At 37.6% G+C, this 71,914-nt stretch overlaps 1 protein-coding gene across 1 annotated transcript; it reads left to right on the top strand.

Moving 5' to 3' along the window:
- Positions 1–21,198: 21,198 nt before the first annotated feature.
- Positions 21,199–49,999, top strand: LOC139742195 (chromodomain-helicase-DNA-binding protein 1-like). Its single transcript, XM_071652773.1, has 24 exons — positions 21,199–21,406; positions 22,802–22,914; positions 24,976–25,088; positions 25,732–25,846; positions 27,361–27,474; positions 28,468–28,624; positions 30,815–30,903; positions 31,416–31,485; positions 32,090–32,200; positions 33,482–33,652; positions 34,585–34,813; positions 36,675–36,831; positions 38,160–38,361; positions 39,147–39,230; positions 39,667–39,827; positions 41,948–42,027; positions 42,499–42,710; positions 43,846–43,944; positions 44,688–44,758; positions 45,316–45,430; positions 46,045–46,153; positions 46,694–46,960; positions 47,992–48,064; positions 48,906–49,999. The coding sequence occupies exons 1-24, from the start codon at positions 21,310–21,312 to the stop codon at positions 49,020–49,022; spliced, it is 3,126 nt and encodes a 1,041-aa protein (XP_071508874.1). The 5' UTR covers positions 21,199–21,309; the 3' UTR covers positions 49,023–49,999.
- Positions 50,000–71,914: the final 21,915 nt, after the last annotated feature.

Raw genomic sequence — 71,914 nt, 5'->3', positions numbered from 1 at the left:
CGCATTATGATCGCGCGCCCACTGAATGACGTAATAATACCCTATCCCTGTATCCATGGGTAGGCAAACCAAGGCCAAACATTACTAATCTCATCGGATGACCGAATCACTTGAGAAATTAATTTGATTGATCAAAATGGGCAATAATTTGACCAAAGTTGATCGCATGGTGGACTTATTGGCATGTTGCAAACCGAAAAGGGGTGAGTGACAAATTGACAACTCTTTGTCCGAATTTCTTGCGTTTTTCTTGAGATATAAGGGATTTTATGGAAGCAGCCTATTCATCATTGTAATACATGACTTAATACATGTGATATGAGCGATATACTATATACAACGGTATGTTTGCGTTTCCTTTGTGTTTACAAAATACATGTTAAGCTAAAGCTGAAAGGAAAGCTAGGGGAAAACTATATAGAGTCTATACAAGACACAATGAATCACTCTTGAAACCTGAATGCGTTCACACGAGCTGCATTGTTAGCGAGGCCATTATTGAAATTGCCAATAATGAATTCATTATGTTCTCGAAATATGGGATAAAAGGTCATTTAAATTTACATGATATTAAGGTCGCAATTTCTTCTTTTATCTTCCATAAGGTGTAGAATTTTGACTGGACACCTTGCCACATTATTGATCACTTTCAATTTCCAACTTTATAACATTTCAATAGTTCTTTCTATATTATGTGCTTCTGTAATTTCTATTTCAATCTCGTTAATCATCCTCGAACTGCAACCAGTTCTAGCCAAGTAAATCATAATCCTTACATGGGCTTTATGCTTGTCTCTGTATTTTCATTCAGGTCGAAAACAGAGAGCAAGGAAGACCCGCTCTCTCCCCAGACTCGCACGCCACACAATCATCCTTGCACGTTCGTATGGGATCAGGTGAGTCATTTACCATTAGAAAACAAAATGACGTATAACAAGAAAGAACGTGCTTACGCTAACTTGTCAGTTGTGATATGATACGGCACAGAACATGTTCGGATAGCACAGACACAACAAATGAATATTTTGCCTTCTTCCTATATGTGAATGATATATGATTGGAACACCCACAAAAAGCGGCGTAGAAATACAATCATTGTTATTATTATTATTATTATTATTGTTATTATTATCATTATTATTTACGACAGTGTTATTTTTCCTATATCGTGAGGATTTTTGTCGAAAGATGAATGTACATCTTGATTTTAGGAGTGTCTCGTTTCCTATTTTGCATACTTTAGACGAAATAATCATTGGTGTAGTTGAAGAGAAACAAGACGCCTCTTGAAAGTATGGTGCTTTATAGAGCTCAAATATGTGGGAAAGTTGCGAGATCTATTTCTGTTTTTATTTATTCTCTTGCTGCAGAAACACAGTCACACAGAAGGACCTGGAGACTGCACATTTTCAGGTAGCGTATCGAACATTTTCTGAAATTTGCCTGTACAGTGTACTTCTGCAAAAGCACAGTGACACTATATAGCCAAGTCTGAGGCATAAAGAAAAACAAAAGCAAAGTTCACGAATCATCAGTTTGAAACGTGATAACGAATTATTTCATACGATATTTGCCAAAAAGAAAACAAAACAAAATGGTGTTTTAGTTATCAGTCAAAAATCAATATAACGGGTTCAGTCGCTTCATTTGTAAAACAAGGGAATTATCTTAGTTACAGGTTTGGGGGTTGGCTACAATATCAAACTTCGCAGATTATCTTTACAAGTCCTGTTTTCATCGATGGCAAATACAGTGAATCGCAAATGATTCGTCGAATAATGTTGCCTGTGTTGCGGTATTTCTGATGTAGGCCCTACATTTTTTTTTTTTTTTTTGGTTGCCTATATAGTGCGGTATTTCTGGTGTACATCTTTTATTGGGTTTAAAAATGTTTTTGATCTCAGGAAGTGAATGCTCACCAAGCTGCTGCAGAATCATCAGCATCAATCTTCCTCGACGATATACTCGAGGTGAGAGCCCTCAATGGTCTTCTTTTCCATTCATTCACTTAAACAAAATTTGAGTCGAATTCACCGAAAAGCAAAAGGAACAAGTTCCGGGTGTGTGAACTATATGGGAATCGCTTTGTTCTACAATAAAGGAACGTTCAGCAGAATTATCGAAAAATGTTTTATGCATGGACATTATTTTATAACAAGTTGGCGTTACGTTGTTTTTCTCACTCTTTTTCTTTGTTGCTTATTTTGGGTTTTTGCGTTTTTTTCACACAGTGCATATTGACAATTCTTTCACTTTCGTTACCTCGGCAACTATTGCAATGTATTGATACTGTTAGTTTTTCCCATTATTGTTGTTTTCTTTGTGCAAATTTATATGCATTGTTTCTGTCACTCAAGAAACTGAGATTTATGTTTATATTACTTTTTTTGTGGAAAAACGAATAAATTCGAACTTGAACTCGAACTTGAACAGAGTTTCTATTGGTGCCCATGAGATTTAGGCTCAGCTGAAAATTCCATCAGTTAACGTTTACACTGAAATAGTACGTGAATATCAACCGTCCTTGCGTGTACTGCAAAATGACAAGTGGCGAAGTTATAATGCGGTATACCTATGACATACAAACAGAATGTACTTATCTGATGCTGTTGTCATTAAACTTCTTGCAGAAAGTGGGCCCAGAGTTAGATCTGAATGTACAGGCTGAGGGCATTGTTCAGAATGTGCACAAGGTAAGGCATTTTATTGAGTATCGCTGTGTGCCAGAAATCAGCAAAATCTGAAGTGTTTATAAAATATGAATATAACACATCATCGCCATTCACGTAGAATTAACGTAGTTTATATATTTATGGTTAGAAAAGATACTTAAGTGCCCGGGTATAAAACTTTACAGAATAAATCCGAAGTAGGCTTCCATTACAATCAGAGATTGTAGACATGAAACATGTATTGTGAAATAAAAAGAATTTTCAGAGCAGCCTATATTGTATATAATTGCATATAATGATTTCTAACAATGATAGTCAGGAGCGGTAATTAGCATTTCCAACGCACGATACCTTGGATTCTGTTAAGTTTTAATGAACTTTTCCACTCTCAGGCACTGAAGGACCACCAAGCTACCGAAGAATCAGCAACACTCTTCCTTGACGATTTGCTCGAGGTGAGAAGCTGCGGCGATTTTTCTTTTCAAACCTGTAATAACTTTACCGAAGTTGCGATGTCACAAGCCGGCATATGAACACTATAACACCACCCGATAAATGGTAGGGATAATGAGTCTTTCCTCAAGTCGCAAAGCAACATAAATGTATCGAAATGGCTTTATTTCAAGTCACATTATTTTATGCTAGAGTTTTTTTCTAGTGTCTTTCTTCTTTGCCCCCCCCCCCCCCAACAGGAAGTTGGCAGGGAATTTGAGCTTAAGGCAAAAGCAAGATATATTGTTCAGAATGTATTTGAGGTAACAGGTTGTGCTTTTTCGTATGTTTTCCAAACTCCACATTTTACGAAAAGGAAAGGCTTTTGTTACTTGTCACGTCGAAGAAAGAGATATTTATGTGTATGTTTTGGAGTTACGGTTCCATGACATTTGCTCCTGCGACAGTTGCTCCCATGAAATATCTGCACGCTAAGCCAATCATAAATTGAATTGAATCATAAATTCTACCCATAAACATAACCCTATAGACACTAAACCTAATCCTCACATCAAACTAGATCTATCAACCCTATCACAACCCTAATCCTTACCCTAATTCTTCGGAGAAATTGTCGCAGGAACAAATGCCGTGTCACCTGGTATGACAGAGAGAAATAATACATGAATATATAAAGAGAGAGCAAAAAACTCGAAAGAACTTCGAAAGAAACCAACTTTGTGATGCAGTTATAGCATATGAAAGAGCCGTCTAATGCAAAGAATACTTTGTCTCTATCTTACAGGAGGTTGGCAAAGAATTTCACTTGCGGACACAGGCAAGGACTATTGTGCAAAAGGCATATGGAGTAAGAATGCGACCTTTTTACATGCTTTCTGGTTGCTCTTTCGGACACAACGAATATTAAGAGAGATTTCGATAAATTGAGAGATAGAGAGGGGGAGTGGGAGGCTGGTGAAGAAAGCAAGAGAGAGAGAGAGCCTGTGAACTTATCTTTTCGACTTGCCTTTATCATTTCATTCTTCTTCTTTTTTCCGTGCAGGCTGCGAGAGATCACAAAGCTGCTGAAAATTCAGTGACGGTCTTCCTTGACGACGACGTTCTTGAGGTACTAGTAAGCGTGCATATCTTCGTAATATAAGTTTTCTTAAGGCGAACTTTTTTCACTATTTGTCATATTCATACTTTAGATTGTTCACTGAACACGTGCTGCAGAAGCAATGAGTAGCTCTTGATTTGTTTCTATTTTTCTTTCTTGTAGGACGTCTTGAAGTTATCAGAGCTAAACACACAGTCAAGAACCGTGGCACAAAATGCAAGCAGATTTTCTATTCATTTATTTATTATTTAAGTTACTCTTTCAGATCGTAGGAATGTTTTATGATGTTATTTCTGTCCTAACGGACTATATATTTGTTCAATGTTTCTGACAAATTGTCCCAGTGAAAAACAGACAGCAACGTCTACAAATACTATACTGCCACATTTGTATTTCAACTGATCTTGGCAATTAGATTACTGTCATATTTTCTTGAATATGTATTATACATATATATATATATATATGAACGTTCCTCCTTGGTTCCTTTCCAGGCCGTCAGCATTCACAAAGACGCCGAAGACTCTGCACAGGCATTCCTCAATATTATCCTTAAGGTAAAAAATGCTATTTTAGCCTATTATTAATCTTTTTATCGTGATAAAGATTTCTAATCTCTTCCCATGTGTCCCTATACAAACAATATGTCAATTAGAGATCGAAACAACTTGAGTTGTCTTTCATGTTTCACCTTGTAAACCAGTATTCTACTCCGATTTACTCACTCCTCGTTTCTGTACACAGGATGTCGAGAAGGTGTCACAGCTGAGGGAATGTACACAAACTATTGTACACAACATGTTCAAAGTAAGTAATCGGTCTGTACTCAATTTCTCCTAACAGTTACTTCATTGTCTTTCGCTGTATTCAAAAGATCCCGATATTGTCGATTGTGTACACTTGGAAGCATTTAAACACAGGCATCTATTGTTTAATAAACCACTTATATGTTTTTATGTCATTTTTTGAATGTGCGTGTGTGTGTGTGGAACATGATCCATCCCTGTGTAAATCTAACATTAAACCATGTAAACTGTGATGATGATCCACTCTTTTATTTTCAGGAAGTGAGTGGAGACTTCTTACTACACGCTCAGACAGAAGACGGTACCAAGAAATTTGACCACGTAAGAAATGTCATTGATTCAAGTCGAGTTCTTTCTTTTGCTCCTATTGACGACATATTTCATTTTAGTACATGTATCATCAAAATCAAATGAATGCTGTATTTATGCACAGAGAGACAGAAAAGAAATTAACAGATTTCATCAAAGTTGTGGACTCCAATACGGCATATGTCACATTTATGATAGAATATAATAAACCGATATCTTTATCTAAAATATAATGATTGGCATCTTATTTCGCAAATCTTCCGATTTATCGTATCTTCTCCTTTGGTATCTCACATGCACTGTAATATAGTCCGATAAGGCGAACATCACAGGTCATCAGAGCGACACAATACGACCTTTTGTGTCTTATGGTGTCAGTCGAGTTAGTATCGATGACAATTCGTTGCTGCGGAGTAATGTTCATGAATGTTCGTGTCGTAACACTTAGTTCATGGAAATAGAGATGATTTTTAATAAGCAAACTATTGGAAGAAGTCCCCTACATCATGTATTTCTGTTACAGGCCTCCTTTCATTAGAGGTGGGCTATAGAGGGTCAATTTTAGGTCATATTTTCAGAACATGCTCATCACACCTTAGTTTGATGAGTTTTTGCCTACTGACACCATTTTTGAAAAAAAGAACGAAAAAAAATTGCAAAATCCGGGGTGCCCCGGCCGAAATCGTAAAAAATCCAAGATGGCCGCCGTTTCGGCTTTAAAAAGACATTTTTGGCCATAACTCGGCTATTTTTTTTGTCTATTGTGATGGTTTTGGTGTCTAACCCCATGTTTTAGGGGTCAAGGAAATGGATTATCATGATAATTTTAGTGGAAAACCTAAGCTTCTACATGAAACTAACCTTTTTCCCATAATTAGGGTTATAAATTTCCTTCTCCTTTACCCCTACCCCAACCGCCATTTATTGCCTTTTTTCCCTCATTTTTTTTTCAAGTCATGTTAACTACCATACTTTTGATAACAAGTTCTAGCAAACTGTTTTTTTTTTCTACCGACAATACAGCAAGAAATATACAAATAACTACGGTATCATACATGTATGTGTCATGCAATACTGGTATGTGGCTGGTGCATTCAGAATGCACGGTAACTGTGGAACCAGTATCAAATACTGTATCTGCTTTATAGTGTCCATTAACATTTTGGTCCTAAGACCTTTAACAATATAAATAAATAAATATAATAATAAATAATAACAAGTAACTTACATTATACATGGTTTACATATGTGTCATGCACATATCGGTATAGTGTGGCTTGTGCTTTCAGGATGCATGGTACATCGGAACAGAAGCCAGTGCTTATACTATATCTGCTTTGTAGTGCTGATAAACATTTGGTATTCAGACCTGTAGTGCGTGACACATTATGTAAACCATGTATAATGTAAGTTATTTGTATTTCTTGCTGTATTGTTGCAAGAAAACACCACATTGATAGCTAGAACTTGTTATTTAAGAGTATGGTAGTTAACATGACTTGAAAAAAAATACGGAAAAAAGTGCAAAAAATGGCGGTTGGGGTAGGGGTAAAGGAGAAGGAACATTTATTTTTATATCTAATTATTTTAATTGTTAAAGGTCTTAGGACCAAAATGTTAACGGACATTATAAAGCATATACAGTACAATACTGGTTCCACAGTTACCATGCATTCTGAATGCACCAACCACATGACCAGTATTGGCATGACACATACATGTATGCCGTAAGATATTTGTATATTTCTTGCTGTATTGTCGGTAGAAAAAAAAAACAGATTGCTAGAACTTGTTATTAAGAGTATGGTAGTTCACATGACTTGAAAAAAATACGGAAAAAAGTGCAAAAAAAAAATGGTGCTTGGGGTAGGGGTAAAGGAGAAGGAAATTTAACCCTACATATGGGGAAAAGGTTAGTTTCATGTAGAAGCTTAGGTTTTACACTAAAATTATCATGATAATCCATTTCCTTGACCCCTAAAACATGGGGTTAGACACCAAAATCATCACAATAGACCAAAGAATAGCCGAGTTATGACCAAAAATGTCTTTTTAAAGCAAAAACGGCGGCCATCTTGGATTTTTTACAATTTCGGCAGGGGCACCCCGGATTTTGCATTTTTTTCGTTCTTTTTTTCAAAAATGGTGTCAGTAGGCAAAAACTCACCAAACTAAGGTGTGATGAGCATGTTCTGAAAATGTCACCCTCTATAGTCCACCTCTACTTTCATTTCTTTTCAAAAGCAACAAGTGGTATTATGGTCAACTTGGGCTGTTGGGCGTACTTCGTCACCCCCATCAGCCTTTAGAGACATTGTTCACCCCCTACCCCGTTTTGGTCGAATGAAGAGTGATTTTGAGGAAAGGGATCAATGAGAGTTGCATCACGTACAGATGTGGTACTATGACTGATATATGCAATAATCTGTGCATCTGTCATTCTGTATCATACAGGTTGACTACTCAGACCTTTGCCTTCCTCAATGCTCTTATCTCAATGGGATAAAGATTGATACCACAGACCTTCAAGTGAGGAAGAAATTGCTGTCCAATCGCGGACCATGGCCCGGGAAGGATGCTATCAGCTACCAAGACCAGTTCACCACAGACATGAGAGCTGTGGAGAAAGAAATGGCATCAGGAAAGACACACGCCGGCGTCCAAGACGAGCGACACTCCGACGATCCCGACATCGACTCTGTCATTCCTGGGGACGCTGGAGATGAAAGCAACGACGAGGATGAAGACAGTCTGACGATCTCGTTCATTATGGGGACTGCAGAGCACGTCGCCTCGTTGGATATCATACAGCGCAATGAGGAGTGCATAATCCTCTCGAAAGTCTCTGACGACGACAACGATAATGAAGATGATGTCGATGAGGAGGTTGATGAAAATGGAGAAAAACTAGAGATCTCTCAATCGGGGAGTGATGACAACTTTGGAGACGACCCAATGTCCTCTCCACCAACAGCGATGCCAGTCGTTCTGCCCCCGATCCCTCCTCCCCTCACTTTCCGGGATATCAAAAACCTAGAGGGAGTGGCTCTTCAGAAGATGATCAAGAAGGATAAGATTCACTTTCCCCCACCTTACCTCCCCTCATCACTGTCTTCAAATATCATAGTGACTGGTGGAAGTTGCTTTATGGTTCCACCTCCTTCCCGCCCGATGATGCCTGCTGCTCCACCTCTCCCAGGCAATCTCTCTTCAGCGCCAAATATCCCGGCCTACCACCAGGAGCATGCACTGAACAGTGCGAGGATCACCGGGTATCCTATCAACCCCCTTCTACCACTCATTCCTCCCACATCACTGCTGGTTCCTTCAACCCCATATCCACCTCCAGAGGAGATGCCTCGATTATTTCAGCTGGCGCGGGAGGTCATAGTACACGCTGACCAGGAGCTAATGGACCAAAACTTGCCGCATCCACATAACCAGGTATTGCATTGTTTTTAAAGTTTATTTCGTTTTCATACATTGTCCCTTATCACTTATCAGTTTCATCATCAATGTATTCCAGGTCTACCTTAGAACCGACCAAATTATATCTGTTTCCACTATAAGTTTTATTCATTAATAATTAAATGTAACAAACTCTACACTGTGTGTCTTCAAGGCAACTAAAGTTATTCCATACATCCTGTTCCTCGAAAGTATTACCAAAGTTTGAGTTCTCTTTGTTCGATTCTTTTACATGCAGGGCAACGTTGCTCAACACTGGGGTCATCCTCCTGCCAATCGCAGAGCCAACCCGAGACCTTCAACCAGGGTGCGACACCCTGAACGCATCCCTCTCCAACCAGTATCTAGACCACGCCCGCCAATGACAATACGACGATGCTACGAGCATAATATGCATCACGCTCGCAATCAGCGGAGAGGGTATAACAACTAACGACAATAGAGACATTGATACGGAGGACAATTGTTCAAATGATCATAAATCACCAACATTGAAATGGACGTACGTTTTGTCTGTGACAAAATTGACATTTCGTCAATTTCAAACGTTTACGCAGAAGAAGAACATGGCTTTATATATCCAGCATATTCACCGTTCCCACAATAAGCAGAAAGGGTAAAAAGCAACTAATGACAACAGTCACTTGATACTCGGAGGGCGACTGGAGAAATGATCCTAAATAAGAGACATTATGGGCGTAAAGTACGTTTTGCCTGCGCATGCGCAGATATATGAATCCAACTTCGTCTTTGACATCGCTGTGTGAAGAAAAAAAAATATTGACAACCTAAATGCTTAACTGGGAAAATTACACTGCCAAAGTCTAGTATTCATAATGAGGAAAAACAAATTCCACTGTGTGAGATTCAGTGCTTTAATCAACAAAGCAAACTACCTATATCCAACCTCCTCCATATAGAGAGTGAAGTAAACAATCCTTCCAGCATGGATTGATCATTCCACGTCTGACATGAAAAAAAAAGTATATCCGAATATTTCTTCTGTGAAGAATGTTTGAATAAACTACAAGTTGATAGATATATCTCTATTTGTGTCTAATTGTTTTGTAATTGAAATCGTAACCACACACCAATTTCACCATATCTGTATCTATATATATCATAATATAAGTATGCTCAGGGACGCACACTCAAGTTCTTCTTCTTCTTCTGATTAAGTCTGCCTCCTTCAATAGACTGAAGATTCTTGCAGACTGGTGCTATTTACATTATAATACAATTTATATACAGATATTTACAAGCACATAGAAAATTTGACGAAAATACTAGCCACTGTGATCAACCGTTAGACGGTTTCGAAATGATCCCACAGATGGCGCTGAAACAATTTCTGACGACAGGGAATTCCAGTTCCTTACAGTTCTTGGGAAGAACGAATGGCGATGCGATTCAGTTCTCGAATATGGTACCTGGTAGGAGTGTGGTTGCGAGGCTCTCGTTAACTGAGTAGCCTGTTTGATGATATAGTCCTGTGCTGAAAGAGGAGTGAGATTATTGTGTATTTTGTACATCACAATTAGCCTGTCATTTTCTCTGCGCTGTTCCAGAGCGGTCCAATTAAGTTCTTGTAGCATTTTGGTGACACTCGAGGTGTTATGGTAGCGATTTAAAGTGAATCGCGCAGCTCTTCTCTGGACCATTTCCACTTGGTGGATTAGGTTCTTGGTAGATGGGTCCCAAACTGTGGAAGCATACTCAACAATTGGTCGAACCAACGTTTTGTAAGCTGTGGCTTTAACATCAGATTTTATGCGAAGATTGCGTTTTAGAAATGCAAGCACGTTATTGGCTTTATTGACAGTATTGTTAATGTGTTGGGTCCACTTCAAATCAGAAGTGATGGTTACACCCAAGTACTTCACGGATTCAACAGATTCAAGAGGGGCGTTATTCAGATGATACACGTGTTGCACCTTACTTCTTTTCCTGGATATTGTCAAAACCTTACACTTATCTGTGTTCAAATCCATCATCCATTTTTTCGCCCAGTCACCAATTTTGTTTAGGTCCTCTTGAAGATTTTGCGTATGATGTTGATTGTCGATGGTCATGTAAGAAATTGCATCATCGGCAAAAAGGCGAACCTTTGACGCGAGACCATCAGGCAAGTCATTGATGTAAAGTAGAAAGAGGCAAGGCCCAAGAATCGACCCCTGAGGCACTCCAGATCCTACCGCTACTGAAGTTGTAGAGGGACTAAGCATTTAAAACCCTTAAACGAACTTGACACAGGAGATTGCATTCCATCAAACTCACTCTTACCTCAGGATAATGCAACACACTAATATAATCATCATAAGTGCACACGTATTTCATACATAACACAATGCTAATGCACTACATAATTTGTACTATAGATTAGTAAAGTTGTAAATGCTCAATAAATGCAATAAACCATTAGCTGAAAGAAATTGCATAACTGGCCCTCGTTCAATTCAATTTGAAAGAGTCCCTGATTCATTTTCAAACAAAAACTCAGATCACTGTTACTCAATGATTGCAATAATTTGTCATACTAGAACCCTTTAGCCTGTTATTTTACATTATCATCTCTTAATGCGCAAGGGGTATACAGCGCCGCTGCTGGTTTAACCCTATATAGCCCAAGGGGCACATTGTGCCCCCTACCAGATTTTCATTTGCCACTCCTTTGCCCTTGATCCAATTTCAACCAAATTTGGTGACTTTTCCTAAAATCTCATTGCAAACAGTTTGATGTCTAATTTACCTATATTTGATATTGCTGGTTGGCATGGCAACCATAAACTGACAATCATGTCAGTCAGATTTTGCATCTTTTTTTCTGTTCCAATCTCACTTAACAAGATTACAGTGTATGAAATGGGTGTTTCTTCGCTGAAATTTGCTGAAGAAGCAAAATGTGAAATAATTATAGTCCTGGGATTTTTTTTTCTTATCATTTCCTTTTTTATGTAACAACGGCATAAAACAATAGATATAATGGAGATAATTGAAAACAGCAGTATTTTCCAAAGATTGCCCCTCTATTTTGTGTCATTTTGATTCCTTCACCCAAGTTATGGCTATACTAATATAATTAGTTTATCATATTGTCAATCTGCAAACTAAAAATTCCAATATTATGCAAATACGAAATGTGATAACTATATATACATGTACCTATCCAAAACATTTCATTATAGGTCTCATAATGTATTTCTTTATGTTGTTGTAAATAGCGCCCCCATGTAATGACCTTGAGAAATTTCAACCATAACAAATAATAAGATTCCCCTTGCTTATCATTTGTGGCAAATATGAAACTGATTGGTCTATAATAAGACATATATCCTGGGAATAAAAATCATGTTTTTAGCATATTTCCCATATATTTTTCTTTATATTTTGGTAAATACCGCCCTCTATGGGTGACCTTGAGTAAATTTGAATGTACGGTCATGTAGAGTATGAGTTGCTCTACCTATGTACTAATTTTTTTTCTTCAATTCAATCATAGTTTATTTCCAATCAACGAAGATCATTAACATAGTACAAAGTATACATATCATGAAATGAAATTGTCCAAACGTTTACAAAAGATTCATGTAGTATATGAAGTAAATTATACATAACAACATAAAGTACAATAATTATGAGGAACAATGCATGTATACTTCGTGAGCGCTGGGAAAATAACTTCAATCATGGAAAATAGCGATCCACTAAAAAGCAAAGCTTGTGGGACGTAGATCGATAGATAAATAATGAGTAAACAATATATTATTCAAGGGGTTTTTTTAACAGCTAGTGTATCAAATATAGATTACTTAAGTCATTTGTAATACTATTAGTCCATGGGCCAGGCCAGATATTGGTACCATCTGAGGTGGCAAAACCTTTTTGGTGTCATTTTGTTTGTCGGGCATAGATATGCTTATCAAGCTATGATAGCATTTCCAAATGAGTAGCTTAGTCATAGTAAATGAATTTTTAACCAATTTGGTTTCGTTGTTATATCCCTATACTTCTGAATCGAAACTAACCGCCATACAAAGAAGAGCACAGTCTTCTGTATGTTCCATAGAGCTGTAAAATGCAGTTCTATGGTATGTTCACAGGTGTTCTGTTGTAAACGCGGTGCGCTTAGTCTTTATTCAAGGCAGCGAAGGAATATCCAAAGGTTATGATGTCCACAGCGCTTAGTCCTTATTCTAGACGGCGAAGGGAATATCCAAAGCGTATGATACAGTGTATATCCTTTTATCTAAAAACAACAACAACAACAAAAGCAATTCCTAGTGAATTTTACCGTATTTTTCAATCATTTATCATTTTCCTGTGAAAACGCTACGGTGAAAATGCTGATACCACGCCAATGTCGCTTTATTTCCCTCCAACAATATAAGATAATGCAAAAACAATGTACCGGTACACTACGATACATTATAATGAATGATATTGTAAATGAACAGAGTGATTTTTGTTTAAAACTGATGTATTTGTTGATAGGGTAGTATAAAAACAGTATAGATAATCCCTTTTATGAGGAACTTTAGATATGATAACGGTACATTGGTCTAGATAAAGAACTAAGCGCACTGCGTGACAGCTGTGGACATCATAACCCTTTGGATATTCCCTTCGCTGCCTTGAATAAAGACTAAGCGCACCGCGTTTACAACAGAACACCTGTGGACATACAGAAGGCAGTGCTCTTCTTTGTATAGCGGTTTAGTTTCGATTCAGAAGTATAGGGATATAAATACGAGACCAAATTGGTTAAAAATTCATTTATTATGACTAAGCTACTCATTTGGAAATGCTATCATAGCTTGATAAGCATATCTATGCCCGACAAACAAAATGACACCAAAAAGGTTTTGCCACCTCAGATGGTACCAACAACCCATTTTTCGGGTCTTGGCCCATGGACTATATAGTTATTTTGAGATATGCTGGCTTCGGCAGTAATAAGAAATAAGAATGGAGTATCAATGCTAATGCCCTGACAGTGTTCGTTGAACTGCGTGTACCGGGAAAATATGAAGGACAACACACTCGTACATACATTCAGTTACCCACACACATATAAGACGCGAGACAGTACCGAGAAGAGAGAAGACGGTAACAATACAAGTCTACGAGGAACAAAAGACAGGAAAGGAAGAGGAAAGAAGAAAGAAGAGAGAAGAGGAGAGGTCTGCATGCCGATCACGCCAAGTGCTGCGACATCAGGACAGGTGAAACTTCAAGCATAAATTAAAGCAATTAATTCAGATTATCAAGAATTATAAGTAGATAGTAAGTGTTTTCTGAATTTGTATTTAAATGTGAGGAATGAGGGTGAATCTTTTAAGCTATTATCTAGGTTATTCCAAAGTCTGGGTCCGGTATAAAGAAATGTATTTTGGGCATGTGCGGTTCTCATTAATGGAAGATGGAATTCATCGGATCGTCGCGTAGGATATTTATGTACATGACTGTTTCGATGAAATGAGTCGTGGAATATTTGGGTAAAAAATTGTTGTTGTAATTAAACATGAACTAGCCAAGTTGAAACACATACAAATCTTTGATTTTTAGTATTTTATGATAAAAAAACAAAGGGTCTGTATGTTCTCGGGTACTTAGGTTAAAAACAATTCTGAGCACTTTCTTTTGCAATAAAAAAAGTTTATCAAGTAATATCCAATATGTATTACCCCAAGCAAGGATCCCGTAGTTTAAATAATGTAGTATCAAACTAGAATAAAGAGTTAATAATGCAGATGAAGGAAGGTAATATTTTAATCTGTTCATTACGCCAATGTTACGTGAAATAATTCTACATTATGTTATCAATATGATTCCTCCAAGAAAGCTTGTTATCAACGCAAACACCAAGAAATTTAAAAGTAGAAACTCCTTCTAAGGGAGTAGTATCAAATGTTATATTGCCTGGGAGGCTATCTAAAGAGTTACTGAAAAGCATAAATTTTTGTTTTTGAATATTTAATGACAATTAGATATTCATATTCAATTGTCATATTTAATGAATATCTAATGACAATTAGATATTCATTATGACAATGATATATCAAATAATAAAAAAGTCATATAGGGTGGCAGAATTTGCGCCCCCCCCCCCCCCCTTGGACCTGGGAAGGGTCAAAATAGCTTGGGCTTAATAGGGTTAACTAACTTGATAAGCCAGTACGTAGTTCCACTGTGCGCATGAGCAGAAGGATCAATTTTTTATTATCATTATTGTTATTATTATTATTGTTATTATCATTGAACATGCATTCATGTTGGCTTAAAAAAAAAATCATTAAGATGAGCATCTGTGATGTAATGATTATTCATGCAATCCTTCTAATGGTGCTTTTCCAGCTCATTCATTTGACAATAACAAAGAGATCATTATTGTCTGTAGTATTTGGCCAAACAAAAACAAAAAAAATCATATGTTTTAATGCATTCTGTGCACAATATTGAAATGGATTCTTCCCCAAATGTTAATTGATGGGCCATTCTTGAAAACTTGTCTACGCAATTTCAAGATTGTTGAACATGCTAGTGCCATAAATCATTACGTCTGAAAACGAGTGAAGAGTTAGTGGGTAACCAACCGCGAGAGAGAGAGAGAGAGAGAGAGAGAGAGAGAGAGAAAATGAGAGAAAGTGTAATTTAGGAAAATGTGCACACGACCTAATCACGAACTGGCTTATTATCTTTATCTTTAACCCTATAAAGCCCAAGCGATTTTCACCCCTTCCAGGCCTGAGAGGGGGGGGGGGGGGGCATATAACTTCTTTATTATATGATGTATGACCGTCATATTTTGCACATGGGTAGAGCAACTCATACTCTACATGACCCGACATTTGAAATTTCTCAAGGTCATCCACTGAGGGCGCTATTTACCAAAATATAAGGAAATACATAGAAAATATGCTAAAATCATGTTTTTTCTTTTTATTTCTTTTTCCCCAGTATATACGTTTCTATTTTATATCAATCATTTTCACATTTACCATAAAGGAAAAGCAAGTCAACCTTCACTATTTGTAATGGTTGAACTTTCTCAAGGTCAACATGTGGGGGCGCTATTCATTACAATATAAAGAAATATATGAAACCAATGATATATTGCTTCGAATGGGTACATATATTGGTATCACATTACATATTTCCAAAATATTGAAATTTTGAGTTTGCAAATTGATAATATGATAAACAAATGATATAAAAGGCAAAGCTTGTGTGATATAACCCAAAATAAAAGGGTAGTCTTTGAAAAATGCTGTATTTTTTATAATTTCTATTATATCTATTGTTTGATGCCTATGTCATATGAAAATAAAGGAAACAATAAGAAGAGCATTTCAGGGTAATTCACAACCATTATTACTTCACATTTTGGTCCTTCAGCAAATTTCAGGCAAGACAAACCCCATTTCATCCATTATTATACCGTTAACTGAAATTGGAACAGAAAATCACGCAAAATCTGGCGAACATGGTTGTCAGTTTACGGTTGCCATGGCAACCAGCAATATCGGACATAGCTAAATTATATATCAAAATGTTTACAATAAGATTGTAGTAAAAGTCACCAAATTTGGTTGAAATCTAGTAGAGCAGTGTAGAGGGTGTGGGAGTGGCAAATGAAAATATGGTAGGGGGCACAATGTGCCCCCCCCCCCCTTGGGCTTTATAGGGTTAAAGGGCAAGGTATTCTCGCACTAAAAAGAGTGACGAACAAGTCGAAATGTAAAACTCTGTACTTACTCTTTAAATTCTTCATTGCATTGCTTTTAGTTACCAGACATCTCGACCTCTACTTAGCTGGTAAAATTGGGTCTTTGAGGGCATCTGGCGGCTACCCCCCCCCCCCCCCCACTTCTTAAAACGTCTGGCAACGGCCATGCATATATCCTGTGCGTGTAAATAACAAGTTCCAGTGGGTTTCATTAGGTTATATTTTCAGCTAGACTAGCCTAGCTGGAAAAAGTTGGGTCTTTAAGGGCGTCTGGCGGCTACCCCCCACCACTTCAAACGTCTGGCAATGGTCATGCATTTATCCTGTAAGTGTAACGAACAAGTTCCAGTGGGTTTCATTAGGTTACTTTTTCAGCTAGGCTAGCCTAGCTGGAAAAATTTGGGTCTTTAAGGGCGTCTGGCGGCTACCCCCACCACTTAAAACGTCTGGCAACAGTCATGCATATATCCTGTAAGTGTAAAGAACAAGTTCCAGTGGGTTTCACAAGGTTACTTGTTCAGCTAGGCAAGCCTAGCTGGCAAAAGTTTGGTCTTTAAGGGCGTCTGGCGGCTACCCCCCACCACTTAAAACGTCTGGCAATGGTCATTCATTCATCCTGTAAGTGTAACGAACAAGTTCCAGTGGGTTACATTAGGTTACCCTTACGAAAAAGTCCTGTGGTACTCCTGTGGTAATTACCACAGGACGGTACCACAGGACAGTACCACAGGAAAGTACCACAGGAAAGTACCACAGGACAGTACCACAGGAATTGTCCTGTGGTATTTTGGGACATACCACAGGACAGTACCACAGGAATTCCTGTGGTATTTTGGGACGTACCACAGGGCAGTACCACAGGAAAGTACCACAGGACCGGTACCACAGAACAGTACCACAGGACAGTACCACAGGAATTCCTGTGGTATTTTGGGACGTACCACAGGGCAGTACCACAGGAATTCCTGTGGTATTTTGGGACGTACCACAGGGCAGTACCACAGGACTAGTACCACAGAACAGTACCACAGGAACTGTCCTGTGGTATTTTGGGACAGTACCACAGGACAGTACCACAGGTCGATCATTACCACACAGCATTACCACAGGGCAGTACCACACAGCATTTCCATGGTACCACGTACAGGAGAGTACCACACAGGACAGATCAAAAAAAAAAAAAATCTGGGAGAATTTTAGCCACATTTCACGGAATATTCCTGATAGGTGAGTGATGGATTTCAGGACAAACATGGCCCTACTTAATAACCTGTCCTACTCCTAACATATAACCTCAAACGAGAATCTAATGGCCAAGTGCCAATCTAGTCCTATAATAGATCTATATAGGGTCTAGTCATATTCTATTCCTAGGTAGCCATCGACCCTATCAGTACATATATATATGGCCGTCTATCCGTAAAGCATTAAGGCATGGTTACTAACTCGATTATACTTTATTATCAAGATATGAAATTACACTTTCATAACAATATCTATGATATTGGAAATAACATAACATAATTAGACAATCTTTCATAAAGTTCAAAGTAACTTCCATCATTAATACTTTGATTTTTTAAGACATATATGTATTTTCTAAAATCTAGAGTGCTTTTTATGAATATTCATGAGCTATGTAAAAATTTGTACCACAAGAGTACCACAGGAGTACCACAGGAGTACCACAGAAGTCCTTATGAAATTTCTCATGCTTTACATCAGCACTTTCACTAAATAGGTAATACTGTAGGAGTATAGCACAGGATAAGTAATGGCAAATCAATTGTTATAATTCACAGCATAACTCATCTATCAATTAATTGAGGAATATTAATATGTGCTTTTTTGTTTGTATTTTTGTTATAAATTTCAGTTGATTCTGCCTTACAATTTTCCTGTGTGGTACTCCTGTGTGGTACTGCTGTTTGATATTCTCCTGATGTGATAGTCCTCTGGTATAAAATGTTAAGAAAAAAAAAGAATATCCTGTAGCATTTTTCTGTGGTACTTACGAATTTAATTTGCTGTGTGGTACTTCTGTGTGGAATAGCACCATATTATGATTTTCCTGTGGGATTTTGGACAGTTCCTGTGGTACTCTCCTGTGGTATACATCGAAAATTACCACAGGAATTCCTGTCGTACTGTCCTGTGGTACGTTCCAAAATTCCACAGGACAATTCGTGTGGTACTGTCCTGTGGTACGTCCCAAAATACCACAGGACAAGTCATGTGGTACTGTCCTGTGGTACTATCCTGTGGTACTTTCCTGTGGTATTGTCCTGTGGTACTGCCCTGTGGTACTGCCCTGTGGTACTGTCCTGTGGTACGTCCCAAAATACCACAGGACAAGTCGTGTGGTACTGTCCTGTGGTACTATCCTGTGGTACTGTCCTGTGGTACGTCCCAAAATACCACAGGACAAATCGTGTGGTACTGTCCTGTGGTACTATCCTGTGGTACTGTCCTGTGGTACTGCCCTGTGGTACGTCCCAAAATACCACAGGACAAGTCGTGTGGTACTGTCCTGTGGTACTATCCTGTGGTACTTTCCTGTGGTACTGTCCTGTGGTATTGCCCTGTGGTATTGTCCTGTGGTACTGCCCTGTGGTACTGTCCTGTGGTACGTCCCAAAATACCACAGGACAAGTCGTGAGGTACAGTCCTGTGGTAATATCCTGTGGTACTGTCCTGTGGTACTGTCCTGTGGTATGTCCCAAAATACCACAGGACAAGTCGTGTGGTACTGTCCTGTGGTACTTTCCTGTGGTACTGCCCTGTGGTACTGTCCTGTGGTACGTCCCAAAATACCACAGGACGAGTCGTGTGGTACTCTCCTGTGGTACTATCCTGTGGTACTTTCCTGTGGTACTGTCCCGTGGTACTGCCCTGTGGTACTATCCTGTGGTACTGTCCTGTGGTACTGTCCTGTGGTACTGTCCTGTGGTACTGCCCTGTGGTACTGTCCTGTGGTACGTCCCAAAATACCACAGGACAAGTCGTGAGGTACTGTCCTGTGGTACTATCCTGTGGTACTGTCCTGTGGTACGTCCCAAAATACCACAGGACAATTCCTGTGGTACTGTCCTGTGGTACTATCCTGTGGTACTTTTCTGTGGTACTGCCCTGTGGTACTGTCCTGTGGTACGTCCCAAAATACCACAGGACAAGTCGTGAGGTACTGTCCTGTGGTAATGTCCTGTGGTACGTCCCAAAATACCACAGGACAATTCCTGTGGTACTGTCCTGTGGTACTTTCCTGTGGTACTGTCCTGTGGTACTTTCCTGTGGTACTGTCATGTGGAACTGCCCTGTGGTACTGTCCTGTGGTACGTCCTAAAATACCACAAAACAAGTCGGTGGTACTGTCCTGTGGTACTATCTTGTGGAATTCCTGTTGTACTCTCCTGTGGTACGTCCCAAATGGCAATTCATGTGGTACTGTCCTGTGGTACTGTTGTGTGGTATACGTCCCAAAATACCACAGGACAATTTGTGTGTATACTGTCTTGTGGTACTGTCCTGTGGAACTTTCCTGTGGTAATGTCCTGTGGTACTGCCCTGTGGTACATCCCAGAGTACCACACGAGCCTGTGACACAGTACCACACAGTTCCTGTGTTAACATATATTTGTGTGGTACATTGTGTGGTACCAACCAGTACCACAGGGAGTACCACATGAGCCTGTAAAACAGTACCACACAGTTCCTGTGGTAACATTTATTTATGTGGTACATTGTGTGGTACTGACAAGTACTACAGGGAGTACCCTACAAGCCTGTGGTACAGTACCGCACAATTCCTGTGGTAACATTACAAGTGTGTGGTACATTGTGTGGTACCGACAAGTACCACAGGGAGTACCACAGGACTTTTTTGTTAGGGTACTTTTTCAGCTAGGCTAGCCTAGCTGGAAAAATTGGGGTCTTTAAAGGCGTCTGGCGGCTACCCCCCACCACTTAAAACGTCTGGCAATGGTCATTCATTTATCCTGTAAGTGTAACGAACAAGTTCCAGTGGGTTTCATGAGGTTACTTTTTCAGCTAGGCTAGCCTAGCTGGAAAAATTGGGGGTCTTTAAGGGCGTCTGGCGGCTACCCCCCACCACTTAAAACGTCTGGCAATGGTCATTCATTTATCCTGTAAGTGTAACGAACAAGTTCCAGTGGTTTTCATGAGGTTACTTTTTCAGCTAGGCTAGCCTAGCTGGAGTTGGGCCTTTAAGAGCGTCTGGCGGCTACCCCCCACCACTTAAAACGTCTGGCAATGGTCATTCATTTATCCTGTAAGTGTAACGAACAAGTTCCAGTTGTTTTCATGGGGTTACTTTTCCAGCTAGGCTAGCCTAATTTTGGGGGGTCCTTTTTGTGGCCCTCCTGGCCACACCCACCACCGATGACCAGCCAGACGTGCATTTCCATACTCAGGGGCATATGTACTAAATTGCTATACACATAAAAATTGGTAACCTTTTCAGCTAGGCTGACCCCCGCTGGCTCCCGGACTATCGGCTCACTGGTCCGTCCTTTTTATAACCATGATGTCATCATTGCAAGCAGGGACTTGCGATCATTCAAGCTGCGATCGAGTGAGCATGCAGACTACGGCAGGGCCTAGGGATCCTGTGGCTGCTGTGTAGTCTAGCCGTGTGCAGTGCTTACCTTTTGTGCCCTGTATGCAGTAGGGTACTAGTAAAACTAAAAGAGCTCTGACTTGACAGTTCCCGCACAGTAAGGATTCGAGCAGCCAGTAGGACAACAACCTGCCGACATCATGGACCGACTCCTCACGAAAATCAACAGCATTGAAAATGCAGATACCAAGTTTGAACAACTTTCTGCTGGGCAGTTTTCTGAGCTCGGCCTGAAAGGTACGTGATTTGTTGGTATACGAATAGAATGATACAGTAAAGCGTTTGAGCAGGAACATGCATTATAAAGGAATGAAAAGCCGAACTTATCGTGAGGCGCAAAGCTGGCGATGATGTAAATTTACTTTCGTATCCATGTGGATATCTTGAATTTCAACAAACTACATTGCATCAAATTCACAGAAAATACTAAATGGCTTATTCCTAATCACTCACATACATTTGAACCCAATCGGCTGTCGTGAAGCGTTGATATCGACGTTGACGTTCATGTTGTCAATTTTGGTTCAAATTTACATGAATGATTGGAAATCAGCCAATAAGTACAATGTACTAGGGTAAGAGTACCAGTATTCGGTCACCTACCGGAATTCGGTCACTTATCACTAATCACCAGCCAGTAAAGTTCTACTGTCACAACACACGCAAATCACACTAATTCACATACTTGCACACTCATTCACAACAGGAAAATCCCTTAGTCCCCTCCAAAAAATCCATCCAAAATCCCAAATTTCACTGTCAAAAGTGCAGAATTGGCGCGACTTTCCAAAAGCGCGCGGAATAAGCCCAGTTTTAAGAGTACGAGTCGCCGAAAAGCGCTAAAAATTGAGAAATACGCTGTTCTCTTCCGGGAGATTTTGCTTATCGCAAGCTCGGAGTGTGATGCTTTCCTCAAAAACGCAAAAGAAAAACTAAATTTCCGTACGTGCCGATCGTGCAGTGACTCAATGTATAAGGGTTGAATACAAGTGCCGATTCCCCATTATTCGGTCACCAACGGGTGCCGCAACGTCGCCGATGCAATTTTGCGCCAACAAGGTAGTGTGCGGCGCATTTTTCAGCTGCCTTGAACACGCATTGACTTTGAACGCGCATATGGCGTGACCGAATTCTGGTCGCGGTGACCGTATTCTGGGGGATTTTCAAGGTAATATATTTTGGGATTTTGTGCAATTCTATGAGATATTTAACAAAATGAAAATTGAGATGAAAGAAATTTGATATATTTCACATACATTGTTGTAGATATGATGTATGTATGCATTATTTTAGTTTAAAGAATATCGCAGAAAAGCTTAAATGACTGAATACTGGGGGTTTTACCCTAACTGTGATTTTGGATTAAATTTGGCTCAATTCAGATATGTGGAATTTTAGATATTCGCGTGGGTAAAAAAAGTACATTAGTATTGAAACTCCTAAAAATACATTTTTATTGCCATTTCGACTCTAAAAAGTAAGCAACAGCAGCAATAATATGCAGATGTACAGTTTCTGGTCAACAACTATAAAAAGTATATCACTTGCAGCTTGTATATAAACAGCAACAGAAATGATTGTGAACTAGACTAATTGCTGTAAATAGCTTTGTGTCGGTTTATTTTCACTCAGACATCACCCTACGACCCTATCAACTTGAAGGGGCCAACTGGATGGCTCAGCGTTTCCATAGAAACCATGGCTGCATACTTGGGGATGAGATGGGACTTGGAAAAACATGTCAGGTAATTTTGGTTTAAGATTTTGTTTCTGTTTAAGTTTTCATTTGCTTTTCTTTGTGGGCGGTATTTTTTTAGCACTTTTTTATTGTTTGTTTAATACTTGTTGCAGGAATCCCAATATCAGATCCATACTGTATTGTGCAAAAACGAGCTGTTGGCAATACAATGTACCTGGAACTAAAGCAGGTCATTTCACCGTATCAGCAAAGAGAAATAATGCTATTGTAGCATTTTTAAGCTCCTGTTTGACTGATGTTTAAGGAAATGAAGAATCCCTGTGACTATCTCCAAAACCAGTCACATCTCAGTACCCATGTGAAGTATATATACAAAAAAAAAAAAAAAGAGTAATTTAGGAATGTTGCAGGATGTTGGCAGGCAAATTTACAATATGTTGATTTTGGGGTTTGCATTATAGATTGATTTTCTTTTATGGGACGGCTAATGATGCATTGAATGCTTGTAAGCAAGCAACCAATGGCTTTTAGTCCCTTGTGTAGGACTACAATTGGGGACAGATCTGGAGAAAAGTACTACTTCATGCTATTTTGTCTTGTGCTGCTGCTCTCCAGTAAGTAATTGGAAAAATACCACCGAAGATTAATGTTTACATAATACAGTGTTCCATGAGTTGTTTAAAAGTGAACTCATAAATGCTTACTACTTTCTGTAATACTACTCTATCAATATGAAGTAATGTCAAGTACAATCGTGTACAGTCGACTCCCACTATAATGAAGTCGTCAGGGCCAGCAGTTTTCTTTCATTATATCCAAATTTCATTATAACCGAACAAGCAAACAATAAAAAATATAGCGCTGATCGTGTTGAGGCCTAAATTTTTACTTCATTGTACTGCTAATAGGAATTTTGTTACAACCGTGTTCCTTATAATGGGAGAGCACTGTGTACCTTGCTTGTTTCACTCTCTTTCATTTTTATGCCTCCGCCACGAAGTGGTGCCGGAGGCATTATGTTTTCGGGTTGTCCGTCCGTCCGTCCGTCCGTAATGAATTTTGTGGACAGGGTAACTACCAAAACCTTTTGAGGTATCCTAATGAAACTTGGCATGTATGTGTATCAGGGGGTGAAGTTGTGCCCATCAACTTTTGGGTGCACATGCTCAAGGTCAAAGGTCAAAAGGTCAAGGTCAAATGCTTAAAATTTCACTATTTCCCCCATATCTATGCAATGCCTGAAGATATTTTCTTGAAACTTAGTGTATACATGTATTACCAATTAAGATTCTCTGGTGAAAGTTTGGGGTCATGAGGTCAAAAGGTCAAGTAAAATGTTAACATTTCACTTTTTTCTCTGTATTTTGAAAATTGTTCAAGGTATCTTCGTGGAACATAGTATATATGCATGTACTGACTGGCAGTGGTTATCTAGGGAATTTAGGGTTCATGGGGTCAAAGGTCAGGGGTCAAAGGTCAAGGGCAATACTTCAAAGTTTTACTATTTTCCTTATATTTATGCAATGCCAGCAGGATTATTTTTTTTTAAACTTGATGTATGCATGTATAACCCAATAGAGATTCTCTGGGATTTTTTTTTTGCCAAGAAGACCAAAGGTCAAAAGGTCAAACATCAATTGAAAGTGCTGCCACTTACTTCTTTCTCCATATCTCGGAAGTGGCTCAAGAATATCTTGAAACTTAGTACATATTTATGTATGTTCTGACTGACAGTGATTCTCTTATAAATCAAAGGCCAGATGAAAATGATAACAATTTACTGTTCAATACAGAAATTGCACTTTTTCTCCATACCTTGAAAATTACTCAGTGCATAAACTTATGAAAGGGTCAAAGTCAATTTAAAGTTCTTAAATCCCCAAATACATGCTCTCCTATTCATCCAGTTAAACATAGGTCAAGGAAGGTAAACATTCAATACATTTGTGACAAACATGTCATTTTAATATTTTGCCAGTTTTGTGAAAATGTAATCACACATTGTCCACATGTACTATAGACCTATTAGGAGAATCATGCATTATGGCGGAGGCATACCAGTCGCCATAGCGACATTTCTAGTTATTTCCTTCATTTCTTCTTGTAGACTGTTTCACTCCTAGTTTATATGCTGAGCCCTGAAACTGCCACCAAAAACGAACCAGCTCTGATTGTGAGTCCTCTGTCTGTTATGGGCAACTGGCAAGATGAATTGAAAAGGTTTGTCTAAACAATATCTTAGAATTTCCAGTTGTTTCCTTCTTCATTTGAGGCAAGCTTGAAACTCTGTTACTCTGAAATATATTGAAAGTGTGTCTTGCTACATGACAGCTATCTTTTTGAATAAGCAAGATAGGTACAACAAGAACAGTTTTTTGTCAATAAGGAAAGTGATTAGTCAGAAAATTCCTTGGGCATATTTTGTCATAAATAGATGGACAGGTTCAACTGATGTTTTACGTGTCGCATAGGTAACACTGCAAACAAGTATTTTTGGTGTAATTTCTGAAAAAAATTTGGTTAAATAGTATAAATGGAAACACTTATCCGTATCTTATCCACTGAACTGGTTCTGAAAGAGAAATGACTGATTCTGAAAATAAAACCAGAAAAGTCTGACATCATTTTCTTACACAGGTGATTAAAATTCACCCATCTCAGTTTATCTAACTAGTGCATTCTAATTTTCCACTCAAACTTCAAAAGATACAACTGTACTGTTTCTACTATAGCTGACCTCCATTACAGCAATGATTGAAAGTCACCCACCTTTGGTTATCCAACTCAGTGTATGCTAATTTTCATTCAAACTTAAGAATACATGCACAGATACCGTTTCTTCCATATATCGCCTCCATTACAGATTTGCTCCACATCTCAAAGTCGTGTCCTATACTGGTGACAAGGAGTACAGGGAAGAACTTCGTCAGGAGATATCAGGACTGGATAACATCGATGTCATCCTCACCACTTATGAGGTGCGCAAATGAATTTCCTTTTTCCCTTTTGAGGATTGCACTTAATGTAACTTTGATGAATGGAGTAAAATCAAACATACAAAAGGGCTGATGGTTCAAGAGAGTCAGACTGAGGACAATTTTGGAATTCAAGTTTCCAGTTTTTCACAAAACATTGATATCATTTGCACTGACATATTCAAATTACTGCATACACCAAATATATCATGAGGTTTTTATTTTTGCAAATTTTGTGACTTGGGTGCTATTTGCTAATTTAAAAACACACCAAGATATTAACCCTGATCCCGAACATGAATGTGACATGCACATATACATAATTTGTCCGTTCAGTACTGTACTCCACAATTGTGGATTTAACCACTCGCGAATTACTGTATACGATATAATTTTCGCGTACATACATTTTCGCGAATTGCCGCCGTCACACATTTTCGCGAGTGGTTAAATTCGCGATTGGGGGACCAGAGAAAATATGAAGTGGCAAAGAAAGTGTGAATTTTCAACTTACTAGCAAATAAGAATGATACTAGTTATACACTGCATGAAAAACACTTGCTAAACTCTGCGAACTAGTAAGTTAGAATTCAACATTTTTGAAGTGGTTAAGTCCATCGCGCTAGATTTCTGACGAGTGGTCCCCTTGCGATAATGGATTGGCTCTCTACAGTATTTGTAAGTAGACGTGGACGGGCTATATGTACATAAACAAGCTTAGCCAGTATGGTCTGTTCGGTAAGCCGTGTTATGGTATACTAGGACTGAAATGTTCCTATCATCAAGGCAAGGGATTCATTTTGGAAGGTAATATATTCGCGTGTTGTTGATTTCGCAAATAGCTCCCGACCCGCGAAATTTGCGAAAATAAACCCCCCGCGAAATATATAGCGTATACAGTATTGGGAAATCCCAATTCACAAAAAGCAAAAAAAAAAAAAAATGAATGGACGGGATATATGGCTAATACAATAGATGAGCCAATGTGTTCTTGTGACACTTCCATTGGTTTCTACGGAAATCAGCATTAAACATTTTTAAAATGGTCATTTTTGAAGCAACAGCAATTCCCTTTTCTTCAAGAGTTGGTCATTGTCAAAGCAGCAATCTGGTGCAAAGGATGCCTGCAGTTATCTTGTTTGTCTTATTTTAAAAGAACAAACATTTGTGTGAGGGTAAATCAAAGGGAAACTAGTGTAGGGAGAGACCAGGTTTAAAAACTCCATTTCAAATTCTTCACATCATATGTTGAGATATTAGATTTTTTTTTTTTTTTTTTTAGTGGAAGGTGCTCTAACCTATTAGTGATACACAGTATGTTTAGTGGATGTGTAACCAATGGCAGATCCAGAGGAGGGCGCACTGGGGCAAAGGCGCGTCCGCATTACGGAATTCCTGGATCAGCCCCTGGTAACTATCAGCAAATGATGCCAATAGTCATGGAGTGTTTATCTTAGGGAGGCAAGGGGGACAGTATTCATCTGAAACTTCATATTTTATATTCTTGCTGTTTGTAGATGTGCATAAAGGATACAAGTTTCCTCGAGAAGATTTCCTGGGCTGTGCTGGTGGTGGATGAAGCTCATCGCCTCAAAAACCAGGAGTCTCTGCTGCACCAGACTCTGAAAGAGGTGAGTGTCAGCCATGGAACTGTAGAGGGGGAAGAACTACTCGAGCATGTGTTTTATCGCCACCGCAGCCATATTGGCGTACCCTGTCATCATTTGTGTACTGTGTGTGAAGTATTTTGCGGGGGTACACCAAGATGGTGGCCTGTGTGCATTCAAGTGAGGAGCGGGGCTATTGATTTGGCTACTGCAAACTGCATGCTTTGAAGATGGACAAAAAACTTCCCCCTCTATAGTTTGATGCTGCTAGCTTCCTTGTCATACCTAAATGACTTCATTCTGTCACTGGGTGTGCATTTATGAGCAACTAGAGATGGTGAAGAAACTGTGCAATAACAAATAACGAAAGCAAACATAAAAAATCTGATGAATTCATGTACTGTAAAAGCGGTTTCTTTTGCGTACAGAAACTTTCACGGTTTCCATCGGTGCCGACTTTTTCGCGTGTGTTTAAATTCGCGGTCGGTAATGATAGCGTTTTAACAAGCGACGACTTCAAAACATTTTCGCGTGATGTTAAATTCGCGGTTCAACCTCAAAGCGCGAAAAGCGCGAAAATAAAACCACCGCAAAAGAAACCACTTTTACAGTATCTAGTATTGAATTTGTGTGCTTGATAGCATAATAAACAATTTGCTCTTTCTGCATGTTTTTTTACTTCTGCATGCATTTCTGTCCTTTTTTTTTTTGGGTACCTTGTCACTCATTTAAAAATGATGGAATGATTAATTCTGTTATTGAATAGATGGGATTTGTTTGACAATGTAGAAATTGTATCACACAAAAATTGATGGCATACATCCTTTATAAAAGAGCAGTGTCAGACAACATCTTCCTACCCCCTGCTGTACTGCCCTTTACTTAGAAAAACAAAATAAAACAAAAACACCAAAGGCATGAAGAAATCTAGAGTAAATCTCATGAATTATTATGATCAGAGAATTATTAAAGGTGCATTCTTATTTAAAATCGTGTCATGTGTTTTCCCTTTTATAGTTTAACATTAGACACAGAGTCCTTCTGACTGGCACTCCCGTGCAGAACAACCTTCGCGAACTCTACTCACTTCTCTCCTTCATTGCCCCACGAATCTTCCGTCGCAGCCTCTGCGATCAGTTTGTGGATGAGTTCTCGGACACAAGTGACAAGGAAGGTAAAGGTCATTTCTCACTTCGTGCGCTACATATTCGTATGTTTGCAGGTTTGTATGATGTGATTCTCTGTTGTCCGCTGTATCTTGATTTGTGAGGGACAGCCCAGCACAATCCTCAGTGCTCTCAATTTGCTCAAAAACAGCTTTTGTTAAAAAAAGAAAAGAAAATGTATTCTATGATTTATTTCAATATGGTAATGAATAATGGTAAATAATTGTAATGGTAAATAAATTGAAAGGTTGCTTTGGTTTGCATCTCTAACCATGCAGTTTTGTGGATGCAGTTTCTCAACGTCTCTTTGTGTATCTATGCTGCAGATAGCAAAGAGGTTTTGAAGGAGTTTATTTTCATCCTCTGATTTGTTTTCAAAAAAGGGGGAGAAGGTAGAAAGTCCAATCAGGCAAATATTTTGAAAGATTAGAATCAGAATTTATCATTTGTCTACCATTGATGGCATGCCAAGTAAACTTTTCTTGCAGAATAGCGTGACTATTGCAGTGACTGGAAGAACTGTGCATTCCAAAAATTCTTTGGGAAAACTTTTTGGTCTGATGAGAAATAAAGAATAGGGTAGCAACAACCATTCACCTGATTTTTATTTGTGTGCACATTATTCAAATCTAAAATTGATTTGTGATAGGCTAATACTGTTTGCTGACAATTCCTGGTTACTTAAAGCAAACCAGATGGTGTTGGTATCATTCGCCCTACCATATTGTTGTGGTTGACACCCTGCTCTTCATGATTATAGAGATATGCAGTGGATCTACTTATGGTATGAATTTTGACTCTCTGATGCACAGGACCACTGTTTTAAGTCATGTCTGAGGGACATAGTGGTTATTTACTACCTATCATAGGAGACAAGAAAAACACTGTACTTTGCTTATCTGGGCAGGGCCTCAAAGCAAGCCTCTTAACTCTTTATGTGCCACTTTCACATGCCTGACTTGGTCAATGGCATGCCAAGTTCGCATGTTTTGCTCAAATGCACAATCCCACCCAAACCAATCAATATATTGCCAAACACCACTATACAATGAGAACATTTCTTGCGATTCCATTCCTACCACATGTAGCTTGCATTTTATGTGGTCATTGACTATCAAGTGGTGTTCCTCACTGAATTTACAAGTATATTCTAATTTTCAGCCACTGTTTTGTATGCAAAAGTAATGCCTCTACAATAATGTAACTACTGGTCATTTGAAAGAAAAACAGTCATATATCTGTCATGCAATTTACATCAAAGTAAAGTTTGACGTTTCCTCTGTAACTTTGCTCTTTAGTTGTCCAGGGTAATAAAAATCTATAAAAGTTTCATATATCTGAAAAACAAAATGTTTTTCCTCGGCATGACTGTTGTCTGTTATCTCAGTTGTTGTCTCAGTATAATGTGGCACACAGGGGATTTCTCCATGGAACATTATATAGATGATGACTGGCGGGGGAGGGAACATACCGAATGTTCCACCCAAAGGGTTTGAAATGCTATTGAGGGAGGTTATAAGTCCCGAGACGAGGTCGAGGGACTTATAGCCTCCCGAAATAGCATTTCAAACCCTGAGGGTGGACCGTTTGGTACATGTTCCCGACAACAAAAGTCATCATCTGTTATATTATTTGGGTTAGTCAAATACGTCAACGTCAACCACCAAAGATCGTAGAGATTCAGTGTACGTAGCTAGCGTAGCCCGACCAGACGCTGTTCATATGCAGTGCGCTACACAGCGACGCGACTGGGCCGGCTTTGTATGGTTACAGAGTGTAAATGTACGATCTTTGCAACCACCAGCATGCTTGCAGCATGTGCACAACGCACTCGATCGCTCGCTCGCGCAGAGCCAAATTCACTGTGCGCGCGCGGGTGGCTGGTCCTAGGCCTTCTGTCATTTGTTACGTGAAAATGTTCTCCCATGGGAGAACATTACCAAGAATATTTGCCCATGGGCGAACATAACGAATGTACCTCCATCATGTGACTCTGTTTAGCCAATCACTAACTGGTATTTGACTAACCCATTTAATATAAAGAGTTAATTCTAGTATCCAAGCTGGCTTGTCACCCTGTCCTTGAGAAGAGACTAGCATACACTAGTAAACACATAAACTACACTCCAACAATGAGAAACGATGCTTCCAGCAGCTGCATCTCGTACAGTTTGCAAATTGTGATTCTTTTTTGGCAGTGATGGACAAGTTGCACAGAATTCTGCTCCCGTTTCTGCTGAGACGCACAAAAACAGAGGTGGTCCTGGATCTGCCCAAGAAGTCTGAGGTATCATTGTATTGTTACACTGCTTGTCATCCATCTGAAACCTTCTGTTGCAGCTTATTCTGAATAAATGCCCCATTCTACTACAAATGAATGATTTCCTTTCCCATTCTTCATTTTGTTGTGTGTGGCATCACAGTTTTGAGCAAATCGTAAGTGTTAGAGTTTTTGTCCACAGGACAAGAAGGAATTTTACTTTAAGATTGAAGATCATTCCTAGATTTCTGACTGTCATCTTTCAATGAGTACTAATCGCAGTATATCTGTGTTGTCTGGAAACATACAAGAACTTGAATATGTAGTAAGAATAGATTAAAATAAGATGTGTATACATTTATGTACAATATGACTTTTTTTTTTTCACTCACTATATTCCTGTATCAGTGAACTATGGGATCTATCACTGGCAGTGATTATATTGAATTGTCATGTAATTCTAGAGCAAACTACCCATACTTACTCATCCCCTTTACTAAAACTTTGCTTTTCTGCTCTCTTGACGTTTTATCTGGTAGGTCATCTTGTTTCATGGACTGACTGCCCTTCAGAAGAAGTTGTACAAGGCAATCTTGACAAAGGACTATGGTAAGCTCACTGATCATTTCTGAAACTTTTCTAACTTTTCCATGTCATCAGAATTTGTGCCATTCGAATGTAAATTATGGGTTTTTCATGAATATATTGCACAGACAAATGCAATGCAGAAGTGCAGTACCAAACTCTTTCTACGAACAGGCAAATTCAAACCCGTAAAAATTTAATTCTGCAAACTTATACTACATTAAAAACTGATAAGTTATGTGGTACTTCTCACGATATTACTGCACAGAAAAAGACATTTTGAAATTATAAATTTCACATCATCAGTGTGAGTGTGTGCTTCTGGTACAGGCTGAGTTATTCAAATTTGATTTATTATCATGCTTGGAGTTTCATGAACAATCATGCAAACTACTGTATTTTGATTTGATATTTTTCTTCATTAATGCGCTTGGAAATGTCAGTATTAAGTGCTCTATAAGTGTTTATTATTATTGTTATCATGATATTATTATCAATCAGTCAAATGTTGGCAGCTAATATAATAGTAACCACAGCTGCACTTATGTAATCATGGACCTATGTTCAAGAGTACTTGGAAATATCACAGCAACCTCACACCTACCTCTCTCTCTCTCTTTTTATTCAGCTGCCTTTGATCAGCAGCTGGATGTCCCAGGTATGGGCCGGACCAAGACGAGTCTCATGAATGTTCTCGTCCAGCTCCGCAAGTGTGTGAACCATCCCTACCTCTTCGACGGTAATTAATTTCCTCATCAGCAGATTCAGTGCTCTATAATGGGCTGCAGAGTAGAATGAGTAGATCTTTGGGTGATGCTAGGTTTAACACATGTTATAGCTTACTCATGTTGCTTCTTGACAAGTTTGTAGAAAACTTTTGAATATAACATCACAATAGTTACATTGTTGAGGGCAGTAGTATGAAATGTGACAGTTTGGAACTGATCAGAAAATTTGAATAGTTGTATAATGGTCAGTAACTGCTAGGAATCTCAGAACCAGGGTTGTATTTGGATTGTTCCAGAGATATTGGATATGTAGGTACATGGTATACATAGCTGCCAAGTCTCCTTGATTCTGTTGGGGGCAATCTGAAAACTCAATATTATTATCTATTTTTTATTAGCTAGTTTTTGTATAGCTCATTTTAGACTTGTAAAGAATGTCATAACACTTTACAGACTATTTTTACCCTCAATACTGGATACATTATTTCCAATTAGCACTAACTGTGCTCACTCTCCCCTCCCTGGGGAGTATTCCAGCCAGTTGCCATTTTACAGGTGCGCTCATGCTGATCAACCAGCATAACTGGGTACCCATTTGTACTCCTGGGTGGAGAGCAGCAATGTGGACAAAGTGCCCTGCTGAAGGGCAAACACGTCGGGCTTCGTTGGGCTCAAACTCACGATCCCCATCACGTTAATGTGATTCACAGACAGCGCTCTTATCTCCTCAGCCATGACACTTTTACCATTCTCTTCATGTCAGGACAATAGAATACAAAAGCCTCCCTGATATAGGTATAATTTCTGCCCGTTGAGTTGCATGTAATTGACAAGTTTCTCCCTGATCACTCTTTAGTACCCTGCTTAATTAAATTGTGAAAGACTGTGTAGAGGTTTTGCACTCGAAATATTGTGAAAATGGATACTGTGAAACAAGAAATATTAGAGGCATAAAACTTCCATGAATTGGAGCAGACTGCCTTTCTCACAGCATGACACTTTCGCGAATTACCACTGGCATTCAATACATTGTGAGGACAAACACTTTCACATGCGTTTTTCCTCTTCACAAATCTTGGCTCTGCTTGAAATTTGTGTGAAAATTTCTGGTTTTACAGTTAAGGATATCTATCCACTCAACCATATGTGTATGTGTGTTTTATTCATGTTTTCATGTGTCTTAACCCGTTCTATACGGGAAACTGGTGGCCAGTGTATTTAAGTCTATGCAACTATGGGGGTTTCAGAATTCAGTATCGAACGGGTTAAATGCTCAATCATTGTCACTGAAGGTGTGGAGCCAGAGCCATTTGAGCTGGGGGAGCACCTCGTCGACTGCTGTGGCAAACTCCACCTGCTGGACAAACTACTCATGTTCCTATGGCAACAAGGCCACAAGGTGCTCATCTTCTCCCAGATGACGCGCATGCTGGACATCCTCCAGGACTACCTTGGCTACAGGGGTAAGTCATGACCATGCTGCAAGGGACATTCATGGGGCATAGACAGGGGGTTGATCTACCACTTGGTCTGGAGGCATGTAGGTTATTTTCCATTTCATTTAAAAGAAATCATATGAAAACAACTCTATATTTAGTTTGATACAAGATATTCTAGGGAATATGTTTGTAAGGAAATGTACCTATCCTTTGAAAGACTTTTTGCATGTTTGGGCTAAAACATCAGTTGATCTGTTCTCACTTGGATTTGTGCTGTCTGAAAATCCTGTTGTCTTTACCACTATTAAAGGGATGTATGTAACATCATTTATCATATATCAACACAGTACTTTGTGTATTTGTTCGATTTCGTTCCTTTTTTCTGTCGTACTCAAGATGTACTATCTTTGTGATAACTGTTTAATAACCTTTTTGTTCATTACTGTTTGATACATGACTGCACTTTGACTCATTGCTGGTAGGTAATAAACTTCAACTTTAAAAATACCTGAATTTTTAGTGCCTCTAACACTAAAGGAAAGATGAGCTTTAAATTTTTCATGGAATATTTAATCAGGATTGGTCATGAAGTTAAAGTATGTTTGAAAGTTTCAAAGAGGAGATTCAGCCCAGACCTGTGAATCAAGATTGGGAGAAGCCACAGTTTTGTTTATAGACCAAAGCAAATATTTCTTGGCATGCATATTGTAACAGGATTCCTCTAAATAGGTTTTTAACATGTCATGGACTTTTATAAGGGATTTTCATATTAAGAATAAAATTCATGGAATATTTCAGATATCCCTGTGGCTTGAGTGTCTTTCCTTCTCATGGTGTACAGAGAGCTTGAAATTTGTGGGAAAAGGAAGATTTTCCTGAGATCTACCCATGAGTATGACATCACAGTAGAATACAGTTTATTAAAAGCCTATTGTGTACATCATTCTTGGGTGCAGGCTATGAATACGAGCGGCTGGATGGGTCAGTACGAGGAGAAGAGCGTTACCTGGCAGTCAAGAACTTCAACCAGCGAGACGACACCTTTGCCTTCCTTCTCAGCACAAAGGCTGGAGGTCAGGGGTTAAACCTCGTCGGCGCCGACACGGTCATCTTTGTCGACAGTGACTTCAACCCGCAGAATGACCTGCAGGCAGCAGCAAGGGCCCACCGCATTGGACAGACAAGGTTTGTAGGGTCAGGGGGTTGGGGGTCAAAGATTAGTTCGTAAAACCAATTGAAAGAAGTCCTACCTGAAGTTTTGTTTACTTCTAATTGCCTGTGTCTTTCCTACACTAAATTACCTCAGTCTGCTATAACTCTTACATGTTATTTGCAAATGGCCCATGGTGCTGTTGTTGCCATGCCTAGTGATTTGACAAGATGACGTTGACATGTTTTTTAATCAAGATTACAGGGAAATATTTCCCCCCCCCCCCCCCCCCCCCCTCCTGTGTGATGAGGTGATGAAATATTACTGCGGGAAAAATTATCCACAGACAATGTTGTTGGTTTTTTACAAAATGCTACTCCTTCGCCATTTCTAACCCGATTTCGATTCCGTTTGCTTCATGTGAAGGCACTAGGTGAGGGCTTCAAAACTTCTACACAGAATTTTGACCTTTGACTTCTTTGACCTTTGACCTTGATTTTTGACCTGCATTGTACATTTTGCTACAAAATGCTAAGTAAACACTCCTTTGCCATTTCTAACCCAATTTCATTTCCATTTGCTTTATGTGATGGCACTACAGTCTAGGTGAGGGCTTCAAAACTTCTACACAGAATTTTGACCCTTGACTTCTTTGACCTTTGACCTTGATTTTTGACCTATGTTGTACATTGGCTACAAAATGCTCCTCCTTTGCCATTTCTAACCCGATTTCGATTCCGTTTTCTTTATGTGATGGCACTAGGTGAGGGCTTAAAAACTTCTACACAGAATTTTGACCTTTGACTTCTTTGACCTTTGACCTTGATTTTTGACCTATATTGTACATTGGCTACAAAATGCTACTCCTTCGCCATTTCTAACCCGATTTCGATTCCGTTTGCTTTTTGTGATGGCACTAGGTGAGGGCTTCAAAACTTCTACACAGAATTTTGACCGTTGACTTCTTTGACCTTTGACCTTGATTTTTGACCTATATTGTACATTGGCTACAAAATGCTACTCCTTTGCCATTTCTAACCCGATTTCGATTCCGTTTGCTTTTTGTGATGGCACTAGGTGAGGGCTTCAAAACTTCTACACAGAATTTTGACCTTTGACTTCTTTGACCTTTGACCTTGATTTTTTACCGATATTGTACATTTTGCTACTAAATGCTACTTCCGGCGGGGACATATTTTACGCACCGCGTAATTTCTACTTTTCCTTGTTTTTATTTAATTGAGTAAAATTTGTCATGATTAAATGGGCAGATAATTGAGAATTTTACAAATTATCAGAAGTCCTTATTGTTTAAAATATAACTTTTCCAGAATACATGTACCATACTGATATAGATTGGCTAACAGTCGAAAAGTCATTGATGTTCTCAGTATTAGATTTCAATTATTTCAGTTTGTATTTGCCATGGATCTGTTGCTGTAGTCTCAATTACTACATCCATTCAAAATGTAATGCTGTCTCTTTTTCCTTCTGTTAGCTAGGAAGCAGTATGATGGGACAATTACTTGTAGAACCTATGTCCATCCTATTTTGGAAGAAATTTCATTTTATAGGAAAAATTCTGTCTAAACTTTATGATTTTTCTGCCCTTAATTGTGTGGATTTCCTCCTGCTTCTGTCTGTCTCTTTATCCCATTTTCTTTTCTGCTTTCATTTTCTTTTGTGCCATATCTTCTCTTTGTGTCTTCTCTTATCTCATCCTCATCATTGCCATCATCATTATCTTGTGCTCTGCATAAATGATTGACATGTATCATTGAATTGTGTCCAGAAAATGTATATTCGTCAAGAATTTACATTCGGAAAGAAGTTTAAGAATATGTGCACATGTTTCCCTCTTCCATCTTCCATACACGTGGACGTGACCCCCGCCAGACCTGTGAAAATCATTCGCCTCATTGGACGGGACACGGTAGAGGAGCTGATCATGCGGCGTGCGGACGAGAAGCTCAAACTGACCAATGATGTCATAGAGGGAGGGAAGTTCTCGCTGGGAACAGCCAACAGCAGTCTTGCAGAGAGTGCAACTCAGGTACCAGATATGTCATTCACTGTATGTTGTATTTCATGTGTCGATTAGACTGTATGTCTGCAGTTGATTTTTGCATAAATGTTGAATTGTCTGGTCAGAAGTTTTTTGTGTGTCGTTGAAGTGCCTTAAGTTTATAACAAAGCCTCTCTAGCTTGATAGCCAAATTTTTTTTAAAGGAAACTGCATCCATTTTAGAGTATGTCCCAGCGTACAAAGAATTAGCACTAGTCCATTCAGCACCTCACACTGTCTCTCTCTTCCCATCTCCATCGTTTGAGTATAAAAAGCTTGAACACATGACCTATTTAGAATCCAGTACCTCATGACCAGAAATAATTATGATGGTATGAGGAGTGCTTTCCTGTCCCTCTTCCTTCTTGTGTGCTCTCTTTGTCTCTCTTTTTCTATCTTCATCAAATCTTCTAATTCACCAACAAGTACCACAAAAAAAAAATGTTTTGGAGAAAAGAGGGAAAAAAGCATTCTGGTAAAATTGTTTGCATCTCAATAATGAAACATTTACTTTGAACACCCCCATGTTGGAATGCACGTGGGGAATTGAAAAAAAAAAAAAATTCATTTAAAAAATGTAATATTTACACTTCTGACATACAAATTTAAAAGCACAATTTATGTAAAAAAGAAATGTCAATAGCATTACTGCAACTCAATACAGGTGACTTTTTACAACTGAAAAACTACATCATGGTTTTCAAAAACTGCAATGCTAATATATGATGCTCAAATTGTTGATGGAAATTGAACCACAGTTGCCAAGATTACCAGTATTACAAAAATACTTCCACATAACCATTTTGACACTACTCTCCATTGGCGTTTGCTGACTGTCACCTGTTGTCCTGGGCAAACCACAAAGGGGGTTGTATAATTCTCATAGCACATTGAATTGTCGGTGGCTGGAATCCATGACCTGTTTCATGAGTCAAACACCTCTCTACAAGATGCAAAAATGTGGAACAAGTAGTTCTTTTTCTCCCACTCCTCTCTCTCTCTCTTTCTCTTTCTCATAATTTTTTTAAATCTCAGTCAGCAAAAAAGAAAAGAAATAAAATGAAAAAAAAATCAAAAGGGGTTTGTGCACTGCCCCCCCCCCCTTTAATTTTGTTCAACAGAAAATTGCGCTGAAGCCTTATTTTTTTCTTTTTTGCTCATCAAGTGATTAAAGGCAGAAGTGGCACCAGAAATATTTTTTGTCCTCCCCCTCCCCCTTTACGGAATTCCTGGGTCCGCCACTGCGACATGCTGTAAATGTGTGCCATTGTGGAGTACATCGTACATCAAGTTATTACCATTTCCCTCCTCCTCAGCTGTCTGACATGCTGAAGTTTGGCCTGGAGAAACTGCTCCAGTCGGAGGAAAGCTCCGTGGTGGATCTGGACCTTCAGACCATCCTGGGGGCGAGTGCGGGAGGGGAGTGGCTCCTGGAGGAGGCAGACAAGGCCAGCGAGAAGGAAGAGGAGGAGGAGGCGGAGAGTGAAGAGAAGATGGATGTCTGTGAAGAAGAGAGAGGTTAGGATGTCAGTAAATGTTGTGCTTATTTTACTTGGAAGGATACACCTGTAACTGATGTACATGTAGACCAAGCCAGAGAGAAGGAAAAAATGAGAATGCCATTGGGGGGGGGGGGGGGCAGGAATGAATGGAAAATAAGTATCTTATAGAGAGTAGTGAGGATTGATTTTTTTTTTTTCATTTCATATGATGATAAAGACTGATCTAATGCAAATTATCAATAATGAGAAGGCAAATGAGGCAAATGAGAGGGATGCAAAGACAAAAGTGTGTTAGGAAGACAAGCCAAAATTGCTCTTTCTTGGCTGTATTGATGTTATTTGGTAGAAGAAGATTTTGCAGGAGAATGGAGGAATATATCTCAACGCCTATGTGAATTGATGCTATGTAACAGAGAGCAAGTTCACTTTCCTTCCTGTTGTCAATTATTGTTTATTGTAGTGAGTTCATAAACAAAACAAAACAAAAAAGATCTGGTATCACTTTGTCTTCATAAACGATATTGTCACAACCTAAAGCCGTGAAGAAACAACTCTGCTATCAAGAGATGTTCCTGACATATCACAGTAAATCACAATCAAGCAGTCAATTTAATGTGGTTGTTTCAGCTGTCTTGATTGTTTGCTTTCAGCTGTTCATTTTGACTGTCAATTTTCTGTTGGTTAAGGAAATATCTTTGTACATCTTCAATGTATTTATCTCGAAGTATGAGCACCACTTCAGTCCATGTCAAAGCTCTATGTTGACTCTTTATTAAAAAGACTGAATTCATCATTTTCCAGGTCACATGTACATCTTTGAGGGAAAAGACTACTCCAAGGAAACGAGTGCAGCAGACAAGAAAGCCTTTGAGGAGTTGGTTTCAGGTAGGTCACCTTTCACCCACATGTAGACAGAACTTTATCTACTATTCAACATGCCAGACTGAGTGACGCACCTGCGTTTGTGTGTTTTCAAGAGAGTTTGTCTTCATGTACATCATGCTTTCATGATTTACCTGCCACACGCATGCAAACACACGCACTCATAGCATTCGAAGTAGGTGTACGCATATGTCGTTAATCTATCTTTTTTTTAGAGAGAGACTGTCCCATATATTTAATGTATTGTTAAAGAAATTTGAAATTGAGGATACAATTTCATTTTACCTGTTTATGTCCAAAATCACAGCATAGTTCACCTTGTTCACAGATTATTGGTGTCCAAACTCCCTGGTATTGAATTCAGGTATAAGGTGTGCCTATATTCTTTCAATGGGTGAGACAACATAATATATTTAGTGTTATGTTTCTATGTGTACAGTCCAGGTAGCAGCCGTTCAGGAAGAGGCACAGGGCCCACGCTCTCTCAGGAAGAACAGAACTCAGACAGGGGATGCTGCGGCACTGATGTCCGTGTTACCGTCGGTTACCAGGAAGAGACGACAACTGACGGAGGAGGAGAAGGCTGAGAGGAAGAGGAAGGTCTGTATCCTTTTAACCCTTCCTGTGCCAGGAACTTCGGATAGTGTGAACAACACTATAGGGTTTTCTGCACCAATTGGCTCTCAAAGCCCACAAAGGGTTAATACAGATGTCCCTGTTCTTTGTAATCACTTGTGAAATACGATCAGTCAGTCATAAATGGCATGCTAAAAAACATCATTACTGTTGTCGCACGGTGGCAGAGCTGCTGACTAGTATATATCAATGATATTTGGAATGTCTTTTCCTCATCAAAAATGAGAAAATACAGTTTCATATAACTTTTCTATCATTTATAATTTTTTTACCAAAAATATAATTTTTTGAAATATGAAATATGTATCTTTTTATCTTGAGAGGTTGTCACCCCTCCTATGGAATATCAACATGGATATTTGTAGCATCAAAATAAGAATAAGGAAGCTTAGCAGAGAGAAGAGGAGGACTGCAAAATACAAGCTTTGCGTTTCAGCACGTCTCCTCCATTTCCTGCAACTTTAATTTTAATTCAATTTCATCTGCTTATGTGATGTGTAGTATTGTTAATTTCACATATTTTTCTTTGTTACCTTGTATTGATATTGTGCTATTTTGTGTGTGTAAATGTTTTGCATTGCTGCAAATGAAATAAAATGAAATGAAATGAAATAAATGAAATGAAATGAAATGAAGAGGGAAGTACAGTCATGTGACATGGTTGATGGTGCCATCATGTGACAGCAGTGCTTTTAGGGACATTAACCCATTGAAGACTATCTTAAGTATCTGGGCAGGCGTCTATGGGAAATGCATGTTGTAGCAAAATCAGCCCGTCCTTTGAGGGGTTAATGCTTTAAGGTTGGCTGTGGTAGAACAAGACCTACATTGTATACATAGGTCTAGATGTATGAATGTTTATGGAAATAAAAGCATACTTTCATGGCTTTCACAGCAGACTAATCATTCATTGAATATTTTCTAATAGTTTTCTCTGTAGTCACTCACTCCTACTGGCATTTTGTGAATTTTGAATGTGTGCAGATACACACATATGACAAGACGTTAATGAGCAATTTACATGACTGAATTTGTGGAATCTTGACATTTTTCAAATAAAAAAAGAAGTTTCGTTGTGATCATAAAAACAATCTTGTTGGTGTTAACCCTAACTAGGCCGGGCTATTTAGGTAGATGATAGAGCCGGGGGGGGGGGGGCCTCCCAGGCCCCCCCTCCAGATCTCGGCCGTCGACCGCGCGATCGCGACGAAAATTGGCACACACATTGCCTATGATGTAATCTAAAGTACCATGAAGTAAATTTTTTCAAAAATTATCATTTACACTAAATTATGCTAATTTATGCATAATGATGCATGAAATCAAACAATTTGGTATAAATCACTAAATAAAGCTCAAAACAGGCTCATTTTTTGTGTAAATATTCTTTTTAGTGTCCTTAGCAAATGTAAGAGAAAAAAATTGCAGTATTTTATTGTTTTTTAAATTTCTTTTGTATTTCCCTGTTTTTTCGACTTTATGTTTTTCACTGTTTTTTCGATGTAATTTGTCCGCGACATTGTTCCGAACAAGAAAATATGTTATTAATTGATTTTAATCCATAAAACCCCCAAATAATCATGCTTTTATGAAATTTGCCTGTAAACACAGTTTGCATTGAAATTGTACACGAATTCACGTTTTTGAGCAATTTTTGGTCTGACATGCACGTGCATATTTATGCGCAACTTCGGAACCGGGTGCCCGGGCATCGCAAATTTGGTGTCAAAAGATGCGGGAAACTCGAAAGAAAAAAGTCATGAAATGTCGCGGCGATAGCTTCTCGCGATAGCGATACATTGCGAGAAACGTCGAGGGGGGGGGGGGGCCTCGGAGGCCCCCCCCCCCCCGGCCTAATTAGGGTTAAATAATTATGTGGGGTCATGTATCAGTGTCGGATCCGGGGGGGGGGGGGGGGGCACCAGGTGGTTAAAACAAACAAAAGAAATAATAAGAAAGAAATGGTGCATGTGCTCCCCCCCCTTTAATTTTGCAAAGACGCCTCCCCTTTACGGAATTCCTGGATCCCCTCCCGTGTGTGATTAGTTTTCAAGTTTGTCTGTTTGTTTGTTTTTTGTCAACAGAGGGAGGAGAATGCGGCAAAGAGAGCAAAGATGATGGAGGAAGCTGAGATGCAACGAGCTGAGGAGAGGAAACGAAGGATGTAAGTCTTCCCTGTAGTTCTCAGTTTGCTTGAAAATAAATACCTGGAGATGTGCAATAAAGAGAAGGTGATGCACAGTTTATGGAGTAAATGATCTGCTTAAAAATTTATACTTTTAATTCTGCATTCACATTTAGAGACTTCATTGTAGTCCTGTTGATATAATGTTTGCAAAAGCAAGATTTACCAGGAAAATACAGAAAAACACGAAGAATGAGAAGATTACGAATGTGAATAAACTTGGAAGGTACCAGTTGGTCCTGCAATATTTCAACTGGTTGTACATTTAGCACACAATGATGTGAGCTCACGTATTGCTACCGCAATCTGTACAGTTCATCAACAAAACATTTTCTCTTTTTTTTTTTTTTGCCTTGATATGCTACATAGATCTCTCTCTTGCCATGGCTTGCAAAGAGAAAAATGTTTTCAGGAGGATTTAGTGATGTTGGTGTTTTGCTCCTCCTACAGGAAAGAGATGTGGGAGCGCAATGGATACGAGTCATGCAATGTGCCCATGGAAACGGATGATGAGGATGAGGACTCTGAGGGTGGAAGTTCGGGGCCATCAGGGGAGGAGGAGGAGGAAGAAGAGGAGAGTGTAGCAATCCAGTATGTCCGGGGCGATGTCACGCACCCCATCGTCACTGGTGCCCAGAATGCGATCGTAGTTCACTGTGTTGGTAGGTTGCAGTCTCCCTTTCAAGCACACAGTTCCATCTGTTTGTTGGTTTGTTTTTTTTTTCCTTCTCTCTCTTCCTTATTTAAATTTATGTGGGTTGATGTCCCTGTTGATGTAATTTACTGACTTTTATAAAGCAGCTTTGATGTGCTCTAAATGACCAGTTTTGTACACCCACTTTCATTGTGCATATGGTGTTTGTGTTTGTGTGTGGGTAGGTGTGTAATGTATGTGTAAATGTGTACCTTTCATATGTTTGATAAAACTTTCTATGAGAAGAGACTTGGTACCTTTGTGTGAGGAGGGAGTTATTCACCGTCTCTCTCATAAAAACAAACATACACAATGTGGCAATGTTTATGAGAAGACACTGTTTTGAAGATAAAAATTTTAGCCATTCTACGCTAAAGTTATGCAAAAGCTTTCACTGTGTAATAAAAAAAAACAAAAAAAAAACTTACTGATATGCAACTGCCAATCCCAAATATAATCATTCCATGTGGGTTGCTGATTGCATACAAAGTTGCAAAAACTATTGCAATTATTTAAAGTTTGGGCAGTCTGAAGATGAAGAATTGAAATGATTTGAAGTCATCTATTCTAAATGACTCCCTGAGACAGATGTTTGTCTTTATCAGCACATATTCAGTAGAAGTTTCAGTGTCATAAAAATTATGCATGGCTTCACATCATTCTGTATGGTTACAAGAGATAAAAAGTCAGTACAGTGTATCATTGATGAAAGGCTTGGAATTTCATGCTTCTTCTTTATACTCACCTGCATTTGCGTGATTAATGGTCCTATATACCTTCGGGAACAATGATTTAAAAAATTTCCAAGATATGACATATGATGCATATATGTGGGTCTGTTGTACCACAAAACATCTTTCATGTACAATTTTTGCTTTAAAGCCTAAAATATAAGGAGATAGCTGTATTTTTCTCAATAAACCATAACTGTAGACGGTTTAGTCTGGAAACATTTGTATTATAACTATTGTTCACATTTTGTATATTTTACAATACTTAACATCGATTTTACTGATTCAAATTTTTACAGTGGTTTCTATCCCTAACTCGCATTCTAGAACTCATCTGCAAATAGTAAATTATGCCTTTAATGTTTGTTCCAGATGACAGTGGCAACTGGGGACAGGGTGGACTCTTTACAGCCCTGGCACGCCGGTCACCTCAGCCTGAAGAGGCCTACAAACTGGCTGGAAAGATGAGGGGTGAGTGGGTATTTTTTGTCGTTGTGGATCTGGGAGTAATGTCTCCACTGCTTCCGTAATGAAATGCATGATATTTTTTTTTTTTTACCAATCGGCATACTGTACAAGCTGAAATTTTGCTGTGGTTTCATTTTGCAAATTTTGCGAATCACATTTAAATTGCAAAAATAACAAGAGGCAAATATAAAACCACTCAAAAACAGCACATGATAATACACATACTAAAAAAAAAAATCAAACAAACAAACAAACAAACAGACCAAAGCCATGCCAGCACTGGATTGTGTGCCACTACTAGCTACTGTAGATCTTGCATGTTGCATGGGCCATCACAGACATGGAACAATATCTGGAACATAATGACACACTAGTACAGTACTTCATATGCAGAATACATTATTGTTTCTATACTTCTATACTTCACTGGGTAAAAACATTCAGTAAGCATACTAGCATTGTCACTTGTTATTCATTCTTGTGTTTATTTCGTTATAGCTGAAGTAACTTTTACTAGACCCTCAAAACTGTGAAATTTACAACACACAATGTCTAAGTAGCAATTTGGAAAATTTCAGCTCATACAGTTTTGGTACATATGTATTTACCTCTTTCTGCTTTCAATTTATCCCTGTTTACGAGAAGTAGAAGAAACAATCAGAATTTGCGGTAGAAGAGCAGAATCTCTGTTGTAGCATCTCATTTTCATGAAATATGTATTTTTTCATTGTGATTTGTCTGTGCAGATCTGAGCCTCGGAGATTTACATCTCATCCCTATTGATGATATTGAGAGCCGAGATGAAGGCAACGATTGGGTAAGTCATCAGAGCTCTGGAACTGGGTCTTATTTAAAGGTCTTGTTCTTTTTTCCCCCCAGTTATGATGAGTGACAATGAAATATGCTGAAAGCTGTAATTGTGAAGAGTGTGACCATGATCACTGAGGATTGAACATCAACAAGTCATTGTCTTAGTTTGGTATCAGGCGGAACTGCATTCCCTGTGTTAGATGAGGATAGAACTCGCTGCAGACCTCATTTCAGTTTTGCTCTTTCATCTGGCAGCTGTGAATGTCTTACACTGAAGTCTGGTAAAAAAAGCTGTGGATGGTTTTGATGCTACCAAATAATCCGAGTTGTCACAACTAGATCCGTAGCCCTGTGCAAAATTTGTAGGCACATAGGACTGAGGAAATTTTGTTCTGTTGATCATCAGTGTTGCTTCAAAAGTATTTCTCGGGTTCCCTAAAAAAAAAAAGGGTTGGATTTTTTTTCAAAGCTTTGAGTAATAACATGCATCAACCCACGCTCTGGCAGTCGTGTTCACCCATCTCCTAAGACTGGTGTCTTACCACGTCTTTGCCTCTTGTATAGGTTGCTTTGATTGTAGCCCAGCATCGAGACAAGAGCAACAATCTGAGTGGGATCAAACTGACAGCTCTGGACAGGGGTCTACAGAGGCTCTACAGGGCTGCCAAAATGCACAAAGGTAGGGAGGAACATAAACTCTTAACTCGTTGAAAACGAGTTCCAAGTATACCTGGGCAAGCGTCTATCGGAAATGCGTGGTGTAGCAAAATCAGCCGGTTCTCAACAGGTTAACATATCTTGAAGGCAGTTAGACTCTTAAATCAGTACCATCTATATGTGCAATTATTCATAATTTCCAGAATAATCAAAAAATAAATATGAAGAGTGTAGAAAAATAAAGGCAAGAATGTAATTTTTCTCTCATTTTCAATCAGTGAAAATTGTGGTGATATTGATTAGTCTTGAGTCTTCTCAATCATTGGTGTTTTTTTTTTGTGGCAGAGATGTAACATTGTCTCTAGCTTTTCTTGTTTGCAAGTCAAACGGACTGGTCTCCCTTTGATGTAGTCTTCCAGTTTCTAGACCCTACTCTATATGTACCATTGCATTAAGAGAAAAACTTGTGATGGTATTAATGTATGTTTAGATCCTCCTAAAAGTTTTAAGTAAGGTGAGGTAGACAAATAGCTCACAAGCAACAACAGGCAAATCTTAATCATCTCAAGTCTAAAGTCAATCTTTGACCATGATAGCTGACTAAAATGCCATTGTTACATCACTGTCTTTGAGCAGCCAGCGTCCACCTACCAAGAATAGGGCACTCCACACCAGCTTTCAACTGGTACGGGACTGAGAGACTGATCAGGAAGCACCTGGCATCACGGGGCATCCAAACATCCATGTATCCCTTGACAGCGCTAGTGCTGAACGTTCAATAATATACATTGTACATATAGTTGCTGTCTAGTATGTTTTTGTAATGTTTGATATGTTTAGTTTTTGGTTTTTTTTTTCATAAATGAAATGAAATAGGTAATGCAATTTTGTAATTGAAAAATATGCTTCTTCTTTTTTTTATGAAATTTTATTTAGAATGCATAGTTTGGGTATTTTTTTTTTTCTTTGAAGACCAGCAATGAGCATGCATTCCTCGTGGATGAAAAGAGATAGAAAATGCCGAAAAATATGTTTTTTCCCTGAAATTTTATTTGAAATGCATAGTGTAGACAGATTTCTATTTAAGACTAGCATGTAAATTACAGAAAATTTAAGTGTGTGTCTAACATCTCTGACAGTTAAATACACCCATTTCAGGACCCACAAAATGTCTTGATGTAATTGAATAGAAATGTAGAAGGTATTAGGGTCAGCAGAAAGGAGGATGATGCAAAATATGACACGTAAAAGGGTATTTATCCTTGACTCAGTAATATGTCACCAGTTACTACTACCCGAGGAGATCCAACAAGGGCCAAACTTCCACCCAAAGCGATGCTTCATCACCATCGTCATCGTCTTCCTCACGGCGTCAGGATGAGGAGCATCCGAGGCCGAGGAAGCTAGCGAAGCATGACGGGAATGGGAAGGAAAGGTCTGATGAAGCCAAAGTCGGAGCTGGACTGGCCAACTTCCTGTCGGGCGTGGTCGCCTGCATCCAAGAGGGATTTGGAGAGGTGGAGAGGAAGAGACTTCGTCGCTACATCGTAGCATATCCTTTGTTAGCAATTTGTCATTCTTAGCATGCTGCCCAAAGTTGGTTTGTAAACATTAGGGCCCGAATTTACAAAGGTGGTACAATCCTTGTCCATGGTTTAAACCATGGACAAGGATTGTACCACCTTTGTGAATTCAGGCCTAGATGCTTGCAGCTTTGTGCTCTGTGAATACGTTTCGGATCTGTTATGACTGCTGGGGTCTTGAAGTTTAGAAGGGGTGCACAAAAGCCCCTGATATGAGTGACAAAACATGACCCTTCACTCAAAATCCAATAACTTTTATAAACCCATTTGCCCATAGTTCTAGATGCAAGCTGCAAAACAAAATGTTCTATAATTTCAGGAAAAATCAAGCTGTGATTTTTTTTTCTTAATATTAAAGGGCACCGTTTAGGCATGATCATAACTTGAAAATATGATTGGAAAATAAACTAGTTTTATCAGTTATGTCGCTCTTCCACCTGCGATATCTAGCTCAAATGCTCCTCAGAAAGTTGAGTACTTGGGTAAGCACATTGTAGTTTTGTGCTTAATTCCAGTGTGTTGGGATATGCTGTTAAGTTCTTTTTGTGCCAAGACCTAGTGGAAAGGCACTATATTTATGATAAACTCTGAAAAATTCCAAGCTTTTGCCAGGCAAAGTGAGAAAGGAGCATGTACAAAACAGTGAGCTAAATTTGAGGCAGTCGGCACAACACAAGATTCATGACAAAATTTGAAGCAGTCTACACAACACAAGATTTGTGACAATAGTAGAGTAATTTTTCTTGCAAGCGTGATTATGACACTCTGCAGAATACAAGACAGTTATATTTTTCTTTGCAGATAACCAGTAATTTTATTGGCATAGATTATTTTCACCAGGTGGATGAAATCCACATGCAAATTTGCAAATGCAACGCATGGCTTTAATCGGTGTATGAGTTTTCACAATGATCTTGCATAAATTATGGTAGCGTGTGAACATGGGCCTTTAACTTTTGCGTCGTATAGGCATGTATTTCATTCCTTGACTCTTTCACACTTATAACGGCAGCATGCAGGACAAGTGTGATGACAGCACAACTCATCTCATCGTGCCAGATGAGTATGATGATGTAAGTATAAAATGTCATCGTTCTAAGAAGACAATAGATTTTTAGCTCACTCCTTATGCAGACATGTGATCAAAGTGGCATGTGGCTGAGTTAATACTTCCCATTTAGAAAATTTATGCCCCAAAATGGGTTTTGAAACCTGCAAAATTGAGTGCCAGCCAGAATGCTTGTGTGATATTTTGTATGATTTTGTGTTTGTCAAATATAAGGAAGAAAATATGGTTGTAATAGAGAAATGTGTAGTTGTTTTGTTTTCAGCTTGTTATAGCAAGCTTACCAAATCTCCCAAATTTTGACTCAAAATATGTCTTGACCTTCACAATATTCTATTTGTTTGTTGTTTTGCTGTGCGTCATTAAGTTTATCGGCTTTGCAGTTGGTGGCAGCGCTGGATTTGCGCTCTTTAAACTTCTGTAAACCTAGTGTGGAAAGAAGTAATGCCAAAACCGATGCAGTCTATTCATAAATGACACCCAAATTTCATGCAATGAGCACTCACCTTGTGCACATATTTTGACTTCAATGTAGGGGTTTCACATGGTGGTTGGCAGGCCTGTAATCACCTTGACACTTTTCCAGCATATTATATTCTGTGCTGTAGTTTCAGCAGAACGTCATGTGTATGAGATCTACTCTGCAACTTTCTGCAAGGATGTTGTGCAAACAAATTCTCACATGACCTTTCAAACTTCCTGAAGTATTTTCAGATCTACATAAATATATAATGTACAATAATGGCATGGAAATTTGTGTTTGTTCATTTGCAGCGGCCAATCACAGAAGGTCACAACCATTAATGGTATCTTATGTTTGTCTTATTTTTGTCCCCTCCCAAATGCAGGAACCTTCCTCTGTAACAGCTTATTATCCCACAGTGAAAGTGGTATCGTCTGGATGGGTGTGGGACAGTGTTGCCCAGCAACGTGTCCAACCAGAAAGCCGTTACACAATCAAATGAGATGTTGGCCGCAGTCCACTGCATGCGGCAGATGCTGAAATAGTTTTGTATTGCCTTAGTTGTGCCATCTATTTGTGCCGTGATGTACAGAAATAATTCATTAGCAATAGAAAATTTTCTGAACATCATTCTCCAATGATCATATAAACCATGAGATCATGATATAATCTTGATCATGATATATTACAGTGTATGTTGTGAGGCCTACAGATGCCTTGTAGAGCTGGTTGTATAAGATGAGCTGGTAACAGTGCGAGTTTTTAAGAATGCATGTATTGCATGAAGAAGTGTCTTTCTCAGGGCATTTTTAACCTATGTCCTATGAGTAATACCAGTGTACGGTGTAGTCGGTAGAAAAGTACTGTAAAACGAGGAATGTTCACATGCATTTTAATTTTGCGAATTTTGCGAGAGCCAAGATTCGCGAATTTTGCAAGAGCCAAGATTCGCGAAATTAAAATGCACGCAAAAGTTCTTGTCTACACTATATGCATTGAATGTTCGAACAACTTGCGAAAATTTCATGCAGCGAAAAAGGCCGTGGGCTCCAATTTGCGAAAATTTCATGCCGCGAAAATATCGTGTTTTACAGAATGTCCCCCATCATGACTACAGGGCTTAAGCTGTACCATGCATGATGATGCAAACATGGCATAAAGATAACATAGACTTCACACTGAGTAAAGGGTTGTCCAAACTGACATATTTTGTGAACTGAAATAGGGACAACTAACTCTCATAGAAAATGAAGGGCTGTGTCACATTTTTGTTACCTGTCTTTATGACATTCCAGTCTAAGTTCTAAATTCTTTTTTTCCACTGAATTTATTTGGGCATGCATGTCTAATTTTCCTTGCCATCACATTGATACAAAATACGTTTGTCAGTGAAACGAAGCTCTCAATCATGCAATGAGATATTGAAGAAACTGGGGGTTAAGGTTTCAAGGGTCACATGCTAAAGGAGTGTGAATTTCATCAGAGCTGCCATAGTTGAGAGAACATTTGACAAAAATTGAGCTGTACACATGCCCAAGTTGCATCAACAGGTCTCACATTCTATTTGATATATATGAATCATGGTCAATTTGGCCTTGACTCAAATTTTTGGAGGAGGCATTAGGACCAGTTTAGGGCGGGTGGCATCATGGCTGAAACAATTACCTAGAAATAATGTTTTGACTTTCACCTACATAATTTGGTTGGTGTTTCTTTGCTTGGTATTTTAAGTTACCACTGTTTTTATGCCTCCGCCACGAAGTGGTGCCGGAGGCATTATGTTTTCGGGTTGTCCGTCCGTCTGTACGTCCGTACGTATGTCCGTCCACTTTCGTTTACGCGATAACTTGAGTAATATTTACTGGAATTTTACCAAACTTGGTCCAAGTATGAAGTATGATGGGGCAATGATTTGATTAGATTTTGGGTGAAATCGGGTAAAGGTCAAAGGTCAAAGGTCAAGGTCAAATCATAAAATTGCATCCGTTTACGCGATAACTCAAGACTGGATGGAGCAAATTTCACCAAACTTTGTTGGAGGATGATGTATGATAGGACAATTACTTCATTAGTTTTTCAGTGAAATCGGACAGAGGTCAAAGGTCAAAGATCAAGGTCAAATCCTAAAATTTATCTGTTTACGTGATAACTCAAAACTGGATGAAGCAGCTTTCACCAAACTTGGTCCAAGGATGATGTATGATGGGACAATTAGTTGAGTAGATTTTAGTGACATTGGCAAGAGGTCAAAAGTCAAAAGGTCAAGGTCAAATGCTAAAAATGTTGCTATTTCCCCCATATCTATGCAATGCCCGCAGTTATTTTCTTGAAACTTAGTGTAGACATGTAGTACTGCGTAAAGATTCTCCAGAGAGAGTTTCATGTCATAAGGTCAAAGGTCAAAAGGTCAAAGGTTAGTTGAAAATGTTGCAATATCACTTTTCTCGCAAGTGGTTCAATGTATCTTCATGGAACTTGGTACATATGCATGTACTGACTGGCAGGGATTATCTAGGGAATTTAGGGGTCATGGGTCAATAGTTAGGGGGTCAAAGGTCAAGGTCAACTCCTCAAAATGTTACTATTTCCCTCATATACTAGTTTATGCAATGATTGCATTATTAGTTTTAAAATTCAATACATGTACATGTATTGCTTAATGGAGATTCTCTTGGAAATTTTCAGCCAGAGGGTCAAAGGTCAAAGGTTAAGGGTCAAAGGTCAGGTTAAAATAAAAAAAGATATATTTTGTACTGTAATTACACTCTTTCTTCATACCTTGGAAATTATACTCAATGCATAAACTTATAATAAGGTCGGTCAGAAGTCAAGTGAAAATTTTCAATTCCCCAAATATGTGTACCTGCACTCTTTAATAGACAATTATAGCAAACCCAGATCATGGAAAGTGAACATTCAAGATATTTCTGACAAACCTGTCATTTCGATATTTTGCCAGTTATGTGAAACTGTCATCACACATTGTGAAGACATTGTACTATACACCTATTGGGAGAATCATGCATTATGGCGGAGGCATCAGTCGCCATAGCGACATTTCTAGTTTGAGGATGTGATACTATACATGTAGTGCCTTGGTATTTTCTTTGCATGTATTATGCAGTTATGCTATCAAGCCAGCTCGCTTGATTTAGCTCACAGCTGAATTGAAGTTGACCTTCAAGTTATGTGTGTACATTATGCAGATATATGAAAATCATATTTTTGTCAAACTTGTTAGGGTTTTCTAGTTAGTTTTACTAGAAAGGGTCAGAGCCAGTAGTAGCCTTTAGAGGATGTTATAGTTTTTGTTAGAATTGGACTTCAGGTTTCTAACTTTTTTGTTAGATATTGAGAAATCTCATGAAATATGAAAGAGTATTAATTTTTAAAGGAATTCAAAATTCATTTGATGAAAATTAGTCCTGATAAGAGGTGGGAATCCTCCTTTTATTAGGACCACTTTCACTTTGTCCTTTTTTAAAGCTGAGCCCTTTCAAAACCAATTTTTCAGAATTGGATGCTCTGTAGTATTTCATGAGTGGCTTTTAATTATCCTGCAAAAAGTTAAAATCTAAATCCCCATCTCACTGAAAACTATACCATTACTTGGAGGGGTGTTGCAGCCAGTTGGTAGGGGTATCACAGCCACTAGTCTCATCATGGCCTTTGTGTAAGCACTGTGACAGATGACACAATGAATTTGACAATTTATTGTTTGGGTGTTGTTGAGAGTGAATAGGGAGACCTTCCATCATATGATTGAGAATTTTTGCTGAATTCCAACAGCGTTTGTTGAAATTCAAAGGATCACATGATGCAGATGACCTTTGAACTCTGTCTGCCAATGTGTCCATAATATTTCTTAGTTGAATTTTATCTACAGCTTAAAGACAAGAGGAAGTTTTCATTATATCTGCAGAAAGTGTTGAATTTCAGTCTGAAATGGAGACATATGCATAATTATAAGAAATTTGTAAAATATTGCTATGATAACACAATTTCAGTTGGGTAAAGACAAAATTGAGAAATTTTTAGCCAAAAAAGGTACAGCAGGAGTAATGCAATCTCAGAGCATACCCAATTGCAGCTGCTATATATGATGTCTTATATTTGAATACAGTATCCATCACACAAGATTGAATCGCATGTAGCTGCTTGCTAGCTACATGCAATTCAATACTACTACTAGGGCACAATTTGATCAATACATATACTTGAACACTCTACCCACCCCCTGCTGAATGGGAAGGTCACTTCAGGAATAAAATTTGTGTACATGTACTGTGATAAAAATTATTTCACACCTTTGATCTCCAAATGCTCCAAAACAACTCATTATCCTAGCAAATCGTATCAGCCAGACAAGTTTCTTTGTAGAACCTATTATTGCAAGCAAATTCCAAAAGGTGGGAGATAAATTTTGAGCCCTTCTGGTTTTGAAACCATGTGTGAAATTAGTCCCTTGTATCACCCTATCTTGCCAAATAAAACATTTTCAGTGCGTGTAGTCCTATGCCAAGACTTTCATTACATCCCCCAACTACTATGCTTGTACAGTATTTGTTCACTTCAAGATCTACACAATTTGCCATGTAAGTTCAGTTATGCAAATTCTCTCCCATAATCGAAAATTTGTATGTTTTTGTGGGTTTGTTTGTTCTTTGTTGTTGTGTCTTTTTTTTTTTTGGGGGGGGGGGGGTGATGGGCAGAAGTCCAGTGTAAGACACCAAATAACTTCAAGTGAGGAATTAGGTGTTTCATGTTGATTTTTTTCTTAAGTGCAATAGAATATGCAAATACCATGGTGAGACAATTATAATCTCAAACCTAAATGAAATTGAGATTTATTTGTGGACTTCAAGTTTTGAAATAAAACAAGAATGGAGAGTTTTCATAGTAGAACATATAATTATGAAATTATATGTATAAAAATAATTGATAGGAAGAAGCAAGTTGTTTGGAACAAGAGGAGGATTTCGACAAATGTAAGGATAGTGTCGAATAATTCAGGCTGATTATATTTGAATGCTGGCATTCTTCATGAGTGAAAATGTGGTTTGCATGGAATGATTTTTGTTTTCCTGACCTGAATTTTCTTCTCCTGGATAAGATCCTGATTGGAATGCTCAGTCCCCTCTTAGACAAAAAGAAAAAAAATAAGGACAAAAAATATCTATATACATATACATGTATCTTGTATTTATCTTCTCTAAGAAGATGAACGTAGACTCTATCTAAAGCGTAAATGACAGTGAATATGTATGCTTGCTTGCAGGTTTGTATTGTAATGAAGCCGTTTTCAGTGTACCCATTTAAGACTGGTGTATGTGTGTTTTAAAGTTTGTCTGTCTGCAAAGATTTATGTAGATGCCTTTAGTCATGTGACTGAACATTTGTATGAGAAGAGTTTATTTTCTAGAGCTTTCATTTTCATAGTTGCTTTGACTATAAATAGTTTTATAACGACTGATTTCTGACATGACTGTTGCTTCTTTGTCATTACTTAATTAAAGGACAAATCCACCTTTATATATGTAAGGATTGAGAGAATGCAGCAATAGGGAGCTTTAGATTTTGACGCGCGGACGTTTGAGACGACGAGTGCGCTGGACGTTCTCCTATCCCTGCGTCGTGCTGAAAAGTAGCTTTAGATTACGCTGGGACGCAACATATAAAGAATAAAGTCGCGCCCCCATATGATCAGTGTATGAAGTAGTTCTCGACGTTGCAAACTGTGCAGACGTAAAAATAGCCCAGTAGGCGTAGTGAAAAACTCAGGCGACGCAAGCTAAAAATATTTCGACTTGATGCGCTCTTCTGCGCACGCTCAGAGCATTTTTTTTTCCCTTTGAACGTCCACAAGTCTAAAATCTAAAACTTCCTAGTATCAGAAGAACACATCAGTGAAAGTTTGAGGAAAATCAGACAAACCGTTCAAAATTTTCAGTTCTGGCCTGTCTGGATGAGAAGATTACCATAGCTTGTGATGTCACATGCATAGAATGTATAAAGAAAGAATAAAGAAAATTCAACATATTTCCACTTTTCTCGCATAATAATAAAGTACTTGACTTGCCTTTTTCAAAAGGCAGGGGGAATGATATTACCCTAAACATATGTCAGTAGCGAGTCGAGGGAATATGTACATTTTTAAAAAATTGAAATTTTAGGGAATTCTCTTTATGTTTTCCTTATATTGTTCTATGCATGTGACGTCGTACACTATAGTAGTATTCTCATTAAGCGATGATGACACTGAAACTGAACTTTTGAACGGTTTGTCTGATTTTTCCTCAAACTTTCACTGATGTGTTCTAGTGATATTGCTGCATTCTCTCAATCCTTATGTATATGAAGGCGGATTTGTCCTTTAAGTCTTCAGTGTGTTACATGTACTGCGATGAAGTGATGGAAGTAATTTCAGGATGCAATATACTCACACAATAAGCCTACTTACATGAAGTACATCTGACAACTAGCAAGGAATAGATTATTTCTATGAAACAGAATTCATTATGAGTTAGACAATTTATGTAAACTAGTGCCGATTCCCTGTACATGTACAATGCACCACATTTTCAGACTGAATATTGTATACATGCCACACTCTTATAAGTGTGTGTGTGTAAGTGTATATACGAATATATATATATATATATATATATCTATATATATATTATATATTATATTATATATATATATATATATATATATATATATATATATATGCCTGACGAAGACTAGCAGTTTGCAGTTGAAACGTCGCAACCTCTCAACGTTTGCACATCGTGAGACAACTGATTACTTTCTTCATTCATTCTTCACCACGATGAACCTCTTCCAATCCATTATATATATATATATATATATATACACACAGCAAAAAAAGAAAGTAAACACTTTTTCAAGTTTATATTTCTCATAGAATATTTGGCTAAAACTTAATGTATTATATACCATATTGAAGGTTATTTAATTGGCTATCAGCCTAGTAGGTCTATAAAATGGGAAACTTTACGCATGAGTGAACACCTTTGTTTTTCTCTTCCAAGGCACAAAAGCAAAAATTGCAAAATTGAACGAGTTGTCATTCATGCGCAAGTGCTCCTCCATGTAACAACAGGAACAAAAGACAAATTTAACACGATTAGACACATGGACCTGAGTTGCAAAAATGAACCTTTGATCTCTACAATATCTTTGACGCCCAAATATCAATAACGGCAAAAAATAAGGGAGAAAAAAGAAGAATCTTGTTTCAAGCCAAAATTCAAATGAAATAAGAGACGAGGAAATATTAACAAAAATGGTAGAAATTTAAATTTGTTTTCAAATTAGGAGAATTGTAAATGATATTTGGTTCTTAGATTTATGTCATGAATCTTTGACTTACTAATTGAAAAGACTAAAATAAAGAAATTTTGTTTATTTAATCATCTTCATGCCATTACTCCCCATGTCGTTTGAAATTTAAGCTGACAAGAAATTCTCATTTTCCTCCTTTAATTTCCCATTTTGTTTCTGTTTGAGATTATAAAGAGATAAAGAGAACAAAAACTTGTTTATGCTATTTCATTTATGTCTATCATTGTTTTAAAAAGGCTTTTTATTGTAATTGTTATCTTGAAGGGCATTACCAAATGAAAGACAACTTGTCAAATGTTGCAATATTTACTTTTGTATCTTGGCGGGAAAAATGAATGTGTTCACTCATGCGTAAAATTTCCCTTTGTATCAACCTACTTACTTGATAGGCAATTAAATTACCTTTTATATGGTATATAATACATTAATTTTCATCAAAATCTACAAAAAATATGAACTCGAAAAAGTGTTTACTTTCTTTTTTTGCTGAGTGTATATATATATATATATATATATATATATATATATATACACATATATATATATATATATATATATATATATATATATATATATATAATGATACTTGTAGTCCGCGTGTTGGTACCAGTATAGAAAAGATGAAGAAGTAGAGTGGTAATGCATTTTGACAGTCCAATAATGCTATTTATTCAGATTAAATTTTCGACGATACATTCGTCTTCCTCAGGGTCAACAAAAATTCTGCATTCAGAATTATTGCGGCCATCTTGAATGTCTCAAACTCCTTAAGGATGTAGGAGCTGCATCATGCTGATTTGGATTCGGCAACCTCGAAATACAGCAAAACCACCAATATTGTTTTTAATTTTTAACCATTCAGATGGAAATATATAGGAATTTCCGGTTTTGGCCGCCATTTTTGCGGCCATCTTGAATATATCAAAATCCACAAGCACCCTCGAAATAGCGTAAAACCACCAATTATTTTCAATTTTCATTATTCAGATGGAAATATACATAGGAATTTCCGGTTTGGTTTCCCATTTTGGGGGCCATCATGAATATCTCAAAGCCCTCGAGGATGCAAGATTTGCATCATCCAGATTTGGATTCAGCAACCTCAAAATAGGATAAAAACCATTAAAAGATATGGCACAGAGGGCAAAAACAAGGTTAAGCCCCAAAATTTGGCACCCAGACTAATCTCCTTCATCACAGACCGCTCAGGGCTTTCCACAATCATGGCAATGATCATCATTTTAGCAGATACTGCGACAAACCAGAACTGTATAAACATTTTTATGTGTAAGTAATCTAAACATTAATGCACTCTATTGCACTAGAACACCTGTGGAGCATTTTCACAATAACTTTAAGAATGTTCATACACTAGAGGTAAATGGGACTTCAGCATGAAAGAAAAAGAAAGCTATTCTTACAGCTTAAAAAGCATGTCCTAGCACCCTACATCTCAAAAGCCTAAACCATCTCTTTGAGTGTTGCTTTGCGTGATTAAATTTCCTGATTTCCGCGGGGTTTTTTTATGTTCTAGGTTTGGTTTGTTTTTGTCAGAGAATTAACAGAAACTTGGTAAGTGTATCAATAGATATCAAGAGCTTAGTCAATTATGATAAGGGAATTTCGAGAATTTCGATGCATGTAAATTTCGATTTTGCGAAATACAACTACCGAGACTGACTCTCTTCTGTTGTAATGTTGTCAATGTACGAAGAAGATAATTTACAAACGTTTCCCAACCAAAATATTGACTAAAAAAAAAACATTTCAATTTTGTCTACCCCCACATCGTCTTAAAATAAATAAATTCGATAACATTTCAATTTCAGAATGCACATAAACATAGCTATGCTCACATACGCAACACACGACTGCGCCTTTCAGAAACTAATGAATATCAACTCTAACATGGAATGTAAGTTCCCGTTTGCGAGAAATTCGATTACCTTTCAATTTCAGAATGTACGTGATACAAAGGGAATTTATTTTAAGACGGTGTGGGGTTAGACAAAATTGAAATGTGTTTTTTTTTTTCAAACAAAGAAGGTTACAAAAGAAGCAACCTCACGTGCTGTTCATAATAGCTGATATTCATAATCTCATGACGCTCCCATTGAAATACCCCTAAGTATAACAAACGGTAATTATCCACAAGTTGGTATGGTACATCAATAGCCTAGCAATTTTAATTTCAAGCATCAATGATTTTACTTGCTAAACCATGGCAACTTGTATGCACAAACCAATGGCAAAGTTGTGAGTCAATGACACCTTCATCAACATTACTTCTGCGAAAACACGTAAAACTTTAATATTCGATAGAATTGGATCCTTTTTTGGAATACATTCCATTCGTGAAGTTCGTCGTGGAGGTGGAGTGACGTGAGGAAATGATTAACAGCTTCCATACAAAAAAATAAATAAATAAACTGTAGCTCTCATCACCCCTAAATGTAATATCAACGCTAAATGTAATATCGACCCCAGATGTAATACACCTTAACCCTAAACGTAATAACAATCCTAAATGTAATACATTTTAACGCTAAATGTAATAATCCAGTCAACCCTAAACGTAATACCCGGAGACAACCCTGAAAGTAATACTAGTTACCCCCTAAATGTAATACTTCTTTACACGAAAAGTAATAACGACCCTAAATGTAATACATGTCAACCCAAGATGTAATAACGGCCCTAAACATGATACATTCTAACGCTAAATGTAATAACGACGTTAAATGTGATACACCTTAACCCTAAATGAAATAAGAACCCTTAATGTAATAGATTTTAACCCTAAATGTAATAACCGAAGACAACCCTAAATGTAATACATGTCAACCCTAAATGTAATAACAACCCTAAATGTAACATCGAACCTAAATGTAATACATCTTCAACGCTAAATGTAAAAAAGGCCCTAAATGTAATACACCTTAACCCTAAATTTAATAACAACCCTAAATGTAATAACAACCCTAAATGTAATACATTTCAACCGTTAATGCAATATCGACCCTAAATGTGATACATCTTGACGCTAAATGTAATATCGATCCTAATTGTAATAACATCCCTAAATGTAATACATTTTAATGCTAAATGTAATGAAAATAATAAAAGTAATCTATATGAACCCTATCTAATGTAATACATTCTAATGTTCAATTCAATTTGCAATTTCAATTTAAATGTTTTATTTCATTTTTCGACAGAAAACATCATTTTTTTTGGGGGGGGGGGGGGTAACAGAAATTAAGGTGCGTAAACTATGTAACATGAAATGAATGTACAATGATTGTACTACCATACAATAATTATACTCTATCATAAAACTCAAGTGATTAGAAGTAACTAAACAGTATGCAAAATTCGAAAAATGGAGGGACCCACTAAAAAAACAAAGCTTGGTAGAATGTGGGCACCTCAGAGAAAAAAAAACATTAGTTGAGAGCAAAGAAAACGTCTGGAAGCCCACTAGAAAGAGAGATCAACAAAACAGGCAGATATCGTATACATATAAACATGAAACGAGACTGGAGTAGGAGTAACAGTACAACGGAGAGTTGACTATGAGATGAGACAAAATGAGGCAAAGCAAACATAATAGAAAAGAACAGAACAGACAAAAACGTTCAACAGAGACAGCGATCTCGTAAGAAGTATGTTGAGAGAGTGGAAAAAAAGTAACGCGAGAAAGAACAAGGTAATAGAGATATAATCGGAGAAATATTGTAGCATTATATGAGTATAAAATACAAGAGCTAAAGTATACTTACAATCAATACGTGAAGACGTAGGTTCTTAGATAATGAGTTATAACAGCTGGTTAGTTCAATTCAGTAGAATTATAAGATTGCAATAGAAAACATTTCAGTTTCATTTTGAATGAGTATAGAGGGGGCATTTTTAATATCGGGATGCAGGAAATTCCAATAACTTGGGCCAGTATAGACAAATGTGTTCTTGGCTAAAATCGTACGAAAAAGAGGTAAATGATATTCATTAGAACGTCGAGTTGGATATTCATGAAATGACTGTTTTTTTAGGAACATGGAATGGAAAACATCAGGAAGAGAGTTATTGTTATACATGTACATGAATTATCCTAAATTGAATAAAAACAAATCTCTAAATTTTAACAACTTATTAGAAGCAAACAGTGCATCTGTATGAGAACGCATGGGAGAATAAGAAATGACACGAAGAGCTTTCTTTTGCAAAAGGAACACTCTATCCAACAAATTTTGGTGCGTGTTGCCCCTAACTAAATCTCCATAATTGAGGTAAGGCAATATCAATGAGGAGTATAACATAAGTAATGATTTTTTAGGTAAACACAATTTTAGTCTATTAATGACGCCTATATTACGTGAAATTACATTACAAATATAATCGATATGCAATTTCCGAGAAAGTTTCTCATCTACAATAACACCAAGGAATTTAAAATGTGAAACTCTTTCTAAAGGAGTGTCATCCCAAACTATGTCTGTACTTAAAGTGCCGACAGCATTACTAAAAAGCATATATTTCGTTTTCTGAACATTCAACGAATGCTTATTAGCTCTAACCCAATTTGTTACTGTCTTTAATTCGCTATTAACTTTTTGTACAAGGACATCAACATCACTGTGAACTAGACATGCATTAGTATCGTCGCCAAAATGTATAAATGAAAGAGCATCAGATACATGACAAAAAAAAAATCATTGATATAAAGAATGAATAACAATGGCCCTAACAGACTTCCCTGAGGAACCCCATATTTAAAGGCATGATTTACCATTTGCAGATGAAACAAAAACCCATACGCAGCATTAGTGCTTTAAAATTGTTCTAAAATGTGAGTTAGGGATAGAAACAACCACTGTAAAAATTTGAATCTGTATAATCGATATATGTTAAGTGTTTTTAAAATTCACAAAATGTGAACAATAGTTATGATAAATTGTTTTCAGACTAAACCGTCTACAGTTACGGTTTATTGAGAAAAACACTGATATCTCCTAATATTTTAGGCTTTATTGCGAAAATCTTATATGGCAGGATGTTTTGTGATACAAATATGATATCTTGAACATCCTTGAAATCACTGCTCCCAAAGGTAAACTGGACCCTCAACTTCTCTGATCAATGAGTTATCATTTTTAATTGTGACAAACTGTCTGCTATTAAATAAATGCCTCTTGAACCACTCCAAGGCCTTCCCACGAATTCCATAATGTGATAACTGTAAAGCAAAATATCATTAGTTGTATCGAAGGCCTTGGAGAAGTCCAAGAAAATGCTAATCAAATATGAGAGTGGTCGTCAATTGCATGAGCCACTCTTTCAACGAAACTTAAGAGAGCATGAGTGGCTTCTTACGAAAACTAAACTGAGAATTTGTAAAAAAAAAAAAAATATGTTGTTTCAGATCGTTAAATGTAATTACGACCCTATACACCTCATTATAATATAGAGAGCGTAATCAACGCAGAATATCGGGCAAAAGGTCAGGGGGTGAGGGGATGTGACGCATCCTTCTATAGCATTAAAGAGCAGCAATAGTTGCTTAGATTTGTTTTTGTTGTTTGTCTTATTAGTTCCTAGGTCCATGTGACATAGTTTTTCAATCTATTACCTTTATCTTACAATCACACAAACATTTTGTATTCCAATCTTCATTCAGTGTTCATGATTTTGCACAGTTTTATAGAAAAAGAAAAAATGGGCAAAAATTCTTTACAAGGAAATTCTGAATGTGAATAATATTGCAAGAAAAAACACACATGCCTACTGATAAAACGGGATGATAGAGCGAGCACTGGTAGATTTAGAAAATTAGAAATTAGAAAGATTTAGAAATATGTCGCAAAATTTCTATGAACCATCATTATCTATATAGCCTTTTTCAATAGCGAAATATCTGCCACACATTGACAGGGCAGCAAATCACTGTCCAAAATATTAGCCTCATGACATTGTTCACTACTCCTGGCAATCACTGCTATACTTAGTGACACGACACTGGGGCAATTGGTCGTGTGGAGGGCACCCAAAATAAATTCAAAATTGTCCATAAACAAAAGGAAATAGATGTATTTTTTTATCATCTTTGAATCACCATTTGTATCATTGACTTTTCTATGTTATATGAATGTATGAGTATTAGGCAAACTTACTTTTAGCGAAGTCTGAACTGTTGACACGATAATGTTATCAATTGCAGAACGTGGAGCAATGGTTTGGAAGGCCGAAAAAGCTGTACTAGAAAACCAAGAATAAATTCAATGCGCTTGTGCCATTGCCTATTGCATGATAAAATTGACGTCCACGAAAGCTCCTTTTAACATAATTCATTCATTTTTTAAAGGCATAATTTACCATTTGCAGATGAAAAAAAAAAACCAAACCCAAAATGTGAGTTAGGGATAGAAACCACTATAAAAATTTGAATCTGTATAATCAATGTTAAGTGTTTTTAAAATTCACAAAATGTGAACAATAGTTATGGTAGATTGTTTTCAGACTACACCGTCTACAGTTACGGTTTATTGAGAAAAACACTGATATCTCCTAATATTTTAGGCTTTATTGCGAAAATCGTATATGGCAGGATGCTTTGTGATACAACAGACCTACACATACGCATCAAATGTGATATCTTGAACATCTTTGAAATCACTGCTCCCAAAGGTAAACTGGACCCTTAACTTCTCTGATCAATGAGTTATCATTTTTTATTGTGACAAACTGTCTTCTATTAAACAAATAACTCTTGAACCACTCCAAGGCCTTCCCGCGAATTCCATAATGTGATAATTGTAAAGCAAAATATCATTAGTTGTATCGAAGGCCTTGGAGAAGTCCAAGAAAATGCTAATCAAATATGAGAGTGGTGGTCAATTGCATGAGCCACTCTTTCAACGAAACTTAAGAGAGCATGAGTGACTTCTCACGAAAACCAAACGCAGAATTTGTGAAAAATTTATGTAGTTTCAGAACGTTAAATATAATTACGACCCTATACACCTCATTATAATATAGAGAGCGAAATCAACACAGAATATCGGGCAAAAGGTCAGGGGGTAGAGGATGTGGCACATCCTTCTATAGCATTAAAGAGCAGCAATAGTTGCTTAGATTTGTTTTTGTTGTTTGTCTTATTAGTTCCTAGGTCCATGTGACATAGTTTTTCAATCTATTACCTTTATCTTACAATCACACAAACATTTTGTATTCCAATCTTCATTCAGTGTTCATGATTTTTTACAGTTTTGTAGAAAAAGAAAAAATGGGCAAAAATTCTTTACTAGGAAATTCTGAATGTGAATAATATTGCAAGAAAAAACACAGATGCCTACTGATGAAACTGGATGATAGAGCGAGCACTGGTAGATTTAGAAAATTAGAAATTAGAAAGATTTAGAAAGATGTCGCAAAATTTTTATGAACCATCATTATCTATATAGCCTTTCAATAGCGAAATATCTGCCACACATTGACAGGGCAGCAAATTACTGTCCGAAATATTAGCCTCATGACATTGTTCACTACTCCTGGCAATCACTGCTATACTTAGTGACACGACACTGGGGCAATTGGTCGTTGAGAGGGCACACGAATAAAATCCAAAATTGCCCATAAAGCAAAAGGAAATAGATGTCTTTTTTATCATCTTTGAGTCACCATTTGTATCATTGACTTTTCTATGTTATATGAATGTATGAGTAAGGCAAACTTACTTTGAGCGAAGTCTGAACTGTTGACTCGATAGTGTTATCAATTGCAGAACGTGGAACAATGGATACATGTTATGCTGCAATTTGGAAGGCCGAAAAAGCTGTATGAGAAAACCAAGAATAAATTCAATGCGCTTTTGCCATTGCCTATTGCATGATAAAACTGACGACCACTAAAGCTCCTTTTAACATAATTCATTCGAAATCCTAGTATCTCATACAGAAAAGGGATGGATATTAGATTGAGGGGTCAAAAAGTGTTACATTTAGGGTTGACATGCTATATATTTTGATAAGGTTGTCTCCGGTTATTACAGTTTTGGTTCACTCGATTATTATACTTAGCGTTAATGTAATACATTTAGGGGGTGTGATTACAGTTTAAAAGGTTAAGGTGTACTAAATTTAGCGTCGTAATTAGATTTAATGTTAAAATGTATTACATCTAATAGGGTTGACATGAATTACATTTAGGATAGTTATTACATTTCGCGTTAAATTGTACTACATTTAGGGTTGTTATTACATTTAGCGTAAGATGTATTACATTTAGGGTCAATATTACATTTAGGGTTAAAAAGTATTAAATTAAGGGTCGATATTACATTTAGGGTTGACATGTATTACATTAAGGGTCGTTATTACATTTATAGGGTTAAGGTGTATTACAATTAGGGTTGTTATTACATTTAGGATCGATATTACATTTAGGGTTAAGGTGTATTGCATTTAGGGTCGTTATTGTATTTAGGGTTAAGATGTATTACATTTTATAGGGTCGATTTTATTACATTTATGGTTGTCTCCGCTTAATACATTTAGGGTTAAAATGTATTACATTTAGGGTTGACTGGATTATTACATTTAGCGCCGTTATTACATTTAGGGTTAAAATGTATAGATTTGTAGATCTAGGGTTGTTATTACATTTATTAGACATTTATTACATATAGGGTTAAGATGTATTACACTTAGGGGCGATATTACATTTAGGGTTAAAAAGTATTACATTTAGGGTTGACTCGATTATTACATTTGGCGTTAAAATGTATTTCAATTAAGATTGTTATTACAATTAGGGTTAAGGTGTAATACATTTAGGGTCGATATTATATTTAGCGTTGATATCAAATTTAGGGGGTGAGACACCGTGCCTATTGAATGCATTTGTGTCTATGTGTGTGCGTATAAGCCCAAAAAGCAATCAGACCTACTGGAAACCAAAAATTTGGGAACAACCGATGTCAGATATGCAACCATCTAATCACAGATGCATAAATCAAACTTGGATCCGGCCACACCCTCTGTCCGACGTCAGCGGACAGCAACAGCAAGAACGTAGTGTACAGGTTATATTCAAACAATGCCCCTGGCTGCCTACATCGGGGAAGCGACGAACTTTGGACAACGATTCAACAACCGCAAAAGCGCCATAATCAGAAATTAAACACAACATCAAGTCGCACAACATTTCACCACGACAAGATTCTGTTATTAGCACATCATACAGTTCATTCTTTTTTCCCCCGTATACCTAAGTAACTCTGATCAAAAATACAATCCGACACAAATTCTACGTTCAGCATCAGATGCATTGTTACTACATACACCCAAAGTAAAACATCCGGATGGGGTGATCGTGCTTTCTCCGTTATGGAACCAATTGTGGAATCAGTTATCTATCAAGTTAAGGCAACAGCCATTTACAAAGATATTCAAATTCAAACTTAGAACGTATCTGTTCCTCTCACACTGAGGACTGTAATTAGTGTCATTTATGTTCCGGACAATTGTATTTTTGTGTGTGTGTATTTTGTTGTTATATGTTTGTTTGCTGTTTGCCAATTTCTACTGTTGTTGTCATGTTTAAACAGCTATACATGTACCTATCTTTTCAATCTTGAAGCGCCATGAGCGCAATACAAGTGGCCACCACTATTATCGTTATTATTATAATCATTATTATTATTATCATTATTATTATTATTATTATTATTATTATTATTATTATTATTGTTATTATTGTTGTTGTTATTATCATTATCATTATCATTATTACTATTATTCATGAACTATATCGGTAAATTTGGTCAACTGGACTTACTTGTAATTTGAAGTAGCGACGTTTCACGTCCTCTGCGGGACGCTTCATCAGGCCGACTGATCTTTGGCGGCAGATGGTTGTTGACCAGGACAGGACTGACGTGAAACGTCGCTACTCCAAATTACAAGTAAGTCCAGTTGACCAGATTTATCGCTATACTTCATGAGATACTTTACCTGGATGACGGAGAACATTCACAGACATACTATTGTTATTATTATTATCATAATAATTATTATTATTATTATTATTATTCTTATCATTATTATTATTATTATTATTATTATTATTATCATCATTATCAATATCATCATCACCATCATCACTATTATTGACATTTTTTAGTTTTTGTGTCTCCGCCACGAAGTGTCACCTGAGGCATTATGTTTTCGGGTATTCCGTTCGTCCGTCCATCCGTCCTTCCGTCCGTCCTTCCGTCCGTCCTTCCGTCTCTAATAAATTTTGAGGAGAGCGTAACTTAAAAAACGTTCGAAGTATCCTAACGAAACTCGGCATATATTGTATAAGTGGGCGAAAGAGTGCGCACAATTTTCGGGTGCACATGCTCAAGGTCAAATGTCAAGGTCAAATGCTCAAAATTTCAGTATTTCCCCCATATCTATGCAATGCCTGAAGATATTTTCTTGAAACTGAGTGTATATGTACATGTACTACCAAATGGAGATTCTCCACAAAAAGTTTTGGGTCATGAGGTTAAAGGTCAAAGGTCAAAGGTTAAGTAAAGATATCAAAATATCATCTTTTTTCTCCATACCTCGCAAATGGTTCGAGATATCTTCATTGACCTTTTTATAATTATATGCATGTACTGACTGGCAGTGACCATAATAAGGAATTTGGGGGTCATGGGTCAAAGGTCAGAGCACAGAGGTTGAGGTCAACTCCTCAAAATTCCACTTTTCCCTCACATTTCTGCAATGCCTGCATCATTTTTATTGAAACTTCATAATAGGCCTATATATTCATTACCCAACAGAGATTCTCTGGGAAGTTTCTTGCTAAAGGATCATAGATGAAAGGTCAAGAGAAAGTGCTAGATTTCACTTCTTCCTCCATATCTCTCAATATAAAGTGACTCAAGGTATCATGAATAGTATATATTTGTGCATGTTCTACCTGACATTGTTTCTCCTGGGAATTCTAGGGCCATAAAGTCAAAGGTCAGGTTAAAATGCTATTATTTTACTGTTAATACTGAAATTACACCTTTTCTCCATACCATGAAAATTACTCAATGCATAAACTTGTAAAAGGGTCAACGTCAGGTAAAAATCCTTAAATCACCAAATACCTGCACTCATAGACAATATAACCATTCATGCAATTAAATCTAGTTCAAGGAAAGTGAAAATTGAACGCATTAATTGTGACAAACTCGTCATTTTAGTATTTTGCCAATATTATGTCACGCATTATGGCGGATGCATACCAGTTGCTATAGCGACATTTCTCGTTTTGTTTGTTTGTTTGTTTGTTTGTTTGGGGAACATTTCAAATACCTCGAAACCCTACAGAGTCCAATGCCTTCCACTCCCTCGAAAAAGGGTAAAACCATGCAGCTATTATATTCTCATTTTTTTTTAACCATTTAAAAGGAAATTATGTCCGTTCGATGGCCAGTGTGGCAGTGATCTTCAATATCCCAAAAGCCTCATGCATACCAAATGCGCAAAATAGAGATTCGGATTCAGCGGCCTCGAGAAAAACAATGTTTTCAATTTTTCACCATTTATTGAAGGAAATGCATGGGTAGTATCCGGCTGCATCATGCTGATTGGGATTCAGCAACCTCGAAATAGAGCAAAACCACCAATATTGCTTTCCATTTTTCACCATTTATAGATGATACACATGGGAATTTCCGGTTTAAGAATGTTCATACACTAGAGGTAAATGGGACTTCAGCATGAAAGAAAAAGAAAGTTATTCTTACAGCTTAAAAGTATGTCATAGCACCCTACATCTCAAAAGCCGAAACCATCTCTTTGAGTGTTGCTTGGCGTGATTGAATTTCCTGGTTGTGAGTTCTCGTAACCTGCATCGCGTTTTTTTTTTATGCTCTGCATGGGTTTTGGTTTGTTTTTGTCGGAGAATTAACAGAAACTTGGTAAGTGTATCAATATATATCAAGAGCTTAGTCAATTATGATAAGGGAATTTCGAGAATTTCGATGCATGTAAATTTCGATATTGCGAAATACAATTACCGAGAGTGACTCTCTTCTGTTGTAATGCTGTCAATGTACGAATAAGATCATTTTGAAACGTTTTCCAACCAGAATGTTAACTAGAAATCCCTGCATGTATGTATCTATATATGTACAGATAGATATCAAGAGTAATAACTTAGGAGTCAAATAAACACACCGCAGGAGCTAACAAAATTATATTTTCATTACTATTGTTGTAAGCCGTTAATGATGGGGTCATGCTACACACATTAGACACACACACAGTTTCTTTGTTGGATGTGGCCGTTTAATTGCAGCTAAATCCAGATATATTTCGGACAGGTTCAATTCAGTTCAATTCAAAGGTTTTATTTTCACTTCTTTCAACAGAATGTACAAAAAATAAAGATTCGACATGCGTTTGAAGGAATGATACATAGATAGCAAAGAATAACATTTGTCAATAATCATTACAAAAGTAGGCATTTTTCATACAGACATATTTATACATTCTGCGAAAAAAAAGTGGAGGTACCCACTCAAAATACTATGCTTGTACAACGTGGGCACCTCACAGGAAGAAAAAAAAAGGTGAAAACTTAACTACAAGTGTGCGGGATGAAAAAAAGAAGTGGAAAAGGGGCCAAAAGGGAAAGGTAAGGTTAATTTGGTCTTGGGAAGAAAATTTCATTACGATCATACTCGAGGAAAAAAAAACCGAGTTGTTCTCATTCCACCAGGATTTCACTGCAATGGAGAAGTCCCAACACAAGTTCAGTCGCTTTCACAACGCACGTGCATAAACACACATGCGCAGAAAAGAGACACATTAATGGCTATGTCAAGACAGGAATATGTCGATTTTAAAAGGAACAGAAAAATCAGGCAAGTCCTTAAAAAAATGTTTGAGGAAAATCGATCAAATGATAAATTACTGAATTTGTGTGTCTGTCGGTCTGTGTGTGTGTGTGTGTGTGTGTGTGTGTGATTTTGCGTGATTTGAAAATTTGAAAGTGGAAAGTCTTCGCCGAGTCTGTAATATCTCAGCTCACAATTTACACGCCAATTAATCTTGCAATCTTCATAACACTTGTTTTAAGTTTGGTTTTTTTCTTCTCGAGCTGTCGAGTATAATTTCCTCGTAACTACAGCCTAGTTTAGTTATGGAAATATGCTTTTGCCCGTATGAGCATATGTATCTAACCATAATAATTACCTATATACACTCAGCAAAAAGAGAAAGTAAACACTTTTTCAAGTATATATTTGACATCTAACATTTGGTTAAAAGTTTTGTTATTATATACCATATCAAATATAATTTAATTCGCTATCAACCCCATAGGTCAACAAATAGTGAAACTTTACGCATGAGTGAACACGTTTGGTTTTTCTCTTCCACGTCACAAAAGTAAAAAATGGAAAACTGAACAAGTTGCCATTCATGCTTATGTGCTCTTCCATGTTTTATATAACAATAAGAACAAACAACAAATTTCACACAAAAAGAAACATGAATTAAGTTTTACAATCAAAACTGTCATCTCTATGATATTTTTAAAGCCAATTAAAAAAATAATGGGGAAATTGAAGAATCTTCTGTCAAATCTAAATTCAAGTGAAATAAGAGAAGAAGCAATATTTAACAAAAATGGTAGAAATTTAGTTGTTTTTTTTTTCAAATTGGGAAATTGTAAATTATGTTTAGTTCTTGAATTTGTCTTATGGATTCTTGAATTATTAACAAAATGAAATAAAGAAATTCTGTTCATTTAATCATCTCTATGCATATTACTCTCTATGCCATTTGAAGTTTGAGTTGACAGAAAATTCTTATTTCCCCCTTTAGTTTCCCACTTTGTTTTTGTTAGAGGTTGCAAAGAGATAATGAAAACGAAAACTTATTTCTGTTATTTCATTCATGTCTCTCATTGTGTAATACTGGTCTTTTGATGTCATTGTAATCAAGAAGGGCGTTTGCAAAAGAAAACTAACATGTCCATTTTTGATATTTTTACTTTTGTGCTTTGGAGAACAAAAACAAACTTGTTCACTCATGCGTGAGTTTACCTTCTATATAATCCTACTAGCTTGATAGCCAATTCAATTACCTTTAATATGGTATGTAATATATCGATTTTCATCAAAATCTTCTATGAAAAATGTAAACTCGACAAAGTGTATTGATATACATACATACATACATAAATGAAGAAACAAACTAGTAATGCATATTTGGTCTATAAAACATGACTTTATTCGAGTCAAATTTAAGGCGTCCTACGCCTTCTTCAGGAGTGTAGGACACTCCGAAAATTTGAGTCGAATAAACTCATGTTTTATTGACCAAAAAAATGCATTACCAGTTTGTTTCTTCATTTCTTCGTGGAGCTAATACGCGAAATCTCAACATGTTTATGTAAAATTCATCATTGTTCTTTTATCTCGAAAACTTGATAGTTTACATTTCATAATCATCATTCTAAGCAGGTTCTTTGTTTGTTGTTGTTAACTGTAAGTTCAACTTTTTGTTTGCACATTCCCCATAAATCACTTTGAAAAGGTTAGTGAGTTTTGAGGTTTTTGTCATCACAGCTTAAATACTTGTTTATTTTGATAATGTTGAATAGTGATTATCCGAATGTGTTTACACACACGTAAATCTACTGACTATTTCTGTTAGTTGTTTGATTTACCTCAAACATTTTCTATTCAATACGGGAGTCTGATTTTCTTCCTCTTTTGAAAGCAAGTTCTTTCTGACGAGGAAGCCCTTGTTAAAGTACAATATTATACGAATAATTTATGAGTTGTGAGTGCATCAGGGCACGAATATCGCACGAGGCGCGAGATAAGCCACTGGTCTATTCAACAAGGCGCGTAGCGCCGCGTTGAATAGACCAGTGGCGAATCTCGCGCCGAGTGCGATATTACGTGCCCCAATGCACGAACAAAATCATAAATTATTCGTTTTATACAACACCTTGTCCACAATCACAGTACTGAATTAGTGACCGCCAACTCATGAAGGCCCAAAAATAAATGTAACAATTAGGCCGAGAATTGTAAACCACCCTGTGTACTGCTTTCAAACACTCGTCATGATTCGACCACACAGTCACAGGAATCACAAACTCTGCAGGGTCTATGCCCATTCTACACTAACGTTAGATCGAGTTAGGCCTGACTGTTAGGCCGATCTGAGATGTCGGTAGATCTAGTAGTAGGTCTAGACTTTGTCTATTTCCGAAAATGATTTTGTATAAAAACACAGAAAAATAATCAAATTACGGTTTCTCAACTTGAAATGAAGTCTTGATTTTGGGATCACTGTGGTCCACGTAGCAGATCAGAGTCAAAAGTAAAAACACAGCAGTAGGTAAGGCCACAATACATGCAACTAGCTAGGTAGAAGGTACTAGGTAGCTGCGCGTACATTAACGTTGCAGTACTCCGCCGGCGCCGCGCCTGGTCTGTGAGACTTACCGGCAGCGCAGCGCAGCCGGCCAGCACGTAGTTTGCTGGCTCTTTGCTAGTGTGAGCCACAGAACTCTACAGTGAGCGGCCGTGCAATAGTAGCCCCCTGCGAAGCCGTGCTATAGTACCTTCGAGCCGTGCAATAGGCCCATGCCAGGGGCCTATTGCATGGCTGTTACTCTCAATGAGTTTGATAGGTATTTTCTATTGAATGTCATGTGACATGTTCTTGGCCAATCACAATTCGACATCATTCTGAGGTGTTGTATAATTTATCATGTATCATGGCTAATTGCTTATAGTCATAATGCACGATATTATTAGTCCGCTGAATATACATTGTGCATGTTGATTGTATCAACAATCTGAAGCAGATTTACTCATAACGCAACTCCCCCCCCCCCCATGTCTCTTTAGAAGAGAAATATCTAGCCGTATTTCATTTGGTTCTGCATCTATCATAGAATAGATTACGCTATCGCTACTTCCTGATATTCCAGTCTGCATATAAATGATTTTCCACT

Source organism: Diadema antillarum, unplaced genomic scaffold (assembly GCF_040938485.1).
Source record: "Diadema antillarum isolate AM-2024a unplaced genomic scaffold, OU_Dant_1.0 seq00000984_RagTag, whole genome shotgun sequence".
Classification (NCBI taxonomy): Eukaryota; Metazoa; Echinodermata; class Echinoidea; order Diadematoida; family Diadematidae; genus Diadema; species Diadema antillarum.
This window is presented reverse-complemented; position numbering and strand designations above follow the sequence as displayed.

What these genes read in the sequence shown, in the direction of transcription:
- LOC139742195 (XM_071652773.1), top strand. Translation starts at nt 21,310, where the DNA reads ATGGACCGACTCCTCACGAAAATCAACAGCATTGAAAATGCAGATACC. An exon ending in TGTCTGTGAAGAAGAGAGAG is followed by an intron (nt 38,362 to 39,146) that starts GTTAGGATGTCA and finishes ATCATTTTCCAG; the next exon opens with GTCACATGTACATCTTTGAG. An exon ending in CGGGGCATCCAAACATCCAT is followed by an intron (nt 46,154 to 46,693) that starts GTATCCCTTGAC and finishes ATATGTCACCAG; the next exon opens with TTACTACTACCCGAGGAGAT.